Source organism: Triturus cristatus, chromosome 11 (genome assembly GCF_964204655.1).
Source record: "Triturus cristatus chromosome 11, aTriCri1.1, whole genome shotgun sequence".
Taxonomy (NCBI): domain Eukaryota; kingdom Metazoa; phylum Chordata; class Amphibia; order Caudata; family Salamandridae; genus Triturus; species Triturus cristatus.
In genome coordinates this window covers 272,623,396-272,695,484 of record NC_140594.1, presented here as the reverse complement: position 1 = coordinate 272,695,484, position 72,089 = coordinate 272,623,396, and the positions used below count along the sequence as shown (strand labels likewise).

The following is a 72,089-nucleotide window of genomic DNA, read 5'->3' as shown; positions in this document are numbered from 1 at the left end:
CGAGTTCTTACACGATGTAACATCAAAAGCGCATATTCCAAATAAATGCATCTAGTAAAGGAAACTGTATAAGGTATGCAAGAACGATAAAAACACGACGAATGTGAACACCAGCTAAAGTATTAGTTTCTTTGTAGCATTACTTATATAGACGTATTCTTTTCAATTAAAACTAAGTTCTATTTTATAAAAAAGGACAATATCAAACGCTGCCAAACCCCAATATGCAGTAAAAGATTATAGTAGTATTTATTCTTTGATGCCACAAAGAATTAGATGACAATATGAGATACGACTGCGAACATGAAGTGGAGTATATGTTTGTGTGCAGTACCACTAATGGATAGACTGCTTTTAACAAAAAACGCTGGTGCGTTTTATAAACAAAGCCAATACTCTGTGCACAGTCTGTAAAGGCCGTCATGCCCCAAAAACAGCAAAAGCGTCAAGTGTCTCTCCTTTCGTAGCACAGAGGACCAGGCAACAATATTAAATGGTAAGCCAAATACTATTGAGTATATATTAAGCAGAATACTATTGAGCATATTTGAAGGTATGCTAAAACTTATTATATAAAGATCAGTAGACAACTGCTCTTACAGCGGTAATAATGGCGTTTAATATAGCGCACAGAATCGCTATAGAAGTTCATGTTTCCGTATGAACATGAGCTTGTATCCTGATTGTCTACGATAACATAATGAATAAATTAAACAGCCAATGAATGTTTAATACAGCAAAGGCCATCGGAAATCCAACGCATATCACAAAAGCAGTTCGTATAAGGCTGAAAGAGGAAAAAAAGCAAAACTTAACAATGAGATAAAAATAAGTAATTTTTCATTTAGTCCTTTTCCGTTCTTTAAAAAAACTATGGCGCCAGTTAGACGGCTGCTAAAGGTTTCGCTACAAGTTAGAGCTATGTTAATCGTGTAGGCCGCAAGCAGACAATTAATGTGGCGATATCAGCAGACTGCTTTTAACAAAAAAAAAAGGCTGGTGCATTTCATAAAGAAGGCCAATACTCTGTGCACAGTGTATAAAGGACAATGTTTTGCTAACAGTTGGAGCTATGCTAATCATGTAGCAACGCAATAGGCCAACTAACGTGGCGCGAACAGTCACCTAAGCAAATGCTGATGTGAGTCACTGAATGCTGGGGCCTATGTATGAGCGTTCAAAAACAAGTAATTTGTTATTTAATCCCATACCGTATTTTAAGAAAACTATAGCCGCAGTTAGACGGCTGCCAATGTTTTGCTACGAAGTTGCTATAAGGCTGAAAGGGAAAAAAAAGCCAAACTTAGCAAAGAGAGCCAAAAAAGTCATTTGTTATTTAATCCCCTTATGGATTATAAGAAAACTTTAATGGCAGTTAGACGGCTGCCAATGTTTTGCTACGAAGTTGCTATAAGGCTGAAAGGGAAAAAAAAGCTAAACTTAGCAAAGAGAGAAAAAAAAGTTATTTGTTATTTAATCCTCTTACAGATTTTACGAAAACTATGGCGCCAGTTTGACGGCTGCCAAAGGTTTTGCTACAAGTCAGAGCTATGCTAATCGTGCAGGAACAGAGAGAGCTAATTAACGTGGCGCGAAGAGTCAGCCAAGCAGACGCATGGCGATGGTGTGAAGATAGGCAGGTGCTACAAACAACATGTGGGCATTGTAAATGTGGAGAACGAGTTCTTACACGATGTAACATCAAAAGCGCATATTCCAAATAAATGCATCTAGTAAAGGAAACTGTATAAGGTATGCAAGAACGATAAAAACACGACGAATGTGAACACCAGCTAAAGTATTAGTTTGTTTGTAGCATTACTTATATAGACGTATTCTTTTTAATTAAAACTTGGTTCAATTTCATAAAAAAGGACAATATCAAACGCTGCCAAACCCCAATATGCAGTAAAGGATTATAGTAGTATTTATTCTTTGATGCCACAAAGAATTAGATGACAATATGAGATACGACTGCGAACATGAAATGGAGTATATGTTTGTGTGCAGTACCACTAATATGGATAGACTGCTTTTAACAAAAAACGCTGGTGCGTTTTATAAACAAAGCCAATACTCTGTGCACAGTGTGTAAAGGCCGTCATGCCCCAAAAACAGCAAATGCGTCAAGTGTCTCTCCTTTCGTAGCACAAAGGACCAGGCAACAATATTAGATGGTAAGCCAAATACTATTGAGTATATATTAAGCAGAATACTATTGAGCATATTTGAAAGTATGCTAAAACTTATTATATAAAGATCAGTAGACAACTGCTCTTACAGCGGTAATAATGGCGTTTAATATAGCTCACAGAATCGCTATAGAAGTTCATGTTTCCGTATGAACATGAGCTTGTATCCTGATTGTCTACGATAACATAATTAATAAATTAAACAGCCAATGAATGTTTAATACAGCAAAGCCCATCGTAAATCCAACGCATATCACAAAAACAGTTCGTCTAAGCCTGAAAGGGAAAAAAAAGCAAAACTTAACAATGAGATAAAAATAAATAATTTTTCATTTAGTCCTTTTCCGTTCTTTAAAAAAACTATGGCGCCAGTTAGACGGCTGCTAAAGGTTTCGCTACAAGTTGGAGCTATGCTAATCGTGTAGGCCGCAAGCAGACAATTAATGTGGCGATATCAGCAGACTGCTTTTAACAAAAAAAAAAACGCTGGTGCATTTCATAAAGAAGGCCAATACTCTGTGCACAGTGCATAAAGGACAATGTTTTGCTAAGAGTTGGAGCTATGCTAATTATGTAGCAACGCAAGAGGCCAATTAACGTGGCGCGAACAGTCACCTAAGGAAACGCTGATGTGAGCCACTGAATCCTGGGGCCTATGTATGAACGTTCAAAAACAAGTAATTTGTTATTTAAACCCCTACCGTATTTCACTGAATGCTGGGGCCTATCTATGAGCGTTCAAAACCAAGTGATTTGTTATTTAATCCCCTACCGTATTTTAAGAAAACTATAGCGGCAGTTAGACGGCTGCCAATGTTTTGCTATGAAGTTCCTATAAGGCTGAAAGGGAAAAAAAAAGACAAACTTAGCAAAGAGAGAAAAAAAAGTCATTTGTTATTTAATCACGTTACGGATTTTAAGAAAAATATGGCGGCAGTGAGACGGCAGCTAATGTTTTGCTAAGAGTTGGAGCTATGCTAATTATGTAGCAACGCAAGAGGCAAATTAACGTGGCGCAAACAGTCAACTAAGCAAACGCTGATGTGAGTCACTGAATGCTGGGGCCAATGTATCAGCGTTCACAGACACTAATGAGGAAGAAAGTGAAACTGGATACTGACTTGCTGAGGGAAGAGAGACAGGAGATGTGCACGCCGCGTGGCTGAAAGCGCGTACACCAACTCAAATCCGCCGAGACCATGCGCGTGCCCATCTCCTGTCCCACTTCCGAGGCAAGTCAGTAACAATAGATCTCGCTGGCGCGTTCGCCAGGCGATACCTAAAAAGGCCTGCATCACCCACAAAGCCTTGCACACTTCCTCCCCTCGCTATCTGGCGAACAAACTGAAATTTTCTGGAGGCTTGAGACCTTCTTGGAATGCGGAAAAGTTTCTGCTTGAGCCCCCCTCCTTCAAAAGGAAAAATCCATGGCTCAATCGTTCTCAGGTAATGCAGTGAGCATCTGGAACTCCCTTCCTCCATTGCTCCGTGCCACCACCTCCATCCGGATCTTCAAAACTGACCTCACATATCTTCTATTCCAAATACACTTTCAGAACTAATTCCTTCATTCTCAGACCCCGCCAGGAAGTTCGTTAGTCATTGTAAATTGCTGTGTTTGATGTTGTGTTCTTGCCTTCTATTTTTTTCCCTACCTCCTCTTGCCTGCTGTGTTTGATACTGTGTCCTGCTATTTTTGTAGCATTCTATTTTGTAACATTTCTCTCATGTAACATAACTGGTTCTGTTGTACAGCGCTCTGACACCTTCGGGTAAAGTCCGTGCTTTATAAAAATGAATTAAATAAATAAATAAAAATTGCACATGCTTGTTTTCTTAGCCAGCAGCCGTTTTCATACTGGGATATTTAAACTCATACTAATGGGATACGTGTTACTACAAATTCTAGGATACAACCGGTTGTTGGCTAAATGCCATAACTGTCGGATATGTCACACATGACACTGGGTGCTAAGCTCATAAACGGTTTACAACGCTCGTTTCCCCTAAATTATTTCTACGTGTTTGCTCTGTCAGTTTATTTGTCAATTGTGCCTGTTTTTCTGCATATAGTAAGTTTAACTTCAAGTATTTTTATGGTGCTTCAGATTAGGATGTCTCTGTTATTGAAAAACAAACTATTCTTCGGAGAAGTCAGCAAGACGTGTTTGTTCTGTCCCACCTTAAACACGACAGAGCGCTTGCCTCCTCATGGGCGTCCCCTCGAGAAGGGGGATTCCCAGGCGTCAGATGTGCGTGCTCAAAGGAGGGGCCAAGTTTGACAGCTGCACGAGGTGATGGGAGGAGCCTGGGTTACAAGAGTCCACGCGCCGAATGGAAAATGAAACTGGGAGGCGGGGGAGAAACGAAACTAGGCAGAGGCCGGAGGCGACTAGAAACCGAGATAGGGAGAAGGAGAAAATATTTGTTACCGAGGAAGAACTTCCTGAAAAAATCCTGGAAATAGGGCGGAGAGCGTCACTTGAGAAGTGAAACCAAGGCGTGGGCTAAAGAGGGCCTCAAGGAGAGACGGCGCTAAATGACTGGACGTAGTTGTGAAGAATCTAGATAGAAAAATGAAATTATAGGAGAATGTTAGGAAGGGTCTTTAGGAAAATGCAGTCACGTGGATGTGGGAGACTGCGGAAACATGAAAATGAGTCTGAAGCCTAATATTTCATGTAGCATGCATTATGCCACTTTCAGTGATGTCATTGAAATAAAAGGTTGTGTGATGTTAATCCTTGTGAGGCCTCGAATTATGTAAATTCATAGTTCAAAATACCGTGAAAACGTGAACGCTCTGCCTAAGCCTCAAAGTGAAAGGTACCTGTAAACAGTTAATATTATACTGTTTTTCTAAGAATTCTGGACCTTTTAGTTTTACTATCGAAAGCATAAGGACAGATACCCCATTCATACAATAAACCAGGACTGGAGTTTCCGCATTTCACCAATTTTCTTAATCAACTGCTCATGATAAAGTGTCACTCACTTAGGGCACGTAGATACCACTTTGCAAATATGAATTTGTCACACTGATCCATGACTGTTATCTGTAATTAAACGAGAAAGAGAGAGCTCCGTGGCTGCGTCACCCCCTCTACAGGCTGTGAGGGGATTTCTACGGCTTGAAGTCAAACATTTAACTCTGCCGCCGACCGCGGCCCCCGCAGGGTGCCACTGCAGCGGTCGGCGCCCTAGTGCCACCGGGGCACCGGTCACCCCTCCCCACCCCCTCCCAAGGGGAGGGGGCGGTGACGCCAACCGGTGTCCCCCTCTCCTCGCGCTGGCCGGATGTGACGCACAAGCGCGTCACTTCCTGGCCCCTGTGGGGAAGGGGAGGCTATTTAGCCTTCCCCCACCCTCCTGGCGACCTCTTTGTCGCCCACCACGCCGCATTCGCCACAGGTTGTCGTTTGGTCGTCGCGCTTCTTTACTAACGGTGAGTCTTGCTGCACCCACTCCACCCCGGCCCTGTCCCTGGGCAGTACCAGGTCGACGGGGCCCTGTGGCACGGATTTGCCACTGGCAGAGGGGGCGCAAGATCGACGCAAGGGTGGCGATTTGAGAGGGCGGTTGAGGCGGTCCGCCGGCGGCGCTGCCGATTTGCGGCGCTGGTCAGCACCGCAGGGGAAGTAGCCCGATTAGTAGAGTACTTGCTAGTGCGCGAGAGGTAGCGGGATCGATGTCCGCACTCTCCATACTAAAATTTGCCATAAATTTCAAATCACGGAATCTCCTTGACGAAGATGTGGGCCGTCGGCTGCGCTGCCGCCTCTGGTGCGGGACAGCAAGTTTCGAGCCTCGAGGTCGCTTCCTCATCCTGTGATCCTGGGCAAATCACTTAATCTCCCCGTGCCTCGACTTGGGTCCGGGTGTGGCTTCATTTAATCTTCCCGTGCTCGGAATGTATAATGTAAATACGGTGCTATTTAGGTGCTCCAATACCTTCGGGCGAAGTCGCGCCATATAAATAGGCAACAAAAAACAATTAGGATTAGTTTTGGGGTCCCGCGCCTCTGGGTGCAGGTCTAGACCTCGGCAGCCGAGTAGCGGTTAGCGGGGAGGTGGGGCGTAGGGGTGCGCGAGCCTGCGTGGGAACTGGGGTTTGAGTCTCGGCAACGACGCCGAGCATCCTGTGATTCTGGGCAAATCACTTAATATTCCTGTGCCGAACAAACAAGATATGGTGTCCGCAACGGGGCGACGTAAAGCGCCCTGAGACCCGAGGTTCGCTCGGTGCCTGACCATATAGGTGAAACGGGGCTCATGCTCATCCCCATAATGCCCTCGGGGAGCCCGCGCTGTGATTCCGGGCAAAGCACTTGGCCTTCCCGTGCCCGGAATTGAGGTATAAATGGCTCGCTGGGTGAGGCAATTTAATCTCCCAGAGCTGGAACATGTATGGGAATACGGCGCCTAGGCACGGGCCCCAATACTCTTCAGGCGAGTTCGCGCTGCGGCCTCAAGCTGGGGGGTCGCGCCCACATCCGGTGATGCGGAGCAAATTATTTAAGCTCCCCGTACCTGAATGTGCTATGTAAATACGGCGCTAGGCAAAGCGCTCCAATATTTTCGGGTCGAGTGCAGGAAACCACGGTTCGAGTCTCGAGGTCGCGTCCACATCCTGTGAGGCAGAGCAAATGATTTAAGCCCCCCTACCAGAATGTGCAATGTAAATACGGCGCTAGGCAAAGCGCTTCAATACCTTCGGGTCGAGTGCAGGAAACCACGGTTTTAGTCTCGAGGTCGCGTCCACACCCTGTGATGCGGAGCAAATGATTTAAGCTCCCCGTACCTGAATGTGCAATGTGAATACGGCGATAGGCAAAGCGCTCCAATACCTTCGGGTCGAGTGCAGGAAACCACGGTTGAGTCTCGAGGTCGCGTCCACATCCTGTGATGCGGAGCAAATGATTTAAGCTCCCCGCACCGGAATGTGTAATGTAAATAACCTGCCATGCATAGCGCTACAATACTTTCGGGCGGGTTCGCGCTTTCGATACTCCAGTGAGTCATGTGGTGTCACGATATGGTCTGGCGCCACGCGGATTTAGCATCTGCGGCCCTTGCGACCGGCATCTATGTGCTCAGACAGGTCTCCGCTCCTCCGGCCGACAAAGAGGAGATATGCAGTCCATGGGGCGGAAACGCAGACATCACAGCGCTCCTTGGAGCTCCATGTGTTGCCTTTGTGCACCTTACATTAACCGCGCAGTGCACCGTGCGCCCAAAATCCTTTTCTCTAAACGTGAGATCCGGACAGGGCACTTTAAAATGGCTGCTCACAGATAATGTAAATTCCCATCGGTGACAAACATTAATTACGAATTCAATGAGAAGCTGCGAAAACCCCTTTGACTTTTCCTCCGGTATGGCCAGTGCGAGGGGCAGGACGGAGGACGTCTCCGGGCAACGCACCGAGGGGGGAGGCTCCGGGACGGTTGGCAGATTACCCAACCTCCCTCGAGCCAACAGAATTCAATGGGCCGCAGCGGGTCACGCATATTGGAGTCATGGGAGGTCATGCGGGGGAAACCGGTTTCGAGGACAGCACGGCCTGGTCACAGGATGCCACGAAGGGGAATAATGCTGCCATGCGGGTGGAACAGGGTTTGCGTGCGGAAGGGCTTTGTGATTACGGACAGATTACCGAATATTTTCCGTGCCCAACAACATTGACGGGGTTCCGTAACGGGTCACGGACAATGCGCCCATGAGTTTTGGTACAATGGGGCCTCGCGACACGTCTCATCCGGTTTCTGCGGGCTTGGCTAGAGATCATACAACGTCCTATCCACCCCCTCGCCTAGCGAGGAGCGCTCCCCATCCATTGCATTTATGGGGCGTCGCCAGACGCACGGGGACCGCCGGCTAATCTTCCCTGAGCTTTTAGAACGCCCTATTGAGACCAACACGGTGCATAGAGGCCAGGTTTCAGATTGTGATGTGCAACACTTCCATGTGCACCGTCTCGTCCCACCGCTGGGAAAGGGTAGCGCTGGTAAGTGCAGGTCAAGCGAACATAACAGGATGTATTGGTGGTGGTAGAGGATACGGATTTATTTTCGCAACACAGGAGGGAGAGCGGCGAATAGGGCTTGCAAGAGCCTCGCCAAGCGGGCCACTACCTTCGGTCCGTGCTCATGCTATATAAACATGCGTCCGGGGCTACTAGGAGTCGCGCAATGGGAGAGACAACGGGGCGACTCTTGTGCACCTGCGGTTTCGAGGCTTCCTGTCTGGGAAGGCCAAAGCGTCGGCACGCCAGGTGCTTTTAGCCGGGGCAGTTACGGTGCCTAGTCCAGGAGAAGGACACCGCCCGATTGCCGGCCAAGGCACAATCCACGGTCGCCAATTGAGTTTGTTTGCCAGAGCAAAGGTAGGACATGGTTGTGCGCAGAAAGATGGTCTCCTCTTATTTGATGCTTTTGGCGGTCCCAGCACTCGGGGAGGCAGTCCCCAGCACTAGGCCCACAGTGTGGTCACTTGCACATCACTGCGTGGGCACTGGAGGGCGAGGTCGACCGCGCTTTGAATGTCATGTCCCCCTTCCCCATGCCCACGTGGGGCAGGTGGAAATTAGGACAGGCACCCTGCTGTATGTGTTTAGTAGGGGAAGTCCCAAAGGTTACCAAGCATATGCGCCACTTTCACCTTTCCAAATGGATGCACTTTCTATACACAACGCACTACAGCCATAAGTGGGGCCCGGTTTCGCATGCAACTACAAGCATTGCACAAGCCAATAGAAGGGATTGCGTTGGTGCAGTGCGCCTTTGTTAACAATGTTGGGATGCATCTAGCATGCGGCAAATATCAGGCACCTGTAAAGCGCTGCATCCTTCAGGATGCGTGGGGTTTCCTGACCAATGGTTCAAGATTCAGGCTAGGCCGGAATTAGGGCCAGCATAATGACAGAACCCAGGGGCAATTCCTTAGGGACCAAGGGTCAACTATTTAAGCTCAGAACACCCCCGGGTGGCAGGCCATGCGTCCAACGTATCCGGAAGCAAGGCCCCCACAGTGAGGTAGCCCCTATCTCCCAGTGGCGGCCAGGTCTTATGGGCCCCCTAGTCATGACTAGTTGGGCAAATGTTTAAAAAAAAAAGAAAAATGGGGCGTAGGTCATGTCTCCAGGTTAGTCAGGGCCAACTGGCGGTTGGTTGACCCAGGCAGGCGAAGGCTCAACACAGTTCTTGCCCAGCCCGCCAGTCCAGAATTGAAGCATACCTGAGGTATCCCAGGGCCTATCCCTGACAGGGCATGGACAATGGTCCGGCTCTAGCAAACTGGGACCCTCGCCCTGGCTACGTCTTCCCCGGCTGCCGGCTACTTGCACCTTACAACATGTAGGGTCCCCGGGTTACGGAATGGGTACTCAGGTAAAGTGCTCGGTGTCCCGACGTCTTGGGTCGCAGCTCGCGCCATATAAAAACTATATAAAGAATTTAAATAAACAAATAGTCGTAGTCCAGCCCTGCGGGCATACTAAGAGCCAGCAACACAGCTGCCCACAGAAATGGCAGTGCCAGCACACAGGGGACGCATGCAACCGATAAAAGGCAAGGGCTTTTATGGTTCTTGTCAGGGACCCTAACGCACGCTGCGATCTTGCATTGGCCAGTTGCAACGGGGGACTAAAAGCAGCTACTCTGGCTCAGGTGCGCTTTCCATGGCATTTTAAGGTTAGAGGAGGAATGCCACCTGCGTACTACAGCACAGGCGGTAGTATCAGCGGCTGGAGCGGCGCGGGTTTTGATAAAGCCCAGCACCCCCGTTTTACGCCCACACAAGGGAAGGTACTGACAGTACTCGGGTGTGGCGCTTTGGCAGCATGGTTACACAGCAGCAGCTCACTAGTAGGCGGAAATAACAGGCACCCTCCCTCTTAGCACACAGGAGGTTCGGTTTACCAGCGAAACCGGCTAGCGATGGTAAGTGGGGAACACATGGCCTAAGCAGCGCAAGGGGAAGCTGGGCAGGTAGGCATACCAGGGTCGTTAAGTGAAGCGCCGTGGGTCGGTATCGTGACCTTTGACGTTCATTTGCTCCCACAGGGAGAGGATCGAACTGAAACCAGCTCTCGGTTAGCACCAGTGGACAAAGGACGGCGTCCTTTGAGAGCAACCGGAGTGGGATAACCAGCGGGTTGCCACATACAATTAGGGGCCATCCACGAAGGGGGTAGTCCACAGGGTGGCCAAGCAGACCCAGGCATCATAGGTTAAGGCATTCACGAAGGATGAGAGACCAATTTGAACACCCCCGATACCCTAAAGGCGTCGGTGTCCCAGGACCCAGCTTTGCGAGTACGAACGCCCGGAGCTGCACCGGTCCACTGGTCTTCGGTTAATAAGCTTTCATGGCTGCAGCTCCAGGGTTTTCAATTTCAATAGGTTCGGAGATAGCTCTCCACCAGCCGGTCACATGACCGCAGTTACGCAGAGGCAGGTAAGAAAGCACCTCATGTTAGTCAGCTCCAGATACCACCGGGGAAAGGTATCCAATTAGTCAGAAGTGGATAGGTGCCAGTTTTGTTCCCACTAGCACAGGAGCTTTCATGCAGGGGTGCCGTCATTCGCTAGGATAGGAGGTCAGCTTCGCTATTTCAGAACAAGGGCCGAGTATGTTACGCCTTGTCCTCCCATCCATGTACGGGCTAAATTCTTGGCACATTGGGATACTGGAGCAAGAGGGTTATGGGACACATAGGCTGGGTCAGGGACGTACTCCAGATCAGTCTTAATGCCCAGGGCAGACTGCATTGCCACCGGTCAACTGTCCTCCAGTGGGAAGTATAATTGCGTTCTCACCCTGGTAGTTACAACTCTTGAGAGGCGCTGGGAAACGCTGATAGATAAGTAACAGTAAGTGGGTAACAGTCTCCGCCCCTTCAGCGACACCGTACCCTGGGAGTACGCACGCTGTGCAAACACATAGCTCTGAACTGAAGGGTGCCGAGTAGCAATAACCAGTAAACAGGCTCAAGGGTTGCGTCTCTGGCCTCACAGCGGTGAAACCACCAGCATTCAGAGGCATGCCCAGGTGAGTTTGGTGCATTCTTAAATGTTCGGAGGACCATTGCGGCTTGTGGTATCTCCCAGCGGATCCACTGGGAGTGTACTGCAGCCAGCAGTAAATTGGGAACCTGGGACCCCGACACTTGTGCCATGCGTAGGGGGGTTCCTGTGCGTCAGGATTTAGCAGACAAAGGGACTGTTCAAAGGTTAAGTATGAACCTTCTCGCCTTAAAAGCCAAAGTAGGCAGGCGGGTGGGGGAGTGGTCACCTAGCATGGGGGCTGCTGTCCCATAGATGGGGCACGCTGGTGTCCAGGCACACACGGTGCTAAAAAGATGGCAGCCAGGTGAGATAAGCAAATAGATGGGGCAACGTGAGCCTTGGGCATGCAGTCGCCCGGCCCACAGTGGGCACGGGACAGAGGCATGTGATGCAGTGGGACATGCCCGCAGGAGTGTGAATAGTTCTTGGCACAACTCCTCAGGCTCAACGGGCATTTGGTTTCTCAGACACTATCTGACCCAGGCTAGCGTCAAGGGCTCTGGGACACAGATGGGGCCAGCCATAACCATTAGGGATGGTTTTCTGCATCTAGATTTGCAGGAAGCTCGAGACAGAAGAGGTTGCAGCTGTTCTAGTGGGGGGCCCCAGCGGTGACGGTGAGCCGCCTCCAGGGCTGTGGTGGAGTTACAGGGCGATCTGGAAGCAGGCCGGTACAAAGGGTACCTCTGCGCGGCACCATAGGGGGTGCCTGAGCCAAAACCAAGGAGCCTCAGGGGAGGGTCCCGGAAGCAGTGTCGGCGCCCCACTAGTCCTGCGGGCGGTTGTGGGCCTGAACAACCGGGGGGTTTGCTATGCGACGCTCCGCCCCGACAGGGGGGGGGCGTGAGTAGAAGTTACCAACGGCACGTGATCTTAGAAAGAATCACCTGGATGGCAGCAACGGCGGGGTTCGCTCCCGCGCTGCCCGGCTCATAGGGCGGGGAGGCGGCCCAGTTGGTTGCCTGCCCTTGGATCGGCCGTAAGATAACCCACCCATTACATATCTGGATTATGTAATAAACCTGCAGCAATTTTACCCAACTCTACAGTCTGTGTGTGTGTTATTTGGGTATGCACTTTGGGGGAGTGGGGACAGAGGGGTGCCCCTGGCGGTACTATGCCGCCGACCGCGGCCCCCGCAGGGGGCCACTACAGCGGTCAGCGCACTATTGCCACCGGGGCACCGGTCACCCCTCCCCACCCCCTCCCAAGGGGAGGGGGCGGGGACGCCGACCGGTGTCCCCCCTCTCCTCACGCTGGCCGGATGTGATGCACAAGCGCGTCACTTCCTGGCCCCTGTGGGGAAGGGGAGGCTATTTAGCCTTCCCCCACCCTCCTGGCGACCTCTTTGTCGCCCACCACGCCGCATCCCTCCCTACCGCTTACCCGGCGTAGGCGTTGGGTGGGGGGGGGGGTTTCGGAGCGTTGTAATGTTTCTTTTTTCGTTGCAGGCGGAGTTACAGGGCGATCTGGAAGCAGGCCGGTACAAAGGGTACCTCTGTGCGGCACCATAGGGGGTGCCTGAGCCAAAACCGAGGAGCCTCAGGGGAGGGTCCCGGAAGCCGTGTCGGCGCCCCACTAGTCCTGCGGGCGGTTGTGGGCCTGAACAACCGGGGGGTTTGCTATGCGACGCTCCCCCCCGAGAGGGGGGGCGTGAGTAGAAGTTACCAACGGCACGTGATCTTAGAAAGAATCACCTAGATGGCAGCAACGGCGGGGTTCGCTCCCGTGCTGCCCAGCTCATCAGGCGGGCAGGCGGCCCAGTTGGTTGCCTGCCCTTGGATCGCCCGTAACATAACCCACCATTACATATCTGGATTATGTAATAAACCTGCAGCAATTTTACCCAACTCTACAGTCTGTGTGTGTGTTATTTGGGTATGCATTTTGGGGGAGGAGGGACAGAGGGGTGCCCCTGGCGGTACTATGCTTTCTGTCACTACTCCAGTGTTTGCTGTGGCGATGGTTTAGGTTTCCAAACCAAGCTTCCTTACTCACTTCCGGCACTGTCCCCAGCACAGCGGGGAAGAAAGGCCTCACAGCAGAATTACCCATGATTCCATGCACAACCGAGCATCTCACTCCACTCCCGGGCTTTCCTTCTTCTCGAGGGTTAACTGGTTCTGACTGTAGTGCGGAGCTCAAAGACAGCAACTCCTGCAATGCACGAAGTTGTTGATAGAAGCCCAGGTAGATTGTTCCTATTTCGTTAGCTACCAGAGCCTGTTGGCATCTCTAGGGACCAGCATTAAGTGCTCAAAACACCTTATCCCCAGTAAAGCAGTATGCAGTAAAAGAAGCATGAAGGGTTCCTTTCTGCAGTTATGAGGTAACACCAAAGACTGTTTTTCTAAATGTGTAAATCTATTTAAACTGCAAGCACAGTGTCTACAGACATCAGTACAAGGGCAACACATGAACTGCAGGAGAATCTATAGCATTCCTCGTTTTAAGTTCACCAGATGACTGACTCCATGTCAAAATGGGCACAACTTTCCAACACTTGGGTACCTATTTATCAACTTAATGCATTCTGGGAAATTTAGTTTTGGTTCATTTCAACTGACCCAATTGGGCTTTGACCCTAAAAGTAATGATTTGTCAAAGAAAAGCCCAGGACTAGGACACAGTGGCGCTGATGACATAGTGTCATCTGGTAACATTACATGGAGGGTTTGCAGCAGTATCTCAGTGTCTTCCTAAGAGATCATACAGAGCTCACCCAAGCCTTACAACTACCACCTGTGGTCACTTACTCTGCAGTGACCAGTTCCAATCTACCTGCAATCAGTGCCCACCCACCTGCCAGTAGTGGTCACCAGTGCTCACTCCCAATTATACAGAGACCAGTGCCAAATCATCATGCAGTAGTGATTAGTGTTCACCCACCTGCAGTGACCACCAGTGCTCGCCCGCTCTACAGTGACTGCAGTCAGCCCAACCTGCAGTGCCCAGCTCCCCCTGTCCCTTTGCAAATCACAAACTGCTTCAGTGATTTGCATCAATCCCCCTTTTCGGTGGCCATACTCCCCGCTCTGCCTCACCGTTTTGAGCTGACTTGTGACTACTACTTGGTTTTCGGAGCCCCATACCCTAGCCGTGCCACAGCAGCCTTATTTTAAAAGGCTGATACTGGCGGTAAATAAACTCTGCTCCATTACCATGATTTTACTATGAGTGAGACTCACTCACAGCAAATGTCCAAAAACCGAATGAACAAAAGCAAAAAGTTCTAGTAGATAAAATGGGCTTAACCCATTTGCAACAAATATACATAGTGTGCTTTGGGTCAGCCCCTTGCTCATAACTGGATGGCTTTAGAGACTCAGTTCCAAGATCCTGAATCAGTGGATTTTCTACGTATTCTTTTTGTTCCAGCCTTGAATCCTTCCTTCTTTACTGTCCTTTTGATTGAATTACTTGTATCTATCTACATCTGCTATCAGGGAGCTACCTTTTTCTTGAAGTGCATGTCTGTCATTGCTTTCCCCCAGGTCTGCTTAATTGGTTTCCTCCTCAGATCTCCTCTCCTCCTTCTCAAACCCACTTGTTCGTGACCAGACAGAAAAGACTATCTGGTCACAAAACCCCTATTGTGAACTTACAGTGGGCTTGCTGTCCGCCCACTGCTTACTATTGGTTGACTTTATTGTAACTCTAATTTGCCTGTTTCCTGTTCAATGGCTTTACTTCCTATTCCTGTGTTTGTCTCTTCCCTGCAGTGTATCCTGTTTGTTTGGCTGACTTGTATCCTTCCACTGCTCACATTCAGGGAGCTCCTTTTTTCTTTTTCATTGAACACTCCATGAGAATTCATGTATTTTCTAGATCTCTCCCTCCTGTCCTGTTCCCCCACTCATATACCTGCTCCTCTCCCTAACCCCACTCACTCTGTGTCTCTCCCCACCCCTCCCATCTTGTCTCTAAAAGCAGAGCAACAAGGAAATTTTTGCTGGGGTATGGCTGAATAGCAGGCTTTAATGGCTGTTCTTTTATCTCCTGCATTGCACAAAAGCACAAACCTTGGCACACAAAGGCTTTTCTGGCACTCAGATTGCGTCAGAGCTAGAAGGTGTACTTAACATGACACTTCTCCTGGAGACCCATAAAGTTGATCCTTGGACTACTTCATAGGACCAAATGGCTGAATCCAGAGAGCAGCATTGGGAGGAGGATATTGAGGGCGAAATACCTGATAAAATATGGGCTGAGTTGTTGGGGAGGCCCTGAAAATGTTCTAGAAACGCCAGATTCCAGCAGATCCAACTTTTCATATTGCACAGGGCTTACCTTACTCCTGTTAAAATTCAACAGTATTTTCACACGCTTAAGGCGATTTGTCCTAGGTGTCATGCAGAGGGGGCTGACTTTCGCCACATGCTGTGGAGTTGCCCTCGGATAGGGGCCTATTGGCAGGAGGTCTGGTCCTTACTATGCGAAGTCACGGATAGGGAGATTGAATTTGGTATCGCTCCTTACCTGCTGCACTGGTTTCCCCACACCTCGAAGACTAAAATAACTAGTAAATTTATAGATCTGGGGTTGGTACTGGCCAAGCGGGAGATTACAGCTAATTGGAAGGCGCAGCGAGGCCCGCGATTGCAGAAGTGGAAGGCGGAATTCATTAGGTGGGCGGAATGTGAAACGGCTCTTAGGTTACAGGCGGCTACTCGCGCTCATAGCGATAAGGCAATGGACTCGGCCCGAGCCTGGAGAGCGTTAGCAGAACTCCTGAAATCCATAGATTCTGATGTTGAGGAAGGATCGGAGATTACCGAGCCGCAAAACATGCCCTCCTCTGGGCCTGGTTAGAACGATTCTGGGAGAATGGATGGTTGTTCTAGTCAGCTTGTCAGTAGTCCTGAACTGGGAAAGTTTGCAGTGTACCTTACAATTGTAACAGATGTAAGTATGAGCAAAACCGAAGACCTTATTCTGTATCCACTCAACAAGTCATGCCAGGGGAGTTGTGGGAATGGGGGGTAGGAGGGAGGAGGGGAGGTAACATGGGGCAGGTTTTAGGATTCTATGTACTTTTATCTTATTGAGATATGGAACTTCCGAGTGCACTCACTGTTATTCGCATTGTTACGTTGCATCTTGCTATGAAAAGAAGAAGGTACAGTTAGTGGGTGGTGTATCACAGGATGTTAGAATGTGTAAGGACAACGTTGACTGTAAACCATAGATCACGAAAAGTCTTGAGTGTACAAGGAGTATTGTGTATTAGGGTACTGGTATGTGAGCGGAAGCTCCTGATTGAAGTGCTCCTGAAGTATTGGACAAGGTTAATCAATAAATATATTTTACAAAAAAAAATGGCTGAATCCAGAGATGAGTAAATTAGGCCTTGGCAAGTGTGTTTCACACTTCCTTATTCTTTTTTTAAAAATTTAAATCTGTAGCGAGTACATAGTGAAAAGTATTTTTTTTTTAAATGCCATTTAAAAAAGGTTGAAATCATTACATTCAATGTACAGATATGACAAGATATGGGTTTGCTTTTACTCTAGTATTTTAAAATGTTTTTTTTCTTTTATTTTTTTAACAATATTTTGAGACAAATATTGTCTCAGCCCTTGCATTATGAAGGTTAGAACCATTTGCCTTTCCCGTGGTGTTATAGGGATGCAAGTGCCCCAAGTTGAAGAGAATAGGTTTTGTAGGCACTTACTAGGTATTCCAGCTTCTAGTCTCCATTAAGCAGCATATCAGGTGCTGGGGACCACATTAAACCTGCACCCATATTACTTTGGGTGTCAATATGGCACTATGAGCATGCCTTACTAAATAAGACAGTTAATGAATACTGTTTAGTTTGCAATGCGGGGAGCATATCCTGGCTTAAATATATTAATGCAATTTCCGTAGAGATTTGATAACCGATCCCTTTATTTTTTGCCACTAGGGGTAAGAAAATCAGAAAGGGAGTTTATCGCTAAGAGTTTTTTTTGCACATGATAATCCACCTTAGAGAGAATGAAGAGTTGCAGAAATCTTATATACAGAATTGTATTATGATTTAATCTCCTGTCATATTGGAACCCTACTTGGAGCTGCTTCCTGATTCATGGGAAAGTGCGCTCCTGACCAGGTTCCAATTCAACTCCATCCAGTGTCTGTTGGGTTTTTCTTTAGGGCAATATGATGGCTCCAGTATGTGCTGCAGTCAGTGTGATGAAGTATCTGACCAGACCCTTTTACATTTGTATTTTTTCTGCAAATTTTGCAGACCTCTATGCTGCAAGTTCTTAGTTACAATATTACTAAGACAGCATTTTGATGAGTGCCGGCCGGCTTTCCTTTATCTTCAGCTTTTGATTAGCCCTTACGTTTGCTGTAGTGTTGGTATGCTATTAACCCTTTCGCTGCGGCGGGAATTCCGCCGCAGCGCTGGGGGGTGCGGGGGGGCAGCGCGGTGGCGCTGTGCTCATGACGGAGCCGCTCCGTCATGAGCCACGGTTGAGCTGTGCTCATGACGGAACGGTTCCGTCATGACTCCGCCCATTTGTGTTGTCCCCCCGCACAGGCGGGGAAACAGCGCCGCGTAGGCGGAGCGGCCGCCAACGGCCGTGACATGACGGAATCGTTCCGTCATGAGCACACGGCCACCGTGGCTCATGACGGAGCGGTTCCGTCATGAGCGGGGAAGGGGTTAAAAGTAGCCGTGAGATTTTGTAACAGCTTATTGCTCTGACTCGCCAGGAATTGAATTGACTATGATCCCTTGTTTTTATCTCATTACCTGTTGCTTTATATGATAATATATCAGCAAGTGTTTTTATCTTGTGCTATATGAGTTTCTTCATTATTATGTAAATGTGTATTTTTATCTGGATTCGCTAATGATTATTTTTTAAATAATCCAATAAAATGAGAATGCACTGCTTTGCCAATGGTTGTTTCACTCACAGTGAATCTGGAATTAATAGTGCAAAGTCAGAGTCAAAATAGGTCTTGACGAGGCCTGGGAGAAATTTTAATTATGCCAGCGTAATCAGAGTCATTTCAGCAATTATTCATTACTCTTGTGATGTCAAATTAACTAAATTAAGCAATTATGCCAGTTTGAGTATTTAGGAGTAATTTGAAGCCAAAATCCTACAGTAGGAGCACAGGAACGATGAAGTAAGAGAGAATGAGTGACTGATGACTATTGCGGTTCATGTCCTATAGCATTTAGTGGAATTTTCTTAGACCAAAAAGCATCCATTTTGGATGTGAGGATACATTTGGCACTAAGGCAATAGCGCTAAATGCTGGATTACACTTCTCACACAATTACGCATAATTTTGCAGTAATTATGAGTAATTATGCTAGAGAGAGTAATGACAGTTAAGCCCACCCCTGCTCTTGTATCACTTGCTGCCGAGGTTTTTGTGAACTCAAGCATCCCATAATCACCCTGAACTCAGTACTTCATTCATTCTCTCCAGTGCTACTTCAATCCTGGGATACCACCCCCTGCTTCCCCTGCCCCGCGGCCCCCTAGCAGCTTGATTTTTTGGTACATAAAGCTATCATAAACGTCAACGTCGCAGGTTGCAGATTGTTTGCAGGGATATTTGTGCCTTTTGCTGTATATTTCTGTTTATTGCTGTATATTGCTGCTGAAACCAGAAAGAAAATGCAAACAAATTGAAGCCACTTATATTTCAGGTAATTATACCAATTTATTAAAACAAAATAAATATATGTATATGTGCTCCAAAGCTATTCACATCTTATCACATACTCTCTGAATCAGAATTATTCCACAGATTCTTCCAGTATGGGGTCTGTCCCACCATCTTCTGCTCGAAAGCTCTACTGTCCCCATGACGTTCCTGCCAGTGAAGTCACCTTTGAGAGTCTCAAGGGTTCAACTGCATCTACTGTCACTCTGAGTTTCTGCTTCTAATACCTCTGTGCTGTTGCCATGAGGGCCCTTCATCCCACTGGTGGTAACTTTGCATTCCTGCCCCTCTGATATCACTCTTTAAGGTTCTTCCCCCCTATATTAACAACCTGGGACTGTGCTGTCAAGTTACGGTTCTCCTCCCCCAATGCTGCCACACTTGTTTCTCTGACCTATGTGATGTCACTCTAGGATTCTCCTGTTCCAGTGCTGTCACTATAGGGTGCTTTTCACCTTGAACTGTCTTTCGAGGGTTAGTCCACCTATGTGTTGCCACCCTCGGGTCCCCTTGACCCTAGCCTGTTATTCTACGGTTCGTCTGCAGCTCTAGGGCTCTCCCGTCGTCACTCTTGTGCTATTACTCAAGCTTCTTTCTTTCCTGCATTGTCGCACTGTTTTGCTGTCCCTGTGCTCTCGCTATAAGATTCTTCCTTCCCCTTGATGCCAGGCTACAGTTCTCATGTCCATGTGCTCTCATTCTAGGTTCTCCTGTGCCTGTCTGGTTCCTTTAGGGATTTTGCACCCCAGTACTGTCTATTTTAGAGTTCCGCTGCATCTGTCCAGTCGGTTTTGACTATTTTCCATTCATTTCCTACCCCCCAAGTGTTCTCTCCTCTCCTTGCTGTAACTGTAGGCTCATCTTCCTGGTGCTTTCACTCCAGGTTTCTGTCCCCGTGCAATGTCATTGGAGGGTTCTTGTGCCTTAATGTCCCTCTAGGGTTCACCTCTCATTGTGCAGTCACTGTACGGTTCTTCTGTCGTCTTGAAGCATTTTAGGTTCTCCTGCCGCTGCACAGTCACTCTACATTCTCCTGCCTTTCTGCTGACACTCTAGGGTTCTCCTGCCCCTGTGCTCTCACTAGAGCTCTACTGCCCCTGGACTCTCATTCCAGGGTTCTCCTGTCACCGTCCTTTTAAATCCCCTTGCTGTCACTGCAAGTTCTCCTTCTCGTGCGCTGTCACCCTAAGGTTCTCCCATCCCTTTATGGACACGTTTTTGTCCCCCATCCCAATACTGGACTCAAGAGGTTTCCCATGCGCTGTCCTTGTAGTTGCACCAACCCGTAGGCCTACTAATAGGAAGGATATGGCCTTATTGGGGACTCTGTAGAACCCCCGTGTGCTGTGGTCTTCTAGCTCTTGGTCACTGTAGGTCAGGCATTGTTGATCCACGGGGATATGCACACGCTCCTCGATGATCATCTTCAGGTCCTGCACAGACAGTCTGGCTCAGACACAGTAGATTAATGTTCTGCCATAATGGTTTCTCAAAAATAATTTCTTTTCTTGAGGTGCAGCTGGGACCCTATTGAATCGTAATGCCGGCTGAAAAAGTAAGAAGAACTGATTAATATAATTAATGTACAGCAAGAAACGTAGTGCAAGACAATGGGAGTTCTGACAATAGAGGTGAGAATACAGTCTCAAGAGGAGGCCTCATAGTACCAAACTCCATGAGGCAGATTCTTACAAGGGTCTGATCCATTGTGTTCATAGTCACCTATGGGACGGACTTAAATCATAAAATACCTACACAATTCTCTCTTTCAAGATCCTTCCCTGAAATAGCACCCCCTTGATCATCATATCTTCAGAACGTGAATTGTGGAGTGTCACTACGTCTTGAAAATTCATTCAAATAGTGCTTTTCTTACAAGAGCTTCAGCTATATGGCAATACATCAAATGGGGTCCCTCTGGAAGAATCCATTAGGAATGACTGACAGAACACTGCTACCTAGGTAAGAACATATTCAATAAGTATTCCACTCTGGGATAACCCCTTATAGAACAAAACCTAGTACCACTACCTTGTAAGAGAGACTTATCGGAGAATTTGGGAATGTAGTTATTAAAGAGGCTTCTCCATTTACATGTTTTAAAGTCCTTAGCAGCAATGTGTCTTGTAAGGGAGTGTGTTCCCCCCCATAGTAGCCTCTTATATGAGAGATCATTCTACCACAGCATGCAAGAGTTGCTCATCTAATCCCATCACTGCCCCCGTGCAGGTACTGATAAACAAAACATTCCAAAATGAGAAAGGCAAATTAAGATATTCCCTAACAACATGGGAAACTATTGTTACATTTGTATACAACAGCAAAAATTAGTCTGCAGCATGGTTAGAATTTTCAAAGGAAATCCCGTAAAGGTGCCCAGATGTGTTCATTTTCAGGTCGAGCCTGGGCAGCGCATGCGCTGCTCTGCGAGCCATGCTGTATTGCAGTATGTACTTTAAGCCCCGCCCACTCTCCACCCATATTTGTCATTGGCTTGTGTCATTGTCCTTTCTAAATGCTGGCTTCTGATTTGTTAATAGGCTTGTTGGTCTCTCCTTAGTACCGTCTTGTCTTCATTTGTAACCTCCCACGAGGACTGGCCCTTTTACTTCTCTTGTTGCATGGTATGTCCTGTTTGCAGCCTGTGAATACTATTTTCTTTAAGGATTTTCTCCTACTGCAGGTACAACATGCTTTTCTACAAATTCAGCGCGCCATGCGCTTTACAGGCTGTCACACGCACAAGTTTTATATACACGGAAGCCGCTCTGTGTTTCAGTACACCACCCGATTTGATATTTTTTAGTTAATTACTATGGTGCCCGCTTCACTTACATCGTGTTTAGGCAATGCTTGTTTTATTTGTTCCTTTTGAAACCCATTTGTAAAAGGCACAATCAAATTCCCAGACGTGATGTACCAAGGGCTGAGGCTCGGGCGTTGGCGTCACGACAAGAACAGTGTGTCAATTTAAAAAAAAATACCAGCAATCCTCACTAGGATGCTCTGATACCAAACCTTGGAGACTAATAGAACATACTACTCTTACCCCACTATTCCGCTGCATTTACCTCTATCCAGGAAAGCTCTAAATTAGCCTGTTCCCAGACTGCTAGACGAAATCTGGGAGACGGGCTAGGCAGCGGTATTTTCCTTTCTCCCTCCCTTCCATTTTACCGGCCTCAAGCTCTAGTTGGCTGCCATGAGCTCAAAGTTTATCCGCTAGGGACTATCTATGCGGACAAGTTTGGAAATTAGGAGGCAGCGTGATCTCACTACATCCTCATAACTGAATGGCCGGTAGGGAATCTGGCTTAGGCATTGATTGGCCAAAAACTTTCTCACATCCTGCGCTGCGGTCGATAATGTGGCGTGCGCTAGCATTTCTGGTCGAAGCAGTATAAGTGAAGCACAAAAGTGAGTGAGGTTACGTAGCGAGAACCTCTCTGGGACCTGGAAAGAGTGAATATTTTGAGGTCGATGTCACGGAGTACTGAGGTAGTCCTGGGAAACGAAGGGGCATATTTACAAGGCGGCGATCACAAATTATCGCCGCTTTTGCAGCCGTTTTCGGCCGAAAAGCGGCGATAATTTTATCGCCTAATTAGCAAGGTCACGCTAACGCGTGAAACCTTGCTTTAGCGCGCTAAATCTTAACGCCCATCTTTGCATCTCTAATGAGATGCAAAGTGGGCGTTCCTGACCTAACATGACAGTAGAAATGTCGCTAAGCGACATTTCTCCTATCATCAAGCCCCGCACTATGAAGCATAGCGGCAAGGAAAGTAGCGATAACTCCTGTTATCGCTACTTTCCTTACGCCTGCTTCAGGACTGACTTAGCCATGATATCCTATGGAAGGTGGATATCATGGCTAAGTTTGTGAGTCCCTATCAACAAGCTAACGCCACATTTCGTGCGATTATCGCTGGGTTTCCAGCGATAATCTCACGTTAGCCAGTTAGCGCTAGGATTTTTATCGCTTTTGGAGATAAGCGTTGCTAATAACACGCTTTCTCAGCGATAAAAATCCACACTAGCCGGCGATAATTATCCTCACGCTAAGAGCGCTGAGCGATAATTATCGCCGGTTGTTGCTGTTATGCCCCCAAATGATTTATTGAAGGCAGACCGCAACTAAAATTGTTTTTTTGCATGCAATTTGAGAAGCATAACTGTATAACACTGTCTTCCTGGACCTTGTATGAACTTGAACTGCGTTTTGCAATCTGCTGAGTTTGGTGTTTCACATGTGAGGTAAGTCCAGCTCGTGTGGCTTACTAAGTTCTTGCACATAACACAAAGTTACAAACATGGCTTCCTCATTTTCCGCCATTCCGGCTTTTCTCTGTGCTTTTGTTCTTTCGAATGGGCTGTCGGCGCAATGATGAACAAGCATTTGCAATGCAATAGGTCTCGCATTTCCGAGAGTTTAAGGTATTGTAAATGACAATGCCTTTTATTTATCTGTTTTTAAAAACCAACACATAAATGAGAAAGGCATTGTCATTTACAATACCATTAGCTCAAACTCTCGCAAATGTGAGACCTATTGCATAGCAAATGCTTGTTCTTTGTCTCACTGGTTTACACCATTGATGATCACAATCATCAGCAGACAGCAAAAAACGTAGGGCATGATCAAGACATCTAGGTACTGTGACACTTAAAGCTACTCATGATAAAAGTAATCTTGCTTGTATTTTTGGGCAGTGGGGGGGTAAAATGAACAGAAAATGCATAATGAGAGTAGTCATGGCTGTGACTATGCTTAGAGTAGGGGTGGCTGCACCGGCTTGCAGAGCATTGTATTCCTACCACTTTGTTGCAGTCTTTATGTCAGAAAGTGTGTCCACACCCTACAGACAGACCCCCACTTTCTAGCAAAAAATGTAAACGCATCACCCTCTAGCTTTGCCTATAAATGATAGCCTGTACCCATAAACCTCCTTTATCTGTCTCCTTTTGGAGGCAGTCACTCTGTGCTTCCAGTCTCCAGATGAGAGGTCCTGTTTAACTTGTGGATTCTATGTGTGGTGTTCTTCCTTGTGGCTGGCAATTTTCTCTGCTCTGGATACGTTTCTGCTTTTGCTAGCTTCCTGCACTCCTACAGGGCATGAGGCCTAGGTTCATCTGGCAGTGTGTACACCAAGCCTACCTGCTGGCTTGCTTGAGGATGTGTGGTAGCAAGTGCAGTACTTTACCTGCCCTTGCCAGGTGTCTGTGGCTTTCTCATGGACTTAGGCTGGGGTTGTGGTTGTTCTCCGTTGCTATGGTCCTCTGTTATAGATGTGGATCACCCCTTTTAACTTTTTTATATGATGTTTTTACTTATTTATGTTCAATTGTCTGCCTCTTATTGTACACTGTGCTGTGTTCTTTTATGATCGTTTGTGATCGAAATAATTAATGAATGAATAAATGGATCACCCCTCGAGACTAGAATGCTGGGTGTTTGGCATTGGGTGTCCCTCTTCTGTGTGCAATGCCAGGGACCTCTTTGCCAGTGGACAGGTAAATGCCCCACTAAGGTGCAGATTGGACTTGAGCCTCTCACTATACCCCTGCCAGGTATGAGATTTGTGCTCTGTCGCTGTGTTTTTCTGTCACATCACCTCTTGTTATCATACTGTGTGCCCCTCTCTTGTTGTCTGGTACTGTGCTGATGTTTCTCTTCCCTTTCACTGACTACTTGCTAGGAATGAGGCTGGTGCTGGGTTTGCTGTTCTTTACGATGCTGTGTCCCTCTGTTCATGAGTATTGTTCTGCCCAAGCTGGGGGGTGGAGGGGGAGGGGGGGGGGGTGGCGGGGCCATCCCATGAATGCTTGCTGCTGGGTTAGGGGCTAGGGTGTAACTGTTCCAAGTTGGACAGGCTCCTTCTGTTCAAACAGATGAGTGTTCTCCTTTTATCCGGTGTGTGGGCTGGACGTAGGCTTCACCTGTGCTCCCTGCTGGGTCTGAGGCTCCTGGTATGTGTGTACCATCTCCTTATTGTTATATTCCATAAAGGTACCCTATATAGGCGCAGGTAACACTGCAACCTTTCACCTATATCCTTCCCTACATTACATACATAATGGTTCATAGGTACTGACCTTTTACCTAGATAGGACACTGCATTCAGAACGTGGGTTTTTCCCTAATTCGATTCTCATACATTATGCATGTGGCTTCTTGGAAGAACAGCAGGACTGACATCTCTGTATAAAGTTCAGGCCCGACGTCATCCTTTAGGCTGACACAGTAACACAGCAAGTTAGGACCCCTGGGGAGACCTATGGGTATATATACATCATGTCTTGCTTAGAAAGACAGAGGAGACAGTGACTTCCTGGCTGACACACTGACAAGAGACGCTGAGGTTCCTGCATGCAGATGCTCCAGCTAGCAGTGGTCTAACATCCCTCGCGGGGTTTCCAACTTGAAACCAGGACGGGGTCCCATATTCTCTCATTCTCAGGTAATGGGCTTGACTAGAACCTAGAGGGATTCTTGGCATAACACCTACATATGCTAGGTACATCTAGTTAGGGAGGCATCGTAGGAGTATGCACTTTATATCATGTGTTTTATGTACATGTATATATTCATGATTTCTGCAAGATGGTAGAACTATACCATCCCTATACTTTTGTAGTATTGCTAATCATATATCTCTGCAACTGTCTAATGGTTGTTGCAGCTCATCTCGTCTACACTAGAAAAACAACTGTTCAATAAACCTTTATTGACAAACGCCCAGTATGTTTACTCTGTGTACCTCTGAGACAAACTAAGTGAGCACGAGTGACTGAGCAAAAAGTAGTATATTGTTTCCACGATCCTGGGGGATCAGGGTTGTCATGTTCTGAGGTTGGCAAGAACTATTCTCTCCCCAATAGAGGAGATTCTAGTGGCACTGTGAGCTAGCTGATAGAGACAGGCTAACGTATCCGGTGGGGCTGCACAGAATCAGTCTGCCACCAAACCCACAGTTTATGTTATCCAAAAAGCGCAGATCCTGTATAGGGCATATAGGAACTACACAACATGGTGCTGCCAACATTGGTTGGGTACTTATTTAACAGTCGAATCTGAGTAGTTCAGTCATGCGTTTCTCAGAGACCCCTACTCACGAAACCCCAGAGATGTCTGGAGTGGTTGGGCACATACTACACCACAGATCAGTAGGCTCAAAAATGTCATGGGATTCCTTCATTAGCAGTGTTACCAGGCGTATTAAGACAAATACAGAACAAGTATAAAGCAGAGCCTGCTCTGAACTTAGAGATGAAGTTACTGGGTAACTATGCCCAGGTATCAGCTATAATATTGGCTAATATTAAAGAGGAAGCAGCTTCAGTGGCTATTCACCAACGCTTAAGGGAGTTCAGTCCTTTAGAACAGGAACACAAACATCTGAAAATAATTGAAACTGCATATGCAGAATTAGGCAGAGACAGTTTGGGTGGGAAAGCATTGAAACCACAACTGATGGGCAGTTCTGAAAAGAACACTTCCAAGCAGACACCTGCTTCAACTAAGAAGAAGTGGGACAATAAACAAGCAATTGCAATGCAATAGGTCTCGCATTTGCAAGACTTTGAGCTACTTGCATTGTAAATGACAAACCTTTTATTTGCGTGTTGGTTTTGAAAACATCGAAATAAAAGGCATTGTCATTTACAATGCCAATAGCTTAAAATTTCGCAAATGCGAGACCTATTGCATTGCAAATGCTTGTTATTTTATGTAGATTTTAAAGCGGGTTACTGCTTTTAACACAGAAATCCATTTGTTACCTGCAGTTCATAATTTGTAATCCTTCTGAGAGACCACAGTGAGGTATGAAGGACATATGACTCCTACACCTTGTAACCCTCACTGCCTCATGTAATTCATCTTGTACATTGATTTACACATGTACATGATTTATTGTCAATGTATAACGTGTATGTTATGTAAAGAGCTCCGACACCCTGCACTGCGTTGCATAGTGCCATAAAAAAAAATACTGCTACTGAAATTGTTATTTGTGTAAATACTGGGACAGACCAACCCACCTGACGTTCTTACAGTGCATGCATCTATTATATACAGGGACTCAACAACGGCAAAAGCTGCCTTTCTGAAGTACTTGTGAAGAGATAACATGCTGTGTGCCTTTGTTGCCCCTCCGTGTCATTTACATTTAAGTGTGAGGCTCCAGGCCACCTTCAGTCAGGATATACAAACAAAAGGAGTCCTGATGGCCGCTTAACTTCGGTCCAGCTGGAGGTGAATTTATTAAGGCTGGAAACGGGGTGCTGGCTATTACGAGAATTATTGTTGCAGTGTGTACAGCCAGTTAGATGAGATTCAAGAAAGAACAGAGAAACATGTCTAACCTACCTAAAAGGCTAAACCCCAAATACAGATTGCATAACATGAAAGAAAATTTTAAGAACCACCTCTCCACAAACAGAAAGGTTGTTTCTTTAAGATTTACTGGAAGATTAGTGCAAGTTATTGGGAACAAAGATAGCCCCAACGCTTTTACTGACTACAGGAAGACTACTGAAAAAAAAAAATCATACTATATGAATCAAACATTGCTCATCGTTACTACTGTCAACTATGATTTTACATTGAATAAAGCAATCTTCACGTTCTGTTAAAGACATACAATCAAGATGCAGAAAAGGTTGGTTTCTCTAGAGACTTGGAAACATGACTGTATATATTACATTTCCAAGGTATGAAGGAAGTCGACCTACACCACAGAAAGCCAATAATACCTTTATAAATGATTCCGAAATGAAATACTTTTTTTATGCATACAAATATGGAGTCATAAAGCATATAACAGGTGCCTGCTTTATTTCCCCTGCGTCTGATTTTACTTGTGCTACAGAAAGACAGCCTTTACCAGAGCGCTGCAGAGTCGGTGACTCGGGCAGCGTCATTCACCATGTGACAGGAAAAGATAATTTCCATTTGACCCCACTGTTGAAGTGAAAGGGCGAGTGATAATCCTCCAGGTCCACTTCCAAGGAATCCATTGCGAAAAACTCCGAATGCATGGCCCACTCAATGTGAACGCATACCGGTGCTGCATCCACTTACGGCAGACATGTGCCTCCCTTGGGCCTCTGTCTCTCCCACTGGCCACCTTCATCCTACAGGGGGAGCTCGAACACCTGCACAAACTGCCCAATGTTTTACTAGGTCCTCTGAAAGTCCATACCTCCGCTCGGCATGACGAAGCCCCGCTTAATAAATAACTTTATAGCGAGTGCCCCGCCAGAGAAAGTCAAGCTCCGCAGACAGTGCGTTCATTTTTGTAAACCATCAACAGGACGTGTGGTCTCGTGGCACCGCCGTGGCTCCCAGTAAAAACAAACAGGCCTTCATAAAGAACGGAGGCACCACTAAATGCAGATTGGCTATCCTGCTGGGGCAGCGTGTCCTCGGCAGAGCAGTACAAAGCACGCCCCGTCATTACACAGAAGATCGCAGCCGCTACAGGATATCCTTTATCTTCTAGGATGCGGTGGGATTACGACTCACTAATAACTGCCCGTGCCTGCCATCTGTACAGCTCCTTGCAGAGGCACTTCGCCTAGATTGCAGCATGAATAGTGACCTCGCCGACGCAGCTTTGTAAACCCACTCTGCCCTCGCGACAGCTTTACTCAGGCGTGTATCCATTTATTTATTTGCTATTTCATGCAGCGCAGGCTTGACCCAGAGGCATTAAGGGCCCATTACAACAGAGCCAGGAGTACGCTCGTTACCAAATAGAGTAAAACAGTCTATTAGCTTCATAGAAATACATGAACATTCGGTGCTTTAACAATTGTAACAAAACAGTTGCAGAATACAAAGTAAGATGAGAGAACACAGACTAGAGAGATTAAATCAGAACTTAAGAGGGCAAAATGCAATCAGAGATCCCCAATTTAACCTGCGTTTCTAAAAAAAAACAAGCTCTCGCCATTGCGCAAAGGCAGCCGCTTGTTTATATTTGCATCGCATTTTCACTTTAAGTGAAAGCGCGATGCAAAGATAAACACGCGGCCACCCTTGCCAAAGGCAAATAAAACAAGCTGTCGCCACTACGCGAATAATAAAATCAAAAAGCATGCATGTCTGGCCACCGATGTGGAAAGCAGCGCCACTGTTGAGCAGTGTGCAAATGAAACAAAATAGTGCTTGCCGCCTACATATCGAGGACAGTGTAACACTGCAAGCAAACAATCCAGTCCAAATGGGCCATCTAAAAAGGAGACAGGGCGGTAACCAAGAAGCCTCATTTTCAATCAGTGGCCAGCGTTTAACATAAATGATGATGCCAGCCAATCAAAATGATGGGCGGCGCTTCAAGTCCCCTTCAGAAATCTTATCGATTGCAAGACACCTCGCAGAGCGAGGAGCGCATGTGCTCTCCAACGTTAGGCGAGACCTAAAAACAACAAAACTTTAAAGGAAACAGATCTCAATCCCGAGGTAGATCTCCTCCACAGGAGCCCTCCGAAAAGAGGTACAACCTTAGGAATAGGGAAAATGGTAGGAAACCTGACAGGTATCATGATACAGATACACGTTCCTCTTTTTCCTTTCAGGGTTCATCAAAAAACTCCGAGAGGGAAGGACGTTCAGACAGACAAGAAGAGCATACAAAGTCCAGAGAAAAGCAGCACGCTCAAGATTACACTTCTAAAAAAGAAGAGAAGCCAAAGCAAAAGCTGCAGTTCAAAAAGAAGAAAGTTGCAGGTCTAAAGATCAGCTATGGCCAGAATTCTGAGGACTCGACTTCTGAACGGGGAATGGGCTCTGACGATGCTAGACAATGTGGCAGAAATAACAATAGCTCGCCAGAACCTGATGGAATTTCTGGTGACAGCAAACTTGAATGATTATATCACGGTAGAAACACCTGATACTAGGGTAAGTGTTCCACATAAAGTAAATGAAATAACGGTCCAGATGGAGGGGGACAAATGTAGAACAGTGAGAGGTCTCTTTTGGGAGAACCTGACATTTGGCTATGACATTTTATTAGCTGAGCAGGATTGGCTGCCAGCATTCGTCATGGATTGCCCTAAAGGGGAAACTGTAATTTTACCTGCATTCTCCGACCAAATCCCCGGCACTTACAACACACATATGCGCACGAGTGGTCGGTAGCCCAGGCTCCAGCATTATACAAAAACCATGTTAAATGGGATGAGGATCAACCCGCCACATAATTCCCTTAAAAAATACTCCAGCTGCACAGAGGCAATATCCAATAAATCAAGAAGCTAAAAAACAGGTCAGGGAGATCTTAGATCAATTTGAATACCAAGGGGTGATTGAAACTTGCACCTCTCAAATGAACAATACTTTGTTTCCAGGCCAGGCAGGAAACCGGACAACTCATATTGTCTAGTTTCAGATTACAGATATTTAAACACAAGCAATAAGACATTTGCAGTCCAAAATGCACACAGACCGCATTAATGAATACCATTGTGCGGAAAAAATATAAAATGACACTTGATATCTAAAATGGATTTTTCTGCCAAAATATAGTGCCTGAAAGCAGGTATCTAACAGCCTTCTCAACGCTAGTGTCTCAGAGGCAATTTTGTCGATTCCCCAAGGGTATATGAACAACCCGGAGTTGTTTTCGGCAAGGGTAACAGAGTTACTACAAAATTTGGATGAAGAGGCATGGTCCTATGTGGATAATATTTATCTAACTGACGACCTAGAGGCACACTTGAACGGAGTGAATACCATAATTTTGGGATTTGCATCTGAGGGCTACAAATTCAACTTTAAAAAATCAAAAATCACCCACCTCAGTGTCCTGTTTTTAGGATATGAGATTTCAAGTGAGGGAAAAAACCTGGCAGCCAATTTTTTAGAAAAATGTGTGCTGCTCCAACCTCCAAAATCATTGAAAAACTTACAATCGAATCTGGGATTCCTACATTTTTGTAGAACGTACATTTTGGATTACACAGAACGAGTAAAACCTTTCCACGACTTAATGAAACCTGATTTTTCAGTAAGACAATGAATATTGAATGAAATAATGCCTCTTGATCAGTATGAATATATTATATCACTGACCATAGGAAGTAAGCAACAATATTACGCAGCAGGTGCAATCGTTAAAGGTTGCATGGGGAAGGAAAGTTCCATCCGAGTTGCGCAAAAACTCAATCTTTAGGAGATTGCACAGCACAGTTAAAAGCCCTAATACTGGCACTAGTTAATAAGGATCGGGAATTCCCCACACTAATTGTGTGCGATTCCTTTTACTGTGTGCAGTCATAGAATGAATACTTGGAATACTGGGTTCAAAACGGGTTCAAAGACGTAAAAGGTGGCACAATTAAGGGAAACATCCATTATCACGCGGGCATTGCATCGCAATGCCTTTACATCGCGGGTAATACAACGCAAGTCGTTACGACTTGCGCTGGATGGTGCTCTAACCTTAGGAATAGTATGAATTACTATTCCAGCACCTTCCCCACTGTACGTAGAGTGGTGTTGGAATAGTAAATCATACTAGTCCTAAGTCCAGCGTCCTCCAGCGCAAGTCATTGTAACAACTTGTGTTGTAAAAACTGCGATGTAACATTCCGTGATCATTTTGATCGCGTTGTAATGTCACATATTCCACAATTAAGCATAAAATGCTATGGGAACAGGTATTGGAATTGAAATCCGGACTACCAAGGGCTCATGTGATACATACACTGAGTCATCAGCGTGATGGCGTTCACATTGAAGGGAATTCATTGGCTAATGAAGCCGCAAAGGGGGCTGTACGCACGGCTTCCATAGCTGCAATCACTCATTCTAAAACGAGAATAGACAGTGAGATTATGGTAGCTGTCATTGCTTCATGCAAAAACAGCAAAGCATTACCAAAGAAGTTTTCACTCAAGTACTCTTACAAGTTAGATGCCAATAACATTCCATTTGCTCAGATTCCTGGAGTGGGGGAAAGAGTCATTCCAAATATGGATCGTAGGTTAGGTTCAATACTAGCAGCACACAAAGGGATAGGTTCTGCACATGCAGGAGTTACGGTATCTGTTTCATTGTTTAAACAACGCTATCGGTGGCCTGGTTTAACAAAGCAGACTAAAGACTATGTCTTGAAATGCGACAACTGCCAGCAGATAAAAGGTTCCACCGTAACATGTCCAGCACAGACCCCAGGGTTAAAATATGACAAACCACTAGCGTGCATTTATTTGGACCACTACGGCCCCTTAAAAAGAGATGGGGCTTACAGCTATATCATTGTTGCAGTGGATTCCTGCTCGAGATTCCTATGGGTGTGGCCCCAGCGCTCGGCGATTTGAAAGTCTTTCTAGGGACATACGCAATTGGCACATTACATTCTGACCAGGGCCACGCGTTTAGCTTTAGGGCTTACAAGGAAGCCATGGGACGTTTGGGTGTAGCATTGCGGTACTCATCTCCGTACCATCCTGAGGGATGTGGAGAGTAAAAAACGAGACTTAAAGCAATCTTTGACAGCTAGAGTAGTAGGCACGGGTGAGAGTTGGGTAAAACATCTGTATGGTGTACAGACAGCTCTGAACAACATGCCAAGAAATTCTCTTGGGGGTGTCACTCCATATGAGGTCCTATTTGGGACAAGAATGTGGGTACCTGATCTTGATTGTGAAGGCACAGTGGCGGATAAAAAGCCTTTTGACATCCATGATCATTTGGCTGTTTTACAGGATCTAAATGGATCCAGGACACAACAAAGTAATTTCCACCTGAAGCAGACTGCCACTGGGGAAGTCAAATCAGTCATGGCAAGACCTGTCAGGATCCCAAAAGTCGGGGATCTGGTCAGAGAGTAAATAGCAGACAAGAAAGAATTTGGGCCATCCTAAAGAAAGCCTGTACAGGTCCTAGCAGTTGAAGGAACAAGAACTGTACTTCTACTGCCTCTTGCCGGAATAAAGGAGAAAAGATTTGTCTCGATCCACCTAATCAAACCACACTATGTGGCCGATACTAAGTAGTAGGTCACTCGGACTCCAAAGTAGCAGACGCCCTCCTCTTGCTACAATTCAAGAAGTTCAAACAGAAAGACTCTTCACGTTCGAAGAGCCTCCTGTACGGAATGAAGGACTATGCAACAATGCTATGGAACTCATTCCTCTTGAACCTGAACCTGAAGTTCAACTTCAAAATCAAACAAAAAAAAACCAGACAAATTGCTATTAGACCAAATACAGATGTCTACATCAACATGCCTCGACAGGAGCAAAGGAGGATTTCAAAAAATCCTGATGCAATTCCAACAATTGATCGAACTTCTTCTGGCTACTTCATAAACTTTGATACGTTTTCTTTGGATCCAAGTGATAGAGCATGCTGGCGCTCTTAATTTTTAGGGGTGCATTGAAATCATGGATAGCCCTTACCCGCATATATTCTTGTGTTGTATTAACATGTGATTATTAGAACGTGGTGTAAAAATGATGGGATATTAAATGATAGAAATGTATTGTGCCATGCAAAGAGAAATGAAATGACATTCATGACTGAAGGTGTCATCTTTTAGTATGCTGCAATTGCTTAATGAAAGGTTTCTGTGTAATTAAATGCATCTTAGGTAAATGTGCACCAATATGAAGATTGCACGAAGAAATAATGTGAAGTGTTTAACGTGTATTAATTGTAGATGCTGTAGTGCAAAGCATTATTAATTTGAGTGTATAATTTTATGTGTAAAGGCCTAAATTAAATGTTCACATTGGGATATGGAGGCCTAAACGTTTATTCTTAGGTTGGCCAAACGGTTTAGGCCCGAAATGTATTTTTCCCTTGTGTGCTCTTGCATTTAGAAGTAGTCAGCGAATTTCATGTGTATGGAAGGATGTTCTGTTCTCACGTTTCAGTTGCAGGTGGAAGAAGCTGCCTTTGTTAGTTAGAACTAACGCCCTTTTGTTTTAGGAGTTAGGCATGGAGGAGATGTGCAACATTGTACGCAACAAAATGATAATTGGGAGCCGATGTTCTTTCTCACTGAGGAAGCCTGGGAATCAAGGTCAACGGATTACACACGGAGAAGACAGTGGAAAACTACCTAGTAGAGGTGTCCGTTAGTGAGGTGATTTGTGGGCGTGTTCTACATTTTTGCATTTTGCTTTAGGGTAAGTGCCCCCAGGGAGGAGAAAGAGACAGGAGGAGAAGCAGAAGGAGACAGGATGAGTTAGGAGAAGGGTTAGAGGGTTGATTTGGGAAGAGTATCTTAGAACAAACACTTTAGTCTTAGAGTCATCTGATTTACATTGTGAATGCGCTTCTTAGGAAATGTTCACAAACTGATACTTTTACTGACTTTGCCTGGGAATTGTTATGTAGGGATGACACCTTCGAGATAGTGTAGCGATAGTCTAATGTTTTTCCTCTTTTAGAGACAGATGAAGTCTGATTTAAATGTTAGAGCAGTCCTTGCTTTCGTCTTATTTTTGGAATTGTTCATCCTCTTCATGATTCACCGGAGTAGGTTAATCCGTAGATTCGGTTTTGTATTAGTTTCCATGTATTTCTACAACCTCGTCTTGAGGTGTTTGCATATTTAGTTGTTTTTGGCTTTGTAATAAACCACCTGAATTGGAGTTGGAGAATGTGGTCTTTGAGTCCCGATTAGTTTAGAAAGTAAAATTGTGATGTATTGTTTCTCCCCTTTATACTTCTCAGCAGGTAAAAAGAGACATCGACCTGAGGTTCCATGTTAGTTTTCTGTAGTGGAACCCAGCTTAATCAGTTGGTAGCGAGAGGACGGTTACCTCTGTAGTAATAGGAGAGTAGGGAAAAGTTAGTAAAACCCCATAGAGCCCAAGAGATGGTTGCCCAGAAGATTGAGAGCGGAGAACGATGGTGTTTGGCGAAGACCAACAGAGAGTGACAGTGCGGTGGAAGCAGCAGCTCGCGGAGGAGTAAGAATGAACAGGGATGTTGTTAGATTGCGGTGATGATTTGATTGTGTGATGTCTTGAGGAGTTGGATTGAGAGTTGAGTGATTGTGGTTTCAGACTGTGAGCGCGCGTGGTCCATGTGATTTTTGATGTCAGGCTCGACGAGTAGCCTAAGATCCCGGGATAGATAGATTGTGGTGTAGAAGACACCAAGAGCCGTAATTGTCGACCATTGATTGTGGGAGTCATGAGACGTCATCGACAAACCCACTCAATATAGGGAACGAGAGTGTGAGTACTTGAGTGATGAACGCAGGTCGTGGGTTACTGTGCATGTATAATCGAGTGATTGGATCCTATCAATGGTTTATGTGACCGTCCGGCAGTTTGTGGGCAGATGGTTGAGGGCAGTTGTCCGGTCGTTTTCGCGGACAGGCAATTGTCAGATTGAGGTAGACAATTACGGGTGACTGTCCGGTCGTTTAATGGACAGACAGTCGATCGAGTGATTGTCAGGTCGTTTCGTGGACAGACAGTTACTTGTTGTATAAGTGAGAGGTGCGAGAGTGTTTGAAGACGAATTGTGAAGGAGGGGAACTGCTGCGTGAGGAGGAAGAGTGATGTCGAAGTGTGCCGCGCTGTGATAGGTCAGTTAGTGTAATACCGCGCTGGTATTGGTGGATTGACATCAGGAAGTAGACGAAAACATTGTGGGTAAAAGAGCTGATTTCATAATGAAATGTTTTAAAAAGTTACGAGATCTTTGTAGGGGAGACTGAGGAGTAGTAACTCGAGTGGGGGAAGAAGCACCACCTGAGGATACCCCAGCTCATTATATGGCTACGAATGTAGGGCTCCATTCTATACTTTGGCTTCAGAATTGGCAAAAGATGACTGAAAAGGAGGGAGATTTGGCTTTCCCACGCTATGGCTCTTTCAGATTTGATGTTTGGTATTACTTGAAGTCAGTGATAGCTGTATTGCGACCTTTGACTAGACCAACACAGTTTGAGGCGCTGGATGCATGGATAAGAGCATCGCATGCGAGGAAGAGGGATCAAAGTCAAGAAAGGGTGAAGAAATCGATCAGGGCATTTCAGGATACACGGTGGGATGCAGTGACAAAAAGATAGAGGGTAAACACCGTTGAGGGAGATAGATTATTTTCATTACTAGTAAAGTAGGAGACGCCCAAAAGAGAAGAGAAGAGGAAGATGATAGCAAGATCGATGACAGTCTTTTGGAGAGGTTGTTGGCAGAACGTCCACCTCCATATAATCCAGATTCGGAAGGAGGAACAGGAGCTTCTACAGGGGAAATGGGGGAGCCACAGACAAATCCTACTGTGGGAGTAAGAGGAAGGATTTCAGCCGGGACAGAGAGAACAGGGACATAACCATTGAGAGGAATGGAGGCAAATGAGGCTAATACAGTTACCAGACTGCCGGAATCTCTTACAGTACTGGTTACTATTGGTGATATAGTGTCAGTATACGATGCAGATCAGACAGGCAATGGAAGTTTTGTACGGGCAGTAATGGGAGAGGGTACTGGTTCCGGGGGAATGGGACAGCGAGTGGAAGTGGTCACCCTTCGAGGCCCATAGAATCAAGTACGCCGTTGCTAGCCACAGCAGATTCCTCCAGGGGATAGGTTGAACAGAGAGCACCGAGGACAGGGTCCTTGGCTGACTCGCGTTCTGACTTGAGGATGTGGGAACCCCCAGTGAGAGGCCCTAGTGGAAGGATGATGGGAAGTAATAGTCAGGGAGTTTCGGGAAGTCAATCTGTCTCTCGAAACTTAATGGAAGGAAATCAGCGGGAAGATCAGGGTAGTGAGAGTGGAGAGGTAAGTAGTGTGTTGAGTCGAGGTACAATTAAAGTTGATCTGAGGGCCAAGGTACTGGATGTGGTTGAGGTTAAAGGCAGAAGTAGAGGAGATAATCAGTGGGAACTTGCTGTTGGAAAGTATCGAACTCTATAAGCCAGATGAATTGTTGTTTGTGGCAAAGGATGTAACTCGCAAGGCAAGGAAAGCACATGAGAAATTGACAGAGTTGGCCCAGAGGTATGATGTGGATTTGTCCAAAAGGAAAATGTTACAGGGAAACCATAGGTTAAATTACAGTGATCAGGAACTAGAAGAAAAAAAGAGTCATAGGTTTGAAAACGCGCATTCGAGAATTGATCATAGGGATACGCGCATGGAGCATGCTTCATAAGTGGGAGGAAAGGTGGTCAAAGAAGAAGAGTGCCAGGAAGAGTATAGGGGAAACACCATTTACAGGTGGAGGAACAATAAGAGTTGAGGCCTTTCTGTTGCGAGAGGTACTGAGTGGAGGGTATGTGCCTTTGGAGTAGAGGTGACTTAGCAGCGTTTACCAATGATTTTCCTCAGCTGAGGGAAAAACCTGTTGAATGGTACAAGCAAGTTGATCAGTTTGTCAAAATTTCAAAAGTACTTTGGATTGATTTGAATACATTGTTTGATATTGTGGTACCAAGTAATTTGTGGTCAGCTTGTAAAATTGTTGTTGATTGGCCGACTTCAGAACCTGAGCGAGATTCTGTTACACATGGTCCTTCACCTGCGGTTATGAAAAAGTACGAACAAGTAATCACATGGTTGCAGTCCAAGATCTCGCCACAAGATATTGATTGGGTTAAGATAGACAGAACTGTTCAGGAGCCAAAGGAGACTACTATGAGAGTCTCTTGCAAGCCTTCAAGCAGTACAGTGGGTCGGATACGCTTGACCCAAAGGATATGGGACAGTTTGTCTCTAAATTTGTGCTAGGATTGAGACCAGAAGTTAGCTTTATGATTCAGCAGCATTTGATTTGCTGGCAGAATAAATCTGTGGATGAAAGTTTGCGGTATGCCAGATACTGTAGTGATGAAGTGGACTTGAAGCACAAAAAGCCTAAGGATCAGCGGATGCTGGTCCAAATGCAGAAAGCAGAAGAGGAGGATCAGACCCAGACCAATGGAGGAACGTTAGGAAGAAGGCAGGGAAATAATCAAGGAGGGACTCAAAATGCTTCAGGTCTGGGAAAAGGGAAATCCATAGATCCTAAGACAGGAGTAGATGTTGCTACCTTAAAGAAGACCACCACATGCCATAACTGTCATAAGATCGGGCATTGGAAAGGCGAGTGTAGATCGAATCCAGCTAATCAGATCCAGCAGGAGGAAGTGGTGCAAACGTCTGAGGTCCTCAACACAATGACGAGACCCAGATCTGTACAAGGGGGGACAATAGGTCCGCAGGCACAAGTTCCCCAGCCACCGAGAATCCCACAGGGAACCCAAACTTATCAACAGATGCCTTTTATTGAGACCTTTGACAAACTCGGTTCAGACCAATTGCAACGACTGTGTCTGAGGGGGGAGGGAGACTGCACCCTTGGAGCAGTCTTAGAGGTAGATCAGAGAGGACCGTATGTAGAGGCAGATGTTGATGGTCGCCCAACTACCTTTTTGTTTGACACAGGTGCTATCCGCTCCACTGTAAGATCTGCAGTGGTTCCTAACTCACCCCTCTAGGGACAATCAATTCAAGTTGTAGGAGTGGCGAATAAGAAAATGACAAATCCATTGACTGAACCAATACCTGTAAGAATAGGGACCTTTCATGATCAACACCAATTTGTGGTATGTGACTCAAGTACAGTCTGTCTATTGGGTTGTGATCTTTTGTGTAAATTGAACTGCACCATCTATTGCACACCCAAAGGAGTAGAGCTGCAGACTAGTGATGATGATGCTACCTTTAAAGTGGTAAACCAGCATTTGTGTATAGAGGAAATTCCTATGTTAACCGTTGAGGAACTCCTGCTCGACCTGAGGGACTCTGTCTCTTTGGACGTATGGGATTTCACGGGGGAAGAGATAGGACTGATCAAGGGAGTTGAGCCAGTTAAGATCCAAGTTAAACCTAATGCGGAATTTCCAAGAACGCCTCAGTATAATCTGTCACCAGAGACGATTGCAGGAATCAAACCTGTTATCGAGTCTATGATCGAACAGGGAATTCTAAAGGAGATAATGGGGAGTCCATGTAACTCACCTATCAGGGGATTGCAGAAACCGAGTGGGAAGTAAAGGGTCATGCAAGACCTGTGAAAGGTTAACACGATTGTGGTCCCATGTTGCTTAGTGGTACCGATTCCATCAGTGATCCTGTTTCAGATCCCATGTGAAGCTGAATGGTTCACTGTGATTGATCTGTGTCAAGCATTCTTTGCGATACCTCTGCATGAGGAAAGCCAGTTTCTGTTTGCATTCCGGCTGGAAGATCGTGTGTTAACATGGTGTCGTACCCCACAAGGGTATACAGAGAGTCCATTGATCTTTAATCAGCTGTTGAAAAAGAACCTCGAGAGTCTCGTACTGTCGCAGAATTCAGTTCTCGTACAATACATTGACGATCTTCTGATCGCGTCCGAGACTGAGGATGCATGCAGGATTGATAATGTTGCCTTACTGAACCAAATAGCGGAGAATGGATACAAGGTGTCTCCCAACAAGTTGCAGTACTGCTTACCCGAAGTTCAGTATTTGGGTCATAGAATAGAGAAGGGCAAAAGGAAAGTGTCACAAGATCGAATTGAGGCGATTATGAAAATGATGGTGCCCACCACACAGAAGGAAGTCCGAATGTTCTTGGGAATGGTTGGATACTGTCGTCAGTGGATCCCAAACTTTTCCTTGAAGGCGAAGCCTTTACAGAGGCTGACGCATACGGATGTGAGTGATCCAGAACCGTGGGATCAGGATTGCCTAGTAGCGTTTTTGGAGCTGAGAGAGGATTTATGTTGTGCTCCAGCTCTGGGGATTTCAGACTATTACAAGTCTTTTTCCCTGTCCTGCTATGAAAGAGAAGGTTGCACGTAGTCAGTCTTAACTCAGAGTCATGGAGGAGTCTGTAGACCAGTTGCCTACTTCTCAGCTACTTTAGATCCAGTAGCTTCAGCCTTGCCCGGATATCTCAAATCTGTTGCTGCAACAGGTGTCAACATTGAAAGATGTGAAAGTATTGTTATGGATCATCCACTTACCGTTTATGTTCCACATTCAGTTGAGCTCCTGATGACGAGAACCAAGACGCAACATATGATAAATAATAGACTCACACGTTATGAGCAGGTTATACCTGCCTCAGGAAATGTGACTTTGAAACAATGTATTGTTTTGAATCCTGCTACTTTAATGCCTGTGTCAATTATTGCTGATGAAGAATGTGAGGACCATGATTGTCTTGATGTGACTGAATTTTGCACCAAACCGAGGCCTGACATTGTAGATGAACCTTTACCGGAGTCTGATGAAATCTTTTTTGTAGATGGTTCATTTCTTAAGAGACAATGTAGGTCATTTGAGGGCAGCATTTGCTGTGTGTACCATTTCTGGAGTCGTAGAAGCTGCTTGTTTACAGGGAGTATACTCTGCACAAATAGCAGAAATCATTGCTCTGACCCGTGCCTGTTTGGCTGCTGACCAGATTCAAATCACTATTTACACCGATAGTCAGTACGGGTTCGGTGTGGTTCATGACTTCAGACAGGTATGGTCACAGGGAGGGTTTCTCACATCATCAGGATCTCCCATTAGAAAAGGGGAATATGTAAGACAATTGTTAGAAGCCTTACAACGTCCACGAGAAATTGCTGTGGTAAAATGTACAGCCCATGGCAGGGGAAATGACTTTGTCTCTCTGGGTAATAGGTATGCTGATGAAGTTGCATGTTTTTGCGCTGAACAAGGGTGCATTTTTGCTGGAGATTATGCAGGAGAGAGCCAAGAAAAGACCGAGCTCAGCATGATGTTAGCCATGGCAGACACCTGGGATGACCCCAGGCATCTGTAGGGAGAGGCTTCAGAAGAGGAAAGAGCTGTGTGGATTAGAGCAGGATGTGAAATAGGAGATGAAGGGATTTGTATTTCAACTGATGGTCGAGCAGTGTTGCCAGATGATTTATTAAGTCCTATGGCAAGACAGATTCATGGAGCAGTGCATCTTGGAGGGGATGCTATGGTGCGAGTGTTCAGGCAGACGTGGTATAATCCACGGTTCAGAGCGTTTTCTGAAGCAGTGTATCATAGGTGTGTCACATGTCAGCAGATGAATGCTGGAAAAAAGACTGTGGTTGCCTTAAGTCATATTGGGAGGTCTGGAGGGCCTTTCAACAGAATATAGCTTCATTCTTTTGAAATGCCTAGGTGCAATGGCTTGAGGTATGTTCAGGTTGTGGTGTGTGTTTTCTCATGATGGGTGGAAGCTTATCCAATGAGAAGGTGTGATAGCCTTACAGTAGCAAAGTTGTTGCTTAGGGAGTTGATCCCGAGGTTCGGATTTCTAACCTCATTGGAGTCAGATAGAGGAACACATTTCTACAGTGAAATCATGAAGTTACTTTGTGCTGGTTTGAACTTTGACCAGAGGCTGTATTGCAGCTATCGACCAGAGGATTCTGGGATCGTGGAACAGATTAATGGGACTTTGAAAATGAGGATGGCAAAAGCGTTTTCGTCTACGTCTTTGAAATGGCCGGATGCATTGCCACTGGTGTTGATGAGTGTTCGCAGTGCACCTGATAGGAGGACTGGTCTTTCACCCCATGAAATCCTGATGGGGAGGGCTATGAGATTACCAGCAGTGCCATCGAAAGCCTTGATAAACATCACAGATGATCTGATCCTTGACTATTGCAAGGTACTGGCTGATGTGGTCCATTCTGTGTCTCAACAGGTGGAAGCTGCAACTGCCCGACCTCGAGAGACCTCTGCCATGGCCTGTGTACGGGTGATTAGGTGCTTGTCCATAAGCACGTGAGTAAAAGCTGCCTTGATGCCCGTTGGAGAGGTCCTTACCAGGTGATTTTGGTGACGAATATGGCAGTAAAGTGCGGAGGCTTACCGAACTGGATACACGCCTCCCACACTCGCATAGTTCCAGAACCCCTGTCAGAAACAGCCCCTCTTGTAGACAAAAATCCAGCTGTGGCAGAGAGGCCACATGAGAGGACAAGCCAAACTGTGGGGGTTGGTGACGAAGCTGGTCCACCAGAACAAGCTGAGGAGGGTTACGCTACACAAGGCCCAGGTATGGACTCTGAGGGAGAAGGTAACATTGTGAATGCTACAGAGTCAGACTCCGCTGGAGTAACTGGTGTGCAATTTGGTCGGGGGCAGAGGAGGAAAGCTGATGCCATAGAAGAATTGTGGCCTGGAAGACAAGAAAGGCTGAATCTGAGATTGGCTCCTGAGAGATAGTGCTCCTGTGTCAGAGACTTCAGAATCCGAACTGAGTGAAGTAGAGTCCAAGTAGGGTCCAAGAAGGTCGAGAAGAGTAAGAGTGCCTTGTCAAAAATACACACCCCGGGAGTGGACTTACTTGGCAACAGATGCCAGGAGTACCGGGAACCGGAAGACTGAGGTCTTCACGAGTGATCAACAGAACACCCAAGATGAAGATCGAGGTGGAATTGATAGTTCCTGGACTGGAAATAGAGGGAGTGTTGACAATAACGGTTCCGAGACCTCCAGTCTGGAGTAAGGTGCGGATTCTGATCCTTCAGGAATTGTCTTTTTCGACTTTTGCTTATCAGCCACCAGCTCAGGAGATCGCAGGTGTTCGTCATGAAATACTGCAGCATATGCTAGTCGAAATTGGATCTGAACTTATAAGAGACTGTGAATGAACTGTAAATAAACGTCTCAAAGAAGATAACCTAGGTCTGAGTGGAAGAAGTATAAAATTAGGGTCTTTTCAGTAGAAGAAGAAAGAGGGCTAGGGAAGTCTTTTTGGACTGTGTAAATAAATCCAGAGGAACTGAGCTGTGACCGAATTCCCAAGATTTCAATGAACTTTGATTGAATTTTTGAGCAGTAATTCGAGGTGGAAGGAAGAGACTTTGTGTATCCTCTTATTGAGATGAACTGACAAGTCGAAAATGGAGTCTGGGAGTTTGACCAATAGGTCTAAGTGGGTAACAGGTACATGTACTGTAGGAGTGATAGTGACAATAGTATTAGTTGTTGTTGTATCTATAATTCTTTCATACGATGCAGAAGTTGGGGAAGTGGGGGTACAAGGAACATCCACACCTATTATTTCTAGCACAAAAGAGGGTATCGTAGGAGCTGAAAAGGCTATGCTAGATCAAACTAGTCGAATGTTGCATGTAGATTTGTCTAGAGGAGATTATACGCTTAATGCATATGCAAAGCTGCTATATGAGTACGTTAGTATGATGGATGTGAGAGATTGTTATGTGTGTATGCAGTTGCCTGCGTCTGTGGAGGAAGGTATCCGATATCATCATCTTCCTTTGATATATCGTATTACTTGTAGTTTATTACTTAGTATGTTTTACGACAAGGGTCATTATGAGTATTAGTTTTCTAACTATGATGTAGTGCTTTCAGAAGTTCCAGCTTATAAGCATTTGAATAAGTATGATTATTATAAACAAGAAGACAGAATAGGGAAGTATTTCATACCTACTGTAACCTTAGATACAGCTTATGCACACCGACACAACTTAACATGTTCATTAACCGATGTAGAAAATAAATTTATAGATCAAGTAGAAGATAGGCATAGATAACTAATAGGGAACAGTTTTCACAAGGGAGGTAAAGTTGAGTGGACCAAGGAGGAGTTTAGCACATAATGCAAAACGGAGTAGTGGTCCAATTGCTTTAGATTTTGAGCGGAGAGGGAAGTTATGAGTGCGACAAGTACAAACTTACTATGATAAGGTCTTCGTGGGAGAGAGTGTATGTGATCATACTTTCACCATTGAGGCCTCAGCAAAGAAATGTTTGCAGGATACAATTCAAGTGGTGCCAAATGTGTATTTTGAGTGCGGGAAGAATGCCTATGTGCGACTGCCATTGAATTGGTATGGTACGTGTTATGTGGCAGTAGTGTTTCCCAAGATTTACCATGTGGAAGATTTGGATCATTTGGAAGGTGGATTACATTCTAGAGGGAAGCGAGGTGCGAGTGCAGGAGAAATTGTGGGAGATGTTTTAGGAGCGTTGATACCAGGCTTAGGAGTGGTGATGAATGATGTCAAGATTAGAAAGTTGTCAACCATTGTGGACAAGTTATCAGCAAATACAGCTCAGTCGTTGTTACCTGTAGACAGAGAGATGGTGTCGATGAGAGCTATGGTAATATAGAACTGTCTTGCTTTAGATGTTTTGTTAGCAAAGGAGGGTGGAGTCTGTAAAATGCTGAAGGTCCAACAATGTTGTACTTATATACCTGATAACAGCAAAGACCTGAAGAGGTATATAAGCAACATTACTGAGATACATCACGAGGTGCATGACTTGGCCACAGAAGGAATTTGGGACAAGATTGTAAAAGGATTTGGTAAGGTAGGGAGTTGGTTTGCATCCCTAGGAAAGGGAATTTTTGGATACATCTTGAAACCTATCATTATAGTGATGGTTTGTGTGATTCTGTTGTGGGGATTAGTGAGACTCTATAAGTGGCGTAGGGCAAACAGAGTCGAGAGATCTCTTAGAGAGCAAGAGAGAAGGATGGAAAGACGACAGGACAGTCATTACAAAAATATCAAGAGCCTAAAGAAATTCCGAAAGGGAAGGATGGCTACAAGTTCTGTTTAGGTCAGTTCTTTCTCCAGGGAGTGTGATTTATTGTAATTACACTAGTCATCAGAGGGGGGAACTGATAGAGCTGGTGCTCTAAAATTGTAGGGGTGCATTATCATCATGGGTAGCCCATACCCGCATAAATTATTGTGTTGTATTAACGTGTGATTATTAGAACGTGGTGCAATAATGATGTGATGTTAAATGATATAAGTGTATTGTGCCATGCAAAGAGAAATGAAATGACATTCATGACTGAAGGTGTAATCTTTTAGTATGCTGCAATTGCTTAACGAAAATGTTCTGTGTAATGAAATGCATCTTAGTTAAATGTGCCCCAAGATGAAGACTGCACGAAGAAATAATGTGAAGTGTTTAACGTGTATTAATTGTAGATGCTGTAGTGCAAAGCATTATTAATTTGAGTGTATAATTTGAGGTGTAAAGGCCTAAATGAAATGTTCACATTGGGATATGGAGGCCTATACGTTTATTCTTAGGTTGGCCAAACTGTGTAGGCCCGAAATGTATTTTTCCCTGGTGTGCTCTTGCATTTAGAAGTAGTCAGCGAATTTCATGTGTATGGAAGGATGTTCTGTTCTCACGTTTCAGTTGCAGGTGGAAGATGCTGCCTGTGTTAGTTAGAACTAACGCCCTTTTGTTTTAGGAGTTAGGCATGGAGGAGATGTGCAACATTGTACGCAACAAAATGATAATTGGGAGCCGATGTTCTTTCTCACTGAGGAAGCCTGGGAATCAAGGTCAACGGATTACACGCGGAGTAGACGGTGGAAAACTACCTAGGAGAGGTGTCCGTTAGTGAGGTGATTTGTGGGCGTGTTCTACATTTTTGCATTTTGCATTTTGCATTAGGGTAAGTGCCCCCAGGGAGGAGAAAGAGACAGGAGGAGAAGCTGAAGGAGACAGGATGAGTTAAGAGAAGGGTTAGAGGGTTGATTTGGGAAGAGTATCTTAGAACGAACTCTTTAGTGTTAGTCATCTGATTTACATTGTGAATGCGCTTCTTAGGAAGTCTTTACAAGCTGACACTTTTACTGACTTTGCCAGGAAATTGTTATGTAGGCATGTCACCTTAGTGGTAGTGTAGGGACAGTCTAATGTTTTTCCTCTTTTAGAGACAGATGAAGTCTGATTTAAATGTTAGAGCAGTCCTTGCTTGCGTCTTATTTTTGGAATAGTTCATCCTCTTCATGATTCACCGGAGTAGGTTAATCCGTAGATTCGGTTTTGTATTAGTTCCCATGTATTTGTACAACCTCGTCTTGAGGTGTTTGTATATGCAGTTGTTTTTGGCTTTGTAATAAACCCCCTGAAATGGAGTTGGAGTCTGTGGTCTTTGAATCCTGATTAGTTTATAAAGTAAAATTGTGATGTATTGTTTCTCCCCTTTATACTTCTCTGCAGGTAAAAAGAGACATCGACCTGAGGATCCATGTTAGTTTTCTGTAATGGAACCCAGCTTAATCACAAGTGAACCTGAAATAACGCCAGCCCAAAAATCACGCCAGCAGCAAGGTAAAGACTTTCTGAACATTCTTACAAGAATTTACCTGGTATCAGCATGGATAGAACTATGGATAATTACTGGGGTACTTTTCTTTCTTTTCTGGTTAGGCTTAGTGATAGTTTTTAACAAGCTTATTAATGGACAATACATTCAGCAAAGCTCTGCAGCCCAAAAGTTTAATTTAATTTTAAAACCACATTAATCATCTCATCGAGAACAAAGAGACTTGCCATCAGTAAACATCACAGCAGTACCTATACCCGATGGTATAGTTTGTGACAAGGTTGGGTTCGATATATTTGGGCGGACCAAACTTAAAAAAATTCCACATTTATTTAAAATATCATTAAGTGATATCATTACCTCAAGTACATTTTACGATGATTGGGATTTTGAAACTGTAAATAACATGTGGTCTGATTTGGAAAAATCTGCTGCATTTTCCAATAGTGAAACATTGAAAGGAACGTCAGATTATGAAACTATGTATAGTTTTAAAGTGGTTAAAGGAGTGCATCAGGGGTGCGTGCTTGCTCCCACTCTTTTCTCCCTTTTTATTAACAATGTCGTCCCCTATTTCACTGATTACCCAACGGATGCCCCCACACTCGCTGGATCTAGAATACCGATATTAATGTTTGCGGACGACGCTCTTTTATTGTCCAAAACTAAAAATGGCCTCCAACGTGCCCTGGATCGCTTCCAACTTTTTTGTAGTGATAATGAGTTGGAGGTTAATGTTGGGAAGACTAAATTTATGGTCCTTCATAAGAGGAAAAAAATTAGTACATCTCTTAGAATGAATAATGCCCCTATTGAACAAACAGATTTTTTTGCTTATTTAGGGGTGACCTTGGGACGGAGACTTAATTGGAACTACCAGTTGGATCTCTCGGTAATTAAACACAACCAATTAGTGGGAGCACTCCTAAAAGAACACAGATCCTCTTTAACTAAACCTATAGCTCCAGTAATGAAGATATATCACGGGAAGGTTAGAGCGTCAATATTCTATGGTGCGGAACTTTGGGGTTTTGAAAACCTGCAACCCCTGGTACTTGCCCAAAATAAGTTCCTTCGTTCCCTGACTGGCCTACCTCAATCTACATCCCTAAAACCATTGCTGCAGGACCTAGGGAGTGTATCATTTGACGAGATAGCAGGTTTTAGACCACTGGCTTATTGGAGACGCTTGTGGACCACCCCAGAGCTAGCATCTTGTGCTTTGGCTCTTAAACATCTTATAGGGGTGGACAAGTCTCGCCAAATCCCATGGCTCTATAAAATTAGAGATGTCCTTATGGCAATGAACCTTTGGCAACTTTGGTTAGACCCAGTAGGGAATCCCTTCCCGTCGAAGATAGAGCTTAAGAGACTGTATGTTGAGATGTTCCAACTTAAATCTTACGCCCAGATCACTGGAGGCTCATTAACTGACCTCTTTATGGACCATAAGCTTGATTACTCTCTGGAACCCTATTGGGACATTATCATTGGAACTGGAGATAGGAAGTTGTATCATCAATTCAGAGTCGGATCCCTACCTTTAAAATCATTTATTAAAAAATGGGGTCAGAATTTGGGTTCAAGTATGGATACCTCCTGTCATTGTTGCCCAGGGATTCCAGGGACTATTCCACATGCTCTTTTTGTTTGTCCTGCATATAGAGTTCCACGTATGAAGTGGATCAAGCCCTTGTGTAATCAGATAAGTATAAGTTCTGCGCAAACAGCCCTCCGCATTTTTAAGTGCGACACAAAGGAAGTTATTGTAGTTGCAGTGGCGAAGTTTTGATCTTCGTGTTGGGTCATAAGAAGAAAATTTCTTCAGACTTAAAAATTTAACATTAGGATCTTATGGATTATTGATTTGTATTGTTTTTATTGTTATTACATTAGTCTTGGAATATTTAATATCTTTTTAACGTAACTTATTGATGATGGGTTTTTTCTTTTTAATTGTATTCTTGATATAGTATTGTATATCTTGTCGATGTTGTGTCTTTTATGATTTTTTTAATCGAATAAAGACTAATGAAATGAAATGAAACTATGTATTGTTATCAACATTATGGTAATCACTTTCTGTATAAATCTGCAAATCCTAGAAATGTGTTCACATACCACCAGTGGGAACATTGCCAACACCGCTGAAAGGCAGTTCAAAAACATTTGCGCAGAAATTTCCATATTTTTCAGGGTTTAATATGTCTAACCCAGCCTCATATTATTATAAGGTTGCACCAACCTAGGCACAGAAAAATATGTTGACAAGCACCAAACAGATTTACTCTGCATCCTTTATTGTCCAGTAGTCTGAACTAGGTTTCGACTAATGGAAAGACACCATAGACCTAAAATCTGTCTGGGGTACTAGAGATTGGCAGGGGCAGGGAATAGAAGCTTTGTTTAGAGCATGCCTTATCCCTCAACAAATCATGTTTTTGAACGAGACAGTGCAACAGATGTCTTGCCTTGGACTAGCCAAGAACAAAGACATGAACACACCTCGGATACCAACTCCATCACACCGATGGTAACAAAACATCACAGGAAGAAATTACAGTAGATAACATATTACAATACAACAGATCAGACTCCGATCGGAGGAAGTGGTTGATTTGTCCCACAGACACAATTAGTTGTCAGACGTGATTCATTGGTAAAACCGAAGGGTTTAGTATCCATAGGCCAGATCCACGATATGTACAGAAACAACATCCAGGGGTAGTGACATCATACAGTGTTGGGCAGTTGTGCTTCGATTGGATAAAAACCTCAAAACTCACACAGGTGAAACAACACTTATCCTTACTCACACAAGATATGGATCTTAGGGATTTTTTACTAGGTCCCAGGAAGCCACATCAGAAACGTTTACTATATGCTGGCATTTATGCTGCCTACAATGAAATATGGAAAATATCCCAACAAGAGGCCGCAGAGAGACTGTGGGAGATTGACCGTATTAATCTAGAAAAATCTCTAGCAGTGGTAGAAAATAGGTTAACTACATTGACCTACAGGATATATTCCTTAGGCAACATTGTATCTTCTGTGCTAGACATAATAGAACAGGATTTAGCCATATTACAACACGGGCAATCTCAGTTATGTTCTATTATGTTGTTAAACTGGACGCTGCAATCTTTGCGTGCATGCTTTGTGCCTTGGTGTTTCATCAACAGCACGTCTGTTTTCTGAATACAATCTAACAGATAAACAGATAGAAATGGCACAAAGGGGATCAAAATATACAATGCTGCATATTGAAAAACTGGATAGATTACCATTTACAGTGGCAGAATCACTGTCCATGGAATGGCTAATCCATGGCCACATAGCTCTACCGGTCACTACTTTTCAGTTTCAGTATTGCCTTGAACAAATGCAGGCAGGCAGATATGAAAAAATATGGGTAAGGAATACATTAAGGAATCTTGGGAATTACCATACAGATTTTGATGCCAGAGTGGGGATCGAGAAGTGTTTCTTAGCGGTGCAAGCTGTGAGAACGCTTTAAGGGGATCACTCATATGTCAGGATATAATGCTGCACGCAGCTTGTAATGGTTCTATAGCAAACTTGTCCTGTCATCTGAGGGGTGCCCCAGCTGCAGTGATTACTCCAGCATTTAGGCTACTTTCAAATGGGAGTTACTTGATGCTTAACAGTCAAGGCTGCTGTGCAATGCTCCCTGGCATTACCCATATCTAGTAACTGTGAGCTCCAGGGTTACTTGTTGTATGCAAGTATTGTTTCCACTGACACATACAGTCAGGAAGGCGCCACTATGGCCTTCACTGAATGTTTCTTAAATACGGTTTGACACTGTAAGTAGAATGAAAGCCATGCTTCTACAGAAGTATGTGCCCTTAACCTCCGCTCAAGAGGCTTTTGATCTCCAGATCGCAAGGTCTTCAGCAGAGATACAGGCGCTTATTCATAGTAACTGCCCTTACCACTTCGCAGAAATGGTCAATCGTATCTTTAGTATGTCTAATACGAATTGCATTGTTCACCTATTTAAGACCATAGGTTCTGGACTTATAAGCACCTTTCAGACAGTACTTGGAGTTATACCAAACTTCATACACTCCGTATTTGGAAGCATCTTTGGAGGGCTTAAGAATAATCCTGTTTCTAATAGCAGGAATCCTGATTGTTTTCTACCTGCTATGCAATGGATGCCCCAGGCCCTGATGGAGCAGGGGAAAACACAAAAAATGTTGTACCCCCTTCGAAGTTAATGACCTCATAACCTTAATTTACTAATTGTTTGAATGAAATGTACTAATCAATCAGTGCACCTTTATTTAGACACTACACTCAGGAAAAACTAACTGGCATATGCAAAATGTAATTTACTTACAGGTGTGAACTTAAATTAACATAGTTTTGTGCTTCATGTAGAAAATAGAAATAGAATTTTATGTATTTCTTGTGTAGTTAAATATTATGGCAAAGGATGCAAATGGTAAGTAAAATGGCTTTAAATGTCGCTTATGCTAGGTAACACCTAACACGGGTTATTTGAACGGTGGGTGGTAAACAGAAGAGCTTATTTTCTATGTCTAATTTCTGCTATGTTGTTTTCACATTAGTTCCGTTCTGGCCTGCTTCGCCTCGCTGAGAAAATGGCCGCTGCTGAGAGATATAATCACGTGTGATTAAGATGGCCCCTGCGCATGAGCAGAATGGAAGTTATAGTCACGAGTGTAGCCTATGCCTGGAGTCAGAGATGTCAAGGTCGCACTGGCCTAGGACAAGAGTGGATGTCAAGATTTTTTTATACAAGAGCATGGGAACGGATGGAAGAATTTGGACTGCAGCATTTATTAATAATAACAATGTTACAAATGGTGGAGCATGACAAGTTACAAGGATGCATGAATATGTAATTTATGGAATCAGTTTAGGCAAGGAGGACAATGAGGTGATCATCACCACCCCTTCAATGGACCAATGGAAATTAATCACAGCCCCTAAAAAGTTTCAATCCTGGGTGTGGCAAGTTAGTGAAAGGGTATACAAATTACTGCTTATGATGACGTTGTGGCACTTGCTTATTTTCTATTCAACACGACACGCTGTCTGTTGAGATGATTTATTTCCCTGATGCTGAAAAGACTTTGACAGATTCTGAACTTCGAACTTTGATGGGAGAAAGGAACAAGACCGTTGCGAGATTCAATTCTGGGAGGGAATACGTCCGAGGAGGTTAGAGGGACAGTCAGTCAGTTTGGGAACCTATCCTATGATCTACGGTTTATGCTGTGGTGAACCATCCTCGTCATCGCCCTAAGGCCAAGGGTAATGAGCATGTTTCTGTTTCTTTAAATCTTTACTTGAAACGCTTATGAAATTAATCATTATAAATTGTCTAATAAATTTTACTTATTCAAAGAATCTCAATAAAATTTCATGCTAACTCAAACTGAGTCTGTGGTTATTAAAAATTTAAAGTTATGATCTCTAAAGGTTAAAGGTTTAATTGTGATTGAGCTGAACTTAATCGCTTTCAACTGATTCCTACTAGTTGGTCCATCGACCCAAAGATAACGGAGTACCTTGATGTTTTAAAACCGGAATACTATAGAGTTAAATGTATATAAATGTAGATCGGTATTATTTAGAAAACAATAATAATAAGGTACCTTGTGTTGGCTTGCAGCTCGCCAGCTGGTCACTTATCCAGAAAACTGAGAGAATATGTGTTTTCGGTGTTATGGGTCCCACCGATGAATAAGTGGTGTGTGAGTTTTCCTGGGTTGGGTGACGTTTGTAAAGGGTGTGTTTTAGTCACACTGCATCAGCCCTAAGGAGATGGAAAAAGCACTCATGGAGCGTAAATACTGTGACCGCATGGTGCAACATCTAGGCACACCTCGCCTAAGGGAACTAAGTGCATCTTGGTCCTTGTTGTTTCGACCAGTCTGACTGGACTGCATCTTACCTGTTCCCCGATGCCTGTTTGGTGGAGAAGAATGCGTGTTAGAACTTTGTTTGACACTCCCATCATGTGCGCAGCCAGACGTTGCTCTACTGGACCCGATAATGGCCCATGTTCTGCAATGTTCTCAGCGTATACCAATGTTGATGGCAGCATTCCTTGAGCCACCGCAGGTAGTAACTGCACCTGTTGGTATGGACACTGGCTCCTCCACTGACACCCAGGCTTTGGACGGCGCACAGGCTGCCCCATCACCGGCTGTGGACAGCGTGGAACATCCTCTGTGCTCAATCAACGTGCTTTGTGAGGTGCTACTGGGGCCGTCCGCAGCGGAAGCAGGCAACAAAAATGTGGCATCTACCAGCCAGGACACATAAACATTTGACTAATTTGGCTCGTCGTGTGCTGGAAGAAAAATTTGCCCTTTTTAAACAAACTCGATTTGGAACTCAAAAACAATATTGATATTCCTTTTATTATTGGGCATACATGGCTTTCAAATGCTTATAGTGGTTTGGACTATAACTGCAGGCACTTTAGAGCTGTGGCTTGCAAGTTTTAAATATTTTTAGAATTTATTTAGACGTTTTAAACATTTTAGCGAAATAAATGTTTTTAAACTCTGTGCGTACCAATATCTAGTTAGGATGGTAGTACAATAATAGGTTACATATGTTGTCCAGTTGGAAGAGGAGTGGATGTTATATTCCATATAGGTACCCTATATAGGTGCAGGTAACCCTGCAACCTTTCACCTATATCCTTCCCTACTTTACATACATAACAGTTCATAGGGACTGACCTTTTATCTAGATACGACACTGCATTCAGATTGCGGGTTTTTCCCTAGTTCGATTCTCATGCATTATGCATGAGGCTTCTTGGAAGCACAGCAGGACTAACAGCAGGACTGACATCTCCTGTATAATATCTCTGTATAAAGTTCAGGCCCGACGTCATCCTTTAGGCCGACACAGTAACACAGCAAGGTAGGACCCCTGGGTATATATACATCATGACTTGCTTAGAAAGACAGAGGAGATCGTGACTTCCTGGCTGACACACTGACAAGAGACGCTGAGGTTCCTGCATGCAGACACTCCAGCTAGCTGTGGTCTAACATACCTCGCCGGGTGTCCAACTCGAGACCAGGACGGGGTCTCATATTCTCTCATTCTCAGGTAATGGAGTTGACTAGAACCTAGAGGGATTAGTGGCATAATACCTACAAAGATGCTAGGTACATCTAGTTAGGGAGGCATCGTAGGAGTACGCACTTTTTATCAAGTGTTTTATGTACATGTATATAGTCATGATTTCTGCAAGATGGTAGAACTACCATTCCTTTACTTTTGTAGTATTGCTAATCATATATCTCTGCTACTGTCCAATGGTTGCTGCAGCTCATCTATTCTACACTAGAATAACAACTGTTCAATAAACCTTTATTGACAAACGCCCAGTATGGTTATTTTGTGTATCTCTGTGAAAAACTAAGTGCGCATGAGTGACTGAGCAAAAAGTAGTATATTGTTTCCACGATCCTGGGGGATCAGGGTTGTCATGTTCTGTAGTTGCCAAGGACTATTCTCTCCATGATAAGAGGAGATTCTAGTGGCACTGTGAGCTAGCTGATACAGACAGGCTAACATATCCAGTGGGGGTGCACAGAATCAGTTTGCCACCAAACCCACAGTTTATGTTATCCAAAACGTGCAGATCCTGTATAAGGTATAAAGCAACTACATGACACGATCTTGTACTTCTTGTTCAGGATGTGTGCCTCTGTCTCCTTGCTGGATTTGTTCAGCACTGTCTATTATGTTTTCCAGTGTTTTCACTGTCCTTTTCTGGTACCGTGCTGAGCTGAGTGTCCCCATCCTTTTTTCTTGGGTTCTGACTGATGTTGGGCTACCTCCTGTGCTTCCTGCTGTGCATGTGGAATATGTGACTTATTTCATGGCTGATTGTGTGTTGCCTCAAGGTGTTTGAGTGGTACTGGTTCAGTTTCTGACTTGCCTTTCCCCACCTCCTAACTGGGGTTGGGATTAATATCCTTGACTTCGATGCTTACCAGACCATGAATTCCCCAACTCTCTTTCTGTGTTATTGGTAGGCTATCCCCTGAACTCCTTGTATGTAAGGGACAGCACTGGGTCAGTTCTGTTTTGGCCTCTAATAGCCTGTGCTGCCCAGCCCCTTTAGGTTTTATTCATTGGAGGAAGAGGTGGTTTTCCTCTGTAAACTCTGATATAGGTATGTTTGTGGTGCAGGCTCCACCATCCTGTCCACCCTGCAGTCCTCCCTTTCCTCCTCATTCTTATTGTTTAGTGTGGGGATTGTTTGTCAGCTGGGCCGATTCCCTCATCTTTGTAAAGCTTGATTTGTACCTGCTTAGTATTTTCTGCCTCTCTCCCCCCAGGGTGTTTGCTGGAGCCCCCTGCCTCTTTTCTGTGTAGTGCTGTTTCTTCCAGATTGTTCTTTCTGACCCTGTTTTTCTTTGGTGGTGTGTGGGTTTAACCTGCTAACTGTGTTTCCTAAAGAAGTCAGAATGAAGAGAGTACTATACAGTTATTGAAACAATGGCCCCCAGTTACAGGGAGAGAAGAGAGGGAAATGCTCAGAGGGTGGATTCAGAAAAGGTATGTTATCTGTGTATTTTCAGTTTTACCACAAACCGCATGAATTTTGTGGTACCAGTAATAAAGTTGAGTGTTTGAAAGGCAGTATATTACCCATTGCTCACTGATTTTTTTCTTGTGTATGCTTCAGATTTGCAGGTACTGAAATCAGGAAGTGTGCGGGGGGGATATCTTTTCCTACAGGATAATGGGGCATATGCCTGTATCCAGATTATGTTAAAAGATATTCAGGCTTCCACAGGAAACCACTGTCTCATTCTTATGTGGGAATTGACTCCTTAGAATTTCTTAAGAATAAAGGTGTACAAGTGTAAGTGTGTGGGTAAGTGGGTGAGAAATCCTGACTGCATCTGGGAGTGGGTAAGAATGCCAGCTGAGTGGAAACTATGCTGAAGGCTGCACAGGTCTGTATTAATATTTTGGATTAGTGTGGAGCAGACAAAGGCACATAAAGATGAACATATTGGATAGTATTCAAACCTGAAGGTGACATGAGGTGGGAGAATAAATCTATATGCGTGGGGTGGTATGAAACAACGTTGGCTGTGTGGGGAAGAAGGTTGATAATAGGTGGGTGAAGGGGCTAATAGCTGCATGGAATATGTATGAGCTGACACAACACAGATAGTTGTCCTTTTTGAGTTGAAAGTTGGGCGAAGGAAACTTACCTTAACAGCCCATCCCTCGACCCGCCCTTCACAGTTCTGGCAGCAGCTTTCCTGCAGACAGGCTTCTGCCGCTTGAGCCACAAGGCACCAGGAGTCCTCATGGCCCACGATTCCAGTCGGGTCTGCTGGGTCCAGAATTACAGGTCTGAAAAGGAACAGCAAAGGAAACCATTAATTGTTGGAGAAAGGGATATCCTCAGCTCCTTCTCAGACAGAGAGGAATATAAAGAAGCTGGAACTAAGAAAAAGGCAGTGGTAGACTTGAAGAAACACACAGGCACAGACAATAGTAAACAAAATTGACAAAGCCATGCAAGCAATGGAAGTTTACACAGTGATGAACACATCTCAATTGAAAGCTTGAGTTATTCTTCAATAGTTCTTTGCCAGGAAACGCGGTCCCTTGCTTGGGATCAACAACAATTGAGATGGAAAGAAAGAGAAAAACCGATAAGCAAAAATAGAGATAAATGGTAAGAAACAAGGGAAGAAAGATTGAAAAACATGAGAAAAGTGGATAAATAGGGTAAAGATGGGAAATAAGGGAGGGAAAAGCATGGGTAATGTGGAACTAAAGGTGATAAAAGGAAAAAATGGGTGAATGAGGGTGTACAAAAAGAGAAAAGAGAAAGGTTACACTGATAGGACCGGCACACATATAAGGAGTGATTTAGCCAATCAACAGATGTATTCACATATAAGAAGTGAGAAGTAATGAAATACATATTTGCATATGTGAACGGTTGATTCACCTCGGCTTCTTCAGCTGCTTCCTCACAAATTTACCCACAACTGGGTTCTTAAAGTCATAGTTTGTGGTCCAGTAGATGCAGAGTTCCTGGTTTTTGTTAGCAGCTCCAGGACGGTGCAGAAGCCTTCTTCGGTGCAGAAGTAATCAGCTGCACTGCCCTTCTACCACGCGTAGATGGTCAGCAGCTCCAGGGCATACTTAGGTGGTAGGGCATACCCCAAATACTTTCTCTTAACATACTGCAAGAAAAAAGACTCTGTGTTAGTCCATGGAACCATTTATACATGAATAGTTGAAACAAACACAATGTAATGATATTCTCTCTACTAAAAACATATTAACACTATCAATCCTCAAAGAAACTACATCCTTAAAAGCACAGCAGGCTTTAAACAAATCCCAATGGTTAGATTAAGCTTTCTTGTGGAAGCTTGTTCCGCTGTAGCTAGCTCTCTGGAAAACCCTTTCCTCAGCAATCCTGTCAGTTCTATCTCCAGGCCGTTGTGACGTACACGTGTGGAATAGCCCTAGAAATTTCAGAGGGGATGGATACATTGGAAATACCCAGTGTGGACAAATCTTCATTTTACCTAGCAGAGGATGCAAAGAGGAGTAGGTCCTCGAAGGAGCTATTAAGTTTAGTGAAGCGTTCTCCTTCTAATCATCAACAGGACCTTCAAGATAAGAGGAAGTGGGTGTAAGACAAACAAAAGACTCTGGGGGCCAAGAAAATGAAAGAGCATCTAACCTGCAAGAATTCTCATCCCTCATGCTTGAACAAACCCTCTGAGAAAATAATTCTTTTGACTGGCAAACAGATCTATGACTGGAGTGTGTCACTCCTGGCAGAGAGTAATAAAAATCTGATGACTGAGACACAATTCTTGGTAAGGAGGAAATTTTCTGCTTAGGCTATCTGCTAACACATTCTGAACTCCCGGAATGTGACTTGCAGAAGAAGAGGTCAGCTTCACAAAAATGTCTCTAACAATCTTGTTCAAAGACAGAGAATGAGCTCCCATTGAGCTGGATGTATGGGAATGGTAGACATAGTGTCTGTTCTGATCACTATGTATTTGCCCATCAGAAAAGAGAAAAACCCCATTAATGCTAATCAAACGTTCTCCAACTCTTTCCAGTTGAAGGAATATATTTTTCTCCGAAAGAGACCATTGCCATGATAGACTATTCATCCATGGGAGCTCCCTAGCCCCAATCACTGGCATCCATTCCATAGTCATTAAATGTCCATTCTGTAGGAGAAAGAGGAACGCCCCTTCTCATTTGAGAAGGATTCATCCAACAGCTTGGTTGTTCCCTTAGGCCAGAGAAAAACAGAATCCTCTGCTTGAAGCTGCAAGAAACTGAATTTAATTTCAATAGAATGTAATTCATCAATGATCAATCAATCAATCATTATTTGTAGAGCACAGCTTGTCACCCGAGAGGGAATCCAGGCGCTTGCTGTAGGTCTCATTCAAACAGCCAGGTCTTTAGCTACTTCCTGAAGTCGATCAGCGAGGGCGATGTGCGAAGGTGGAAGGGGAGGGTGTTCCAAACTTTGGCAGCGAGAAAGGAGAAGGAGCATCCTCCGGCGTGGCAGCGGAGTATACGAGGGATCTGTGCAAGGGTGAGGTTTGCAGAGCAGAGGTTCCTGAGGGGATGGTGGAAGTGCAGGCGGTGGTTCAAGTAGGTGGGTCCTAGGTTGTGAAGGGCTTTGTAGGCATGAATCAGGAGCTTGAAATGGCATCTCTTCTGGAACGGGAGCCAATGGAGGTCTTTCACGTTCTGGGTGATGTGGGTTCTCTTGGGCAGGGTGAAGATCAGTCTAGCAGCTGCATTCTGGATTGTCTGGATTCTTTGCATGAGTTTGGTGGTGGTGCCTGTATAGTGTGCGTAGCTGTAGTCCAGACGCCCTTGATGAGGACATGTCTTACCGTCTTCCTGGTGGTGATGGGGAGCCACTTGAAGATTTTGCAGAGCATGCGGAGCATGTAGAAGCATGCTGAGGAGATGGAGTAGACCTAACTTTTCAATGAGAGTTTCTGGCTAGGATGATACCTAGGTTGCGGGCATGGTCTATTGGCATGGGGGTGGGTCCAAGTTCCGATGGCCACCAGGAGTCTTTTCAGATCCTAGATGAAATCTCAACCAGGGAACCACAAGCACCTCGGCTGCCATATCCCTCTAGATCTGGAGCCACATTCTTACAGTTGGTGAGGACTGCTTCATCAAGAACAGAATGTGAATCTTGATTTTCTGAATCCTGTTCCCTGAAAGAAACATCTCCCAGGTTTTAGGTAAAACAGGGCACCTATGAATCTATATCCTGAGAAGGTTCTAGAGGAGATTTCTCCCAGTTTTTGAAAACTCCAAACTTCTGCTGAGTTTCCGGAACTAAGTTGATGTCTCGAATGTTCTGAGACTTTGAAGTGGAATGGATAAATCAGTGCTCAGCTATGTGTGCAACATGACTCTTTCCCTGTGCATCAGGCTCACTAAGGGAGCCCTCACCTTGGTGAAAACTCTGGGTGATGACCTGAGACTAAATTGTAGAATTATAAACAGGAAGTGATGATTCGGTAGTGCAAATCGAGATACCTCTGATGCTCTTAAAGAACTTGAATGTGGAGATGGAAATTTTCACTTAATACATAAAGTAGACCAATATAAAACTGCCATAAACTAACAAAAGTCACACGGAGATGATTTATTGTTAGCAATACATTTTCTGGAAGTGCCAAAGAAATAATCTTTAGTAAACAATAGAAATTAAAGTGAATGGTTTAGACCCAAGAGATGATCTTTTTCCAATCAAGAACTACAGTCTAATAACCAGAAGCTTTTTTCACCAAGATGGGACCAGATATAGCACTCCTCCTTGTTCTTTCACAGATGCTGGGATAATTCCCTTCTTTCTTCATAAAGCTAAAATGGCTCTCTAAGTGATGAGGCACCCTGTTTGTTTCTTGAGATGGGAGTATAAATAGTACCCAAACTTGGAGGAACAGATAGAAAATGTATTGCATATTCTTGACAAACAATATTCAGAATGCACTGATCTGAAATGTCCTGCTCCCACACTGGTGTGTGCTCTCAGATAAGACCTCCCAGATAAGACCTCCCACTAGATAACCAACTTCCCCAGATGTTAACTTGGCAAGACCTTTGCTTCTTTTCTGATGACTGGGTAGATGGCTCATAATTTTGTATGTGTTCTTAGTTTGAAATAATTTTCTTCTGTGAGATCTTGAGGATTTGGAATCCTTTCCGCTGTAATCCCAATTGTAACTAACCTTAGCCCTTGTAGGGAAGTGTATGCTTCCCAACTACAAACACCTTAGTAACCACCCCATTCTACTGTTCAAAGAATTTCTTTACTACAAATTGACTCTTAAGAAATTATTTTTTATCCAGTATCTTAATTCCATTCCCTCATCGACGACTGCTGACCGACTCACACAGAAGCTCCTGAGGACAGGGATAGAGTTCTAATGGAGTTGCTAATGACTGCTGAAAGGAAACCTGTTTTCTGCTCTATCTGAACCAATATAGCCTTATAGCCCACCGTAGCAGGTAATACTGGGCACTAAAGGCCCGCTCCAGTGTTTAACAAAATAGCGGGCCTTTAATGGCCGGTATAGCCCGCTACGGAGGAATATAAGGCTATTAGAACATTCCACCCATAGAGGGTAGAATGTTTTAATTTGGAAAACAATGGCCTCATGGAGCCCAAGGAGGTTGAAATCCCCTTGTGCTCCGTGAGGTATTTGCTCACAGCAACAGCTGTGAACAAAGGCACACGCTGGAATGTTGATGCCCCGGGCTTCTACCAGTTATTAGAAGTCTAGAGCCCTCCATTGTCTTTTATGGAGCACTCGGCATTTTAATGTCCTAATAGCTGTGAGCGCCTTCATTCTCTTGCATAGCTGTGGCCACGACTTTGATATCGCTCATAATATGCTATGTGGGTACTAGCTCTTGAGGTTAGACTGCTTGAAGCATAAGACTTCTTGAAAGCATTCTCTATTTTCTTGTTGAATGCATCTGTAACTGAGCAGTAAACTGGATTCTCTGAAGTTCACCCAACGAGAGTAGCTAGAATGGAATCTAACATACATTTTTTGCAGAAACCGTGGACTATTCAGATGTTCATGATCTAGTCACTCTCTTACCATCAGGTTCTTACATTTTTCATGGAAAGGTAAGGCCAAACTGGAAGCCTTGTCACAAGGTGGAAAAAGCCTCAGAATGATGTTCTGTCAATATTTATTTCAGGAAAACCCACATTTTATTTAACGCAATCCAGAATCTGGGCAACCTTCTCTCTTTTCACATAATTCCATGCGGAAGAGGTACTGGTCTCAGTGTTGCATCACCTAGCAGGCAATGAGTCATTATCTTCATTTTAGTACTGAGAGACTAGGATACTGCTTTCTAAATTAGTTTCTTTACTTTCACTGGTAGATATGATGCCAGACAGACCTATGAGGAGGACTATAACATTGGCAGCGGCTAAACACACTCCTGCGTCTCCTGTGTCTTTCATGCTTCGAAGAATCACCAGAGGTTAAACACTTCCTTTTTGACTGAGCTCTTGCTTTCAGTACTAATACATGTGAATGGCTCAAATTTCCTTTCTCTTTCACCAATGAAAGCTCAAAATCATCAGGAAAATACATTTGAATAATTGAAGACATAAATACATGTGGTGGTAGCTAGTTCCATACTTATCTGACAATCTCGAGCAGAAGACTCTGGCCTCCCGCATCCCTGTTCAGTTTCATCCCAGTCTGTGGAAGTCCAGCATCCCTCAACAGTGAGGTCTGAAACGAGGAAGAAGCTGCAGTGGGTATTATTATTGTCTTACCTCCATGTACCAGTGCTTCACTAGACGAATCAGGTTCTTCAGCTTCCCTGGGCGACGCTTCACAAAGTTCCTTTGGAGTTCCGTGAAGCAGGGAGAGAATTCACCGGGTCGGCCTCCCGCCTTAATGAGTGAAACATAGACCTCAGGGTCTGGCTTCACATTAGCAGATACAGAACCTGCAGAAAAGACCAGAAAGGGAGAAATCCGAGTCATTCTTGGTTTCTTGAATCCACAATGGTGATCGGCTTATGCTGCTTTACAGCTCTGATAGGCCTTCTATAGCTCATCTATGCATGCTTCTCATGGAAAGGCACTGGTTGGTTGGTTGCTTTTTTCTGTCAAGTGTGTGTGTGTGTACTGAGAAACCCAATAGCACCCACATGAACTACCATCATTCTTTTGACAAATATTTGTAAATTTGCATTTACCTTCACAGGTGATCAGCCTAGAATTTTCATGCTGGACATGCCATATTTCCCCAATGTAGTAAGTCCTGCTCTATTTGTATGCAAACAATGATATTTGACTCCTTTCATCCTCAAATAACACAAGTTTTTCCTCAATCCAGATTTATAACGTCAACTGGAAAGATTTGTGCCTTCCACAAGTCCTGAGCAGATCTGCCTTCTCCCGGCTCTAACTTCTTAAAATGTCATGTCTTTATCCTACTGTTCCATGTCAATCCCCTTCTTTTCTGTGTCACCTGGTAGATCCTCTACAGTCTAGCAGCCAGTAGATCCCATGACTGACGTACTCACCTAAAGCGTTATATGCTGGAAGAACATCAACAGATATGGACTCCATCAGTTTCCGCGACTGGATGGTGAAGGACAGAGAGCGTGGCTGGAGCAGTTGTCCCTCGGGGTCATATTTATCTTCCGGTTCTTCGATTTCTATGTCATAGGCAATACTTTGCCGACACTTCTTCAGCATTTCGTGGATTACTTCAATGACATCCCCACGCTCCTCCGTCTGGTCTTTGAAACTGGTGAAGCAGCTTAGGAAGACCACCAAGTCCGCATCTGAGCCATTCTTCATGGCTGTACCCTTCCCGGAGGATCCACCCTGGACAAACATGAGATAATTATTTATTTTTGCAAGCGCTAACTAGAGCACAACAGGTTGATCATGGTCATTAACACCTCTCTCTTCCTTGTAATAGCCCTAACTACCTCGGCGCAAGCCTCAACCCAGGGAGACAATTATACTTGCCCTTTAAAATAAAAAAGTAAATAAAACTCTCACTCCATTCTTTTTAAAAACACCTTCCCCAGGCTCTCATTAGGGTGATCCCTCGTCAGTCATTTCTTTTTCATCACATACTGTTCTCTGGAGCACAAATGTGTGTAATACATATATTTTCTGATTTATGGCTGGTTAGCTCTTGGTGTGTTATAGGTGTGAATCAGCCTTGCTAGGCTGGCAGATGCCATCTGTGTTTTGGTACCATAACGCCATCATCATCAATAGAACATTCCTTGAAAACACAGAGGAAATAATTCATTTTGAAGCACAATTTTCCTCCTATAGTGGCTAGATTTACAGTCAGTTACTTAAAGGGAATTAAGCATATATTCCAAATGCCAAGTTCTGCACAGCCCACAGTCCCCAAGACCATTATTTCTCCACGGTAAAAAAAATGATGTATGTCTGTAAGAAAATTATGTACTGCTCTGACAAAGCTGCTTCCGTATCTGAACAGAATAAGGAATAATAACAATAAAAGAATAAGTAATAATAATAATGTTTTATTTACAAGTTAAATAAAACCATTACTATATCTTTACAAATGTAAAATATATAACTAAATAGAAATAAAAGTAACTTTACATCTCATTAATGATTTTTAAACTCAGAATTTAGACAGTTCAATCCAGTTATTAAATACTTAAGATAATTTTGTTCCGTCCAATACCCAGAGAGGAATATTTCATCCAGAATCACAATCTTATGTCTCACTAATATGCTAAAGTATCATTCCATAATGTATTGACCACCTATTCATACAGAAATCAAGAGGTGTTAATCGCAATCTTGTCATACTCTGACCAATGGTCCACCTCATAACAAATTAATGCATTTTGCAAGGATAATCTGAATATTAAATCTCCCCACCCGAAGCAGAGTGAGCTAAGGCTTCTGTAGCCATTGTAGTTCACTATCCTATAAGAAAAATGGGCTTCAAATGATATAGGTTAGGATAAATGTAGATTAGGTGTGTACAACTCTGCTTTGAATTGTTACAAAGTCTACAGGAGTTTGTCAGATCTTTATTATTTTTCTCCCACTGACGTTTAGTTATTTTGTGAAAACTAATAAAAGCCTAAAACATGAAAACTGGTATCTATCTAGAATTGTTAGATTACTCCGCAGATATATTTGCATTCTGAATAATTAGTAAATGACTCTGTTGCCACTTTTGAGTCACTCAAGTTTAATGTTTGCAATATATGGGTTTTCATCATGATTTATGGAGAAGGGGGTTGTTGGAGCACAGGCTAACAAGTGATTGGTCACAGGATGATTGGTAGGGATTAAAGAGTTGAAGGGTACAGATGAAGGTCTGGTGAGACCCCAGAGGACCCTCTGTGAGCTAAACCACGTGGTTTGGGCAACCATGTCTTGGCAAGGCAAACAATGCTAGAAATGAAGGCCAGTGAGGCATTCTGGTGGGTGCTGTCGGAACACTTGTGTTTTGTCTGCTGGGTGCTTCTGCAAGTCAAGCTTTTTGTAGGTACCCAGGCTTTGCAATGCCGGGGACAATTATGTTACATCATTGGTTAAGGTGAGAGTGAGTGCAGACCTTTGAGCCTAGATAGAGTTTTTTAGAAGATTTAATGGGAGGGCAATGTGGAGGAGTAGAGTAGTGGGTGGACATCGTTTCAAACACGGCTTTTGCTGGGGTTTTTTACCTTTATTGGTAGGGAAAGTGATGTGCCAAGCAGCGACCAGATTGATGGCTGAGAGACGGTAGGAGTATTGACATTTTGTAGTTTTTCTTGCTGGGTTGGCAGGGAGTTGGGGGATAAGGAGTTGGCAAACAAGAATGTGACTTTCAATGTGGATAATGAAGCTGCGGCGGCATCACTTCGTGGCCAAAAGGAGGATGAAACGATGTTGAGGTTGCTGAAAATTTTTGCTGGGTGCTGTTTGACGTACAAAAACATTTTTAGGGCCATATCTGTTACAGGAACTGACAGCAATATTGTAGATGATGTGTCTCATTTGCAGTGGCAGAGATTCCGTGGGCTGATGCCATGAGCAAGCAAAGCAAACTCTGCATTGCCGGAGGAACTTGTGAAACAGGTCGGCTAGGGTACTCTATTGCTTGAGGGATACTTGACTTTGGCTTTTTCTACTGGGCTGAGTTGCAGTAAGGCAGAGCAAAATGTGTTTCAAGTGTGGTCAAAAGACTGATATTAGGGATAGTTGAAGCAGAACGAACAAGAAAGGATGTGGTAAATTACTCATTGCGTTTGATGGATAGGAACTTGTCACTGGTAACAGCTGCAGGAAAAATGGGCTTGAGAGGCTTTTTATGACAATTGCAAAAAAATCTTCAGCAGGGCAAATGAGTTACAGGAAGTGGAGGGGTGAGCTGGAGAAAAGAGGAAGGGGGAAGAGATGATGTCAGCCAGTTACAGTGGAAATTTCAAAAGAGAAAGTGAGTTCTTTGGGTGACATATGTCTTCCACAGCCGAGGGTTTGTTTATACTGTGCATGGTTTGGGTATTTTGGGGGTGCTTTCAGGATGTTTAAAATGTTATGGTGGAAACGAGAGAGGGATTTGCAAAGGGAGGATGTGTGTTGGGATGAAGGGGCAATACAGATATGGATCCAACTCAGACCAGCGTAGGAGGATAGGACAGCGTGTCCTTTGGAGTCCAGAGATAAGACAGTTTTCTTGGGTAGGAGAATGGAGACACCTTAAGGTGGTCTCATGAAGGTTGACGAAGCCACTGATCACACATGTCATATGAAGGGGTGGTAGGTGCAGGTGAGCTGCAAGGGTCTGAGGACAGAGTGGAAATAAAGAGGAGTCTATTGTGATTGGAGCCGTCCTATCCAATGGGTTCCTCAGGAGAAGTGAAGCAATGAAGACTTACTACTGGGCCTTTTGGAAGAGTGGTGCCACTCAGTTAACATGGGGCCAAGGACTGATCAACTTAAGTGTGGTTGAGTTTGTTGAGGGTTAACGAAAGGTGGCCATTAGCAGTTTTCCCACACTCTGAATTTTTCTTGTCGGGAACCTAGGTATTTGATGGTATATTTTTAGGCCTGATGTTAGCCAAGACTTTCAATGTTACCACATAATATAGGTAATGCACCTTGTTAGATGTGTAGGCTTTCTTTCCTCTTCTTGTGTTTGTTCTGCCCCTGTAGCATGGACTCATTATCGTGTCCTTTCACTGCTCTTTGTTTCAGGCACTACTTTTTTTTTTAGGCCTGACATTAGCCAAAACCTTTTGATTTTACCAAAATATTTATAATATCTTTACATATTGGAGACTTCAGCCAACTCAATTTGTCCATTGGCCTGTTGTGTCATTCATATTTTGCTTCCGCCCACAAAAGCATATAGCATGGGACAGTGGGGCAGCATACTTTAGCTACTGGTTTACTTCACTTTGAGTGACTGCATTTTTCTCTCTCACAAGGAGCACATCCACACACAAGCAAGTTCCCTTCAGTGACAGTATTTTTGTTTTTATTTGATAATTACTTGGTGTTGTCTTTGTGTTTAGAGCTTGATGTGATCACAGGACACTTCTGATGCACATTCTATCTTTATCAGAGGCCAGCTCCTGCCAATTCTATTGTAAAATCCTTTAGCAGTGTTTTACTTTTCTGGCTGGCACTTCTGTAAGGATGGACGTAGCTTTCATTGGCTGCTTTTCCTGGAGTTTTCCTGTAACTAGAGGTTGAATTTTCCTTATTTAGCAATGGCTGGATCATGTGCGATGGGTGTAGTGGCAATGTTACATGGTGCTGAATATTGCATGGAGACGAATGTTGCATCAAATGTTACATGAAAAGCATGTTGCAAAGTAGAATATTATATCAAGTGGAGCATAGAGAGGAACATAGCAAGGACCAGAATGTTACAAGGAGTGGAATGGAATGCTGCATGTAGTGGTATGTTGCACAGAATTAATGTTGCATCTAGATGGATGCTGATTTCTTTCCTTCTCTCTTTCTCTCTCATTTTTCTTCCTTTCTTTCTTTCTCTTTCCTTATCTTACCGTCCTTCATTCTGTCTTTCTGTTCTTCTCTCTTTCTTTAATTCTTAATTTCCGTCTTTCCTTTCTTCTACTTCTTTCTATCTTTTCTCTTTCTTTCCTTCTTTCTTTCCTTCTATTGTTCCGTCTCACTTGCTTTCCTTTTCTCTTTTTTCCTTCCTTCCTTCTTTTTCTTTCTTCTTTTTTTGATTTTCTACTTTCTTGCCTTTTTTCTTGCCTTCTTTCACTTTCCTTCTCTTTGGCCTTTTTTCTTTCTATTTCTTTCTCTCTCAAAGTCATGATGTTTGCAGCCAAGGCCACATTGACTGACTTTTTTGGGGGTTATGTTTAGTGTAGACCTTTTGATTTTACTAAATGTACGTGTAGAACTTAGCTACTTATAGGGGTTTGAGCCAGACTTTATCCATTACTTAGTGGTTGGTGTCATTCACGTTGTCCTTCCACCCACTCCATCATGCATTAAGGGGCAATGTAGAAGCCCACTTGAGCCATTGGCTGGCTTCACTCTGAGTTACGGCATGCTGTTCTTTTTCAAAAGGAATACATCCACACACAAAGTAGTTTCCTTTAGTGCCAGGGAGTATTATGGTAATGATTTTAGATCAAAAAACCTTTTGCCTATAGCATATGATTTTTTTTCGATGCTGAGGTCCCAGCATACAACCAAGCAAAAAGGTTTTGCAAAAACCACGAAAAAACAAGAATTACCAGAAGGCTGCTGTTCAACGCCTGACCTATTGGCTTTGCCAGTGCTTGTTCTTGTGCATGTGGTTTCCAGCTTTCTCCCTTGTGTACTTCTCCCACGTCTATGCTCCTCTTGTTGGCTCTCCATCAGTTGCTGATCTTGCTACGTCCCCACCCACCTTCCCTTGCTGTTCTTGCTTCCCCACCACCGCTTGTGCATTTGATGCCCCAGCCCCACCCGCCCAACCTCTGCTGTATGTTTGGTTTCCTAGCAGCACTGCTGTACAGTATGGCTGAATATTGTTGCCAAAGCTCTCATAGGTGAGACCTACTGGGGTTGCCAATGCTTTTTTAAAATCATTATTATAATTGACAATGGCCCAGCAGGTAGTAGCCAAACCTTTTGTGCCATATCGCTGGACAAAAACATTTCCCTACCAAAGGCCAAAGTGCGCTGAACTGGAACTGCGACAGGCAAGGGGGCGAGGAAGATAGGGTGAGTGGGTCCCTTTGGGAGGCTGAGGGAGTATGTCACCTCTCAGCTAAGCCGTAGCACAAGCAGTGGTCGAAGTGTATTTTAAAAAGTTTGGGAACTGTGATGCTCTGCGCAATAAGAGGTTGAGTGAGTGTGCATGGGGAGTGCTCAAAGGCGTGGCTACAAAAACGAAGTATCGGTAACTTTTTACGGTCTTTCACCTTCAGGTAACTACATAGAAAAAACTGCACAGCTTAAATGAAAACTGAATGCAAGTTAAGTTAATCAATGGGAAATGCACTGTCATGCATTAAGAAGCTTCTAATAGTTAATGCACTGCACTAGAGAGCCACAGAATGTAATCCTGGTTAGTGCAGTGGGGAATATTGATTGTCTTGCGTATCTTTAGTGCTGCAAGGTCCCAGTCTGCGACAGAAAAGCACTGTGAACACGTAAGTCATTATTTTAAACTTGCATTACCCACAGTATAAGATAGGCTGCTATAAAATTTGCCAAAGTATGAAGATAAAAAAGTGCTTCCAAAAAAGATTTTAGTAATACCCAGAGAGTGAGAAGAGCATTTTTTGTTTCAATTATCTTTTAAAAGCCCACACTTCACAGTTTAGCTGGGAACTCCCTCGCAATAACGCTCAAAAAGAATAAATCTTTATCGCTAGAAGCTTCAACGGATTCCATCGATTAAAGCCAATACCAGCTTCCATGCACCCTTTACATTTGCAGATTGGTCAGTTGCGCATATTTACAATTCTTTCAGGGAAGCAGGCACCCTGGCAAGAAGGCTTGTTTACCTGTGTGCCCCTCCCTTAGTTTCACAGCACAGGAAACTCCCTCCCTTCCACTTCAGATAAAGCTTTTTCGACTGTCGGAATTAACCGGCCCCAGACGGATGTCTTTTCCCACAAAGTAGTGGAGCTATTTTTCTAAAAAAAAAATGTTTGTTAAAAGTAGGAGCTATCACGTTGTCCCCCCCCCCCCCCCCCCCCACTAACTACGACCAACCACAACCATCGCGGTCATTGCCTCACCACTTCTTACCTTGACCACCTTGATGACAGTGGCATCCCGGAAGCAGTCTATTTGCAGGAACTCCACAATCCTGCGGGTGGCATCTCGGATCTGCTGGCGGAACTCCTCGTCGGGCAGCAGGCACTCGGCGATCCAGGCGTCCAGCCTGTCCGAGGGGGTTTCGTATAGTGGCAAATCGACCAGCTCCATGTCCGCTGTCGGTGCTGTGCCTCTAAGGCAGCGGTGCAGAGGCTCGCGGGTGTAGTATCCGGCTGGATACATTCTAGTGTTCCACTTTACTGTAACCCACACTGAACACCCACCCACCACAGGCGTCACGAGTCAGGTGACCCTGACAATAAAAGGGGCCGAGCGCACGTGCTCCTGGCCAGTTTACCGTACCAGCCATTCTGGGTCTGCGTCACTCCTTTATCTGCATGAGGGCCTGAGGGCCCAATCACCACATTGGCGACGAGGGGGCTGTGCCCTGGCGTGCAGCAGCCCAGTAGATGGACAAAAAGGGGGAGTGAGCTGCCCGTGACGGACCCCCCTCCCCTGGAGGAGGCGAGAAATGCCCAATCGCCTGCGGGACACGTGAAGAGCCCCCGGCGTGTGAAGTGCCCGGGGCGACGGCGAGGAGGTTGGGAGCCCACCCCGCACCTCATGTGCCCACAGTGTCTCCACATCCAGTGCAGAGGCGCCAGGTGGCCCGCGGGGCAGGTGGAGAGCCCCGGGGCGTAGACGAAGCTGCGGGATCTCACCCCGCCTCTGACGTGTAGGCTGCCGAGCGGTCCGGCGCGAAGAGAGGCCCGGGATGGCGGCGATACAGCGCGAGCAGTGCCGGACTGCCAGCATGCCAGACACCGCCGCAGACTGCATGGAGCGAGTGGCGACCTGGGCAGAAGGTGAGCCCGTAAACTAAGCGGCAGTGAAGTGAGCCGGCTGCGAGGCGGACGGGGAGTGGAGTAGCTACCCACTCCTCCGCCCCCCCCCAGCGAGAGAAAGTGCCTGGTGGCAGGGAGAGCGCCGGCCGTCCACAGCGCCAGCCTATTTCCCAGTGCGGCGGACGGAAGAAGCGGCGATTCCTGGTGTGTGGGGCGGCATATCAAAGTGAGTGCCCCGGCCGCTGCTCCGTCCCCCCCCCCACCCCGCGCGAGAACTGAAGGAAGCTGCTGCGGGTGAGAGGGGGGAACGCAAAGAAGAGTGGTTGCGGCCCGCGGCCGATCAGGAGGCGTATGAAACCCCCAGCACAGCGCCGCCGAGAAGGTGGCGAGCGTCCCAGCGCCTCCCCTGTCTGCGCGACACCAGCGACTGCCTCGGGTGCGGGCACAAGCGGAGCCCACCCGCGACGTAGAACGAACGGTGCCCACCGCCTGAAGGAGGAACGGGAGTAACTTCAGCCCCTCCCCCACCCCGCGCAGCGTGTGAGGAGCGAGCCGGCGGAGGTGGGGTGAGACCAGGTCCGGGGCGAGTGACAGAAGAGCGACACTAGCACCGTCCCCCCCCCCCCGCGCGGCCCGTGAAGAGTGAAGGCTGCCGCATGGGGCGGGACGTGCTCAAATAAAAGCGCATCGAAGCGCGAATCAAAATGGGCGCGAGGTGCCCCCCCCTGTGAGGAGGAAAGGAAAGTCAGTGGCGCATTGAGGTGCTTATCAAGGAAATGAGCGCGAGGAGAACGGCGCCAGCTACCCCCTGTCCCCACGCAGCGTGTGTACAGTGAGGCTGCCATGGGGAAGACAAATGAGTAAAGCGCCTACCTGGGTGCGAGTGCCGTGCCCGGTGGGGGGAGTCCCAAGAAGGTGCAGCAGCAGGATGAAGCCGTCTCACACAGTGAAGACAGCGCGAGGCTTCAGAGGTTTTCAAAACCTGCCGGGTGCACGGTGAAAGGACGACACACCGCCATCTAGTGGCCAAAGTGCATCAGTGCGCCCAAAGCAGTAAAGGCTGTTGATCAGCTTTGAGAGGCAGGTTCAGGCTACTTGAGTGCCAGAGAACTCAGGAGAGCCGAGTGGAGAAGAGATGTAACTGCCTACGCTGAAGGGACAGACCTCCACAAGTGACCTTAAAAGGGAACCTCGAAAGACAAGCTGCCAGGTGATACGTGAGTTGCGGTGAAGCCTACTGGCCAGGGGTGGTCATCGCAGGAAGGGGTCAAGACAACGGCCCAAGGCAGCAAGTCTCAAACGGATCCGAAGGGAGGGCGCAGCAGGTGCATCCACGGAAGCAACTAAAGAGCACAGTCAGAAGCGCGCTGAAGCACTTCCTCTGCGAGAGAAGAAAAGAAATGGTCACACGACCACCAGAAGCCGACCAGCAAGATGGTCGCAAGGAGGAAGCAATCGACCAGCAAGATGGTCACAAGGAGGAAGTAATCGACCAGCAAGGTGGTCGCGAGGAGGACGCAGCAGACCAGCAGATGGTCGCACGGTAGCCGACAACCCAGATGGTCGCACGGAAGGAGCCGACGACCCAGATGGTCGCACGGCAGGAGCCGACCACCCAGATGGTGGCACGGAGGAAGCCGACCACCCAGATGGTCGCACCGAAGAAGCCAACCACGCAGATGGTCGCAAGGAGGACGGCGCTGACCACCAGATGGTCGCAAGAAGGATGCAGGCCTACAAGAGGTCGGAGAGCACACTGACCTGCCAAGGGTCAGAGCCGGAGAGAAGAGAAGTGAAGAGGACCCCATGAGAGGTTCACAAAGAGGACCAGGAGGAGCAGGAAGAGAGGTCCGGTAACATCACTCGACATCAGAAGCAACATCAGAAGCAACTACGAGACAGAAGGTCGCGATGCTCGGTCCAGTCACAGAGTGAAAGGAAGACAGTGTCCTAGTGGCGGGACAAGACCAGACAGAAACGCGTAGAGTGCACGCTACACGAAGAAGCCTGGTAAGGACGAGCAAGAAGGCAGGAAGACTGGATCGCGTCGCAATGGAAGGAGAAGGAGAACACCCGAAGAGGAAAGGAGAAGAGCACAGAGGTGTGCGTAACAGATCAACACGCACACACCAGAAGGAGAACACCCGAAGAGGAAAGGAGAAGAGCACAGAGGTGTGCGTAACAGATCAACACGCACACACCAGAAGGAGAACACCCGAAGAGGAAAGGAGAAGAGCACACACCAGAAGGAGAACACCCGAAGAAGAAAGGAGAAGAGCACAGAGGTGTGCGTGACAGATCAACACACACACCGGAAGGAGTACCCGAAGAGGGGAGTGAGAAGGTGCATGGACACCCAGACCCAGTACCTGGAAAACAACATCAGCCCCACTGGGAGTATACGTCGATGCGCTAACCCGAAGGTCAACCGGGGATGACAGAGACGAGCAGGCCGGTCCGTTGGTAACAACCACCTCTGGGACGTCACGGAAACAGGACCGTGGACATCCAAGGGGCAGAGGCCTCAGGGACACCGGTGGCAGCGGATCCCAAGACGAGAGATGGACTGTTGAAGCTGGCTCTGGAGATCCTAGGAGAACAGAGGCAGAGCGCGAAGGACCAAGTGCCAACAGCACCCTTTTAGGTGGAACTTCGGACACGGAAAGAGGACCCGCAGCGACTCCTCCAACGCGATTGGAGCGACCAGGCGCGGTCAACCGTTCCAGTGGAAGCCTGGCAACAAAAGGGCCTCCGGGTCGTCCCGTGAGAGGGGACACCCACGAGAGAGGGGTATCCGTGAGAGGGATATCCTGCAACGGGGAGTCCTGTAAGAAGACAACTACTAGTTGGAGGAAACACCTCTACCAGGGCAGACAGCGGAAGGTCA

The 72,089-nt window shown here is 45.2% G+C and overlaps 1 pseudogene; it reads right to left on the bottom strand.

Moving 5' to 3' along the window:
• Window positions 1-20,088: 20,088 nt before the first annotated feature.
• Window positions 20,089-68,528, bottom strand: LOC146784005 (2'-5'-oligoadenylate synthase 1-like; annotated as a pseudogene).
• Between the last annotated feature and the right edge of the window lie 3,561 nt (window positions 68,529-72,089).